The 61,963-nt window shown below is 35.7% G+C and overlaps 2 protein-coding genes, 2 long non-coding RNA genes and 1 pseudogene across 4 annotated transcripts in view; 2 read left to right on the top strand and 3 right to left on the bottom strand.

Annotated features, from left to right (window-relative positions):
• Positions 1-2,530: 2,530 nt before the first annotated feature.
• On the bottom strand, positions 2,531-3,592 carry LOC140811103 (uncharacterized). Its single transcript, XM_073168979.1, has one exon. The coding sequence runs from the start codon at positions 3,590-3,592 to the stop codon at positions 2,531-2,533; it is 1,062 nt and encodes a 353-aa protein (XP_073025080.1).
• Positions 3,593-4,360: 768 nt separating this feature from the next.
• LOC140811102 (uncharacterized) lies at positions 4,361-9,785 on the bottom strand (annotated as a pseudogene).
• A 5,038-nt stretch (positions 9,786-14,823) lies between these two features.
• LOC140812843 (uncharacterized) lies at positions 14,824-17,016 on the top strand. The gene is made up of 3 exons (XR_012113765.1): positions 14,824-16,533; positions 16,620-16,702; positions 16,945-17,016. It is a non-coding gene; the product is annotated as an uncharacterized lncRNA (long non-coding RNA).
• A 27,241-nt stretch (positions 17,017-44,257) lies between these two features.
• On the bottom strand, positions 44,258-46,555 carry LOC140812573 (uncharacterized). The gene is made up of 2 exons (XR_012113695.1): positions 45,531-46,555; positions 44,258-45,187 (listed from the first exon to the last, which is right to left on the bottom strand). It is a non-coding gene; the product is annotated as an uncharacterized lncRNA (long non-coding RNA).
• A 10,235-nt stretch (positions 46,556-56,790) lies between these two features.
• LOC140811101 (extra-large guanine nucleotide-binding protein 2-like) overlaps positions 56,791-61,963 on the top strand; it is a 14,287-nt gene continuing 9,114 nt past the window's right edge. Inside the window, exon 1 of the mRNA XM_073168978.1 lies at positions 56,791-56,966. Within this exon, the coding sequence (XP_073025079.1) occupies positions 56,791-56,966 (176 nt within the window). The remainder of the gene's footprint in view (positions 56,967-61,963) is intronic.

Here is a 61,963-nt window from a genome sequence, read left to right as displayed (position 1 = left end):
TTTTAGGTTCAATTGTAGACACAAAACATGAGTGGCTTACCTGGGCGAATGTGGAGTTCATAGACACTAATCCGATCATTTTCCGGTAGTCAACATTCTCATTTTTCCTTGTTTGCACCTCCTCATGTATTTCACCAATGATTTGTGACGATGGGTGATCCTTTTGAATTTTGATGGGAATGTCTCTTCTTTCATTGTGTATTACCCCATCATCGTCGTCGTTTTCATTTTCCATGGTTTCGGATCTGTTTATTGGCCGTGTTGTACATGGTGTTGCTTCATTGGTCTCAACACTAACCTCAACACCAATGCTGGTTGAAGGCTCACTTGAATCCAACAGTTCCTAAATATCATCCTCTTTAGATTTTCCTGTTAGTCCTGCAAGATCATCAAAAACCACATTAATAGATTCAATGGTAGTTCTTGTTCTTAAGTTAAACACACGAAAAGCTCGACTATTCATTGAATATCCAAGGAACAGGCACTTATCAATTTTGGAATCGAATTTCACGAGATGTTCTCGATCATTTAGGACGTGGCAAATACATCCGAAAACATGAAAGTATTTGTGGTTTGGTTTCCTCCCCATGATGATTTCATAGGAGGTCATAGTAGATCCACTTCTTAGAAACACACGATTAGAAATGTGACAAGCCGTGTTCAAGTCTTCAGCCCAAAACCTTTTAGACACATTCTTTGAGCTCAGCATGACTCGTGCCATTTTTTGAAGAGTTCGATTCTTCCTTTCGGCTATACCATTTTGTTGGGGAGTTTTAGGGGCAGAAAATTCATGAGAGATTCCTTTCTTTTCACATAGAGAAGTAAAGAGAGAATTTTCAAATTCTTTCCCATGATCAGTTCGAATTCTGGCAACTTTCTCATCATGCAAGTTGGTTATACGTGCATGCAGTTTCTTGAAAACCCCAAACGTATACGATTTTTCTCTTATAAAACTTATCCAGGTGAAACGGGGAAAATCATCAACACAAACGAGTGAGTATTTCTTACCTCCCAAGCTTTCAACATCCATTGGACCCATTAGATCCATGTGTAGAAGTTCAAGACACCGTGTTGTCCCAAAGTGTTGCAACATCGGATGAGCAACACGGGTTTGTTTCCCTTTTTGACATGATCCACAAATATGTGCATTATAATAACATAAATTAGACATACCTCTCACAGCTTCATACTTACAGAGATTTTTCAAGGTTTTGAAGCTCACATGACCCAGTTTCTGATGCCATAGACCCAGATTGCTTACCTTGGCACTTCTACAATCATCATTATCTCCCACAAGATATCAATTATCAGCAAACCGTGTTCCTGTCATAACACAAACATTTTCATCATTAAAAACTTCACAATTATTTTTGTTGAATCTCACATGTAAGTCATCATCACAAAGTTGACTTATGCTTACTAAATTCGAGTTAAGTCCTTCAACATGTAAGACATAGTGAAGCATGGGAAGCCCATCAACATTTAAGGTTCCTTTGCCTACAATTCTCCCTTTGGCACCACCTCCTTAAGTTACATGTCCACTTTTTAGTTCAGAATAATCAATGAGGTGTTCTTTAGATCCTGTCATGTGAGGGGAACACCCACTGTCAAAGTACCATGCACATGCAATGTTAGTTTCCAGTGATGTATAAATGACATTGCATTGTATAACTTTTTTTGGTACCCAAATTTTTTTAGTGGAAGAACTTTTGGAAGTGATGTTGGAAATGGTGTTGGACAACACCTTATGCAACACCTGATTTGTATGCCACCTGAGATAGTCAGTTCTGAGTTTGTAACAGAAAGGTTTGATGTGCCCAGTCTTACGACAGTAGTGACAGATGAAATGATGCTTTCGTTGCTTGGGATTTGAGATTGATACATGCATCTTGCTTTGAGCCATCTTTGCAGAGGAATGAATTTTTGGTGGTGAGGAGCCTGAACTGGATGTTTTCTGCGTCTGTTCAGAGACCGGCTTTGAGCTTTGTGCAGTATTTATTGGTGAATTTTCTGTTTTAGTGACAGCATCGACTCCTGCACCCTTTACAAATACTGTGGTCCTCACACTGGAGTCAGACGACTCACCATGTTCATACATACATGGAACATAACCAAGTCCAGATCTGCTGTCCTTTCCCATAACAGTACTGCGTCAAGTTTTGATGAGCTTGTATTGAATTTGGCAAGAGTTTTTGATGCTTTCTCAAAATCATCTTTGACTTTACACAGTTCAAGATCCTTTCTGCTTAACAAAACTTCTAGACGAGACAAGTTGTTCTTCAACTCAGTGTTTTCTTTTGACAGTAATGAGTAAGCCTTATTTCTTTTGAGCCAGTCATCATAGAGTTCTTCATACATCCTTTGGACAATTTCAATAGAAAGCTCTTATTGGTCAGATTCCTGAATTTTGTGAGCTTCTGAAACTTCCAGAGAGTTGGCATTGAGACACAGTGATTCTGACGCAGTGTTGCGCTCTGGTGTTGCAACACCAGCGGCAACACCAAAGGGATTGACCTGAAGTTTGTAGGTTTTATTCCTTGGTTTCAAAATCATCATCAGGATCCTCATCACTCAGTGTAGCTGCCATATTTTTGTTTTTACGAAGTCGATTTGCGCACTCATTTGCGTAATGACCAAATCCAGAGCATTCTCTACATTGGACTGAATCAAGTTTCTTTGTTTCTGTTCGAGCTGATGAATCATTTCTCGATCTGAAATTCCCTTGTGTTGATGCAGTTATTTTATTTCTTTCATAAGAAACAAACTGTGGTCTTGATGTTGATACAATCTTCTTCTTATCTCTCATTATTTTTAGGGAGTCACCAATTTTTTTTGTGATTAAGGAGATTGATTCCTCGCCAAGATCAGAGTCCTTTGCCTCCTGAATTAGATTATTCACAGAATCATTCGTAGTTTGTAAGGCAACAGCCTTCCCAGTATCTCTTTTCTGTAGGTCTAGATTCAGCTCAAATGTTCTGAGAGAGCTGATTAGCTCCTCCATATTAAGCTTAGAAGTGTCCTTGGATTCGTCAATAGCACATATTTTGATATTAAAACGCTCAGGAAGAGATCTCACGACCTTGCTAACCAGTCTTTCATTTGACATAGAATCACCGAGACTAAAGGCCTCATTTGCTATCTCACGCAATCTCCGATCATATTCCATAATAGTCTCGTTTTCCTCCATCCTTAAACTTTCAAATTTAGAGGTCAGCATCCTGAGTTTGGTTCTGCGAACACTCTCACATCCTTCGCAGTGCTTTTGAAGAACATCCCAGGCTTCTTTGGCGAAAATGCAGTTGGTGATGAGACTGAACATGTTGATATCAACAGAAGTGAATATAGCATTTAGCGCCTTGGAGTTGAAGTTCGAGGTTTGAACTTCATCATTTGACCAGGAACTCTCAGGTTTGCTTCGACTGTCTCCATCATCATCAACTATCTTTGGTGGGGACCAACCATCTAAGACTCGTTGCCATGCCCTTTCTTCTATAGACTTGATGTACATTCTCATCTTGACTTTCCAGAGAGCATAGTTCGAACCATCTAGGACTGGTGGTCTAAAAACCGTGTTAGACACTAGTGGATCCATCAGGCTATTAGTGTATTTCCTGTAAACAGTAATAAACAAGAATCAAACACTTAGTGTATCAAATGATGGCACTGATACCACTTGAAGGAATTGTTGCGCATTAATTGTCAGGAAACAAATATTAAAAACTTGTATGTCAGAATTGAGTGTTGTGCTCAGTGTTGTCAACACGTCACACAACACAACAGCGGAAATTTGTTATTTAATATGGACGTAACGTCAACAAATGAATGCTTGAATTGTGCAACGCCTCATGGCAAAAATTCACTAGAACAATTATATCAATCGTTTACACCAAAACAATCCTAGTAAAAAAAAATCAAAATCAATTCCCTTGACACTCCAAGGAATTAAACATGCATCAAAATAAACCACCTAAAAACTAGATGCATGAAATAAAACCGTTTTGCTTAAAATCAACTGAATTCACTCTTCGATCAACACTCTGCGTCAGTGTTGTTCTTGAGTGTATGAAACACCAAACAGCAACACAGTCACTTGACTGACGAACTCACGTGCTTTGTATGCAAGTCTTCACAAGTAAACACTCCTGCGGCCGTCGATCACACCGTATTGAGAATGGACCCTTGTATATATAGTCTCTCTTTTGACCTAGATCTTCATAGATCCTTCACAACTATAAACAAGGAAACTAGAGTTTAATAGGAATCAAATTTCAATTTAGATACCATACCTTATATCTTATAGATAATTTTCCTCATTCCTAATGATAGGATATAATAAATATCGGGAAAATTATATCTATTAAATTTGTCTAGAAGTGCAAAATCAAAATAATATCTAAAATGGATTTGGAATACAATATTCCTTTCAAACTTGACCGAGAGACAACCTCCAACCGTGTTGAGCACAATTCGCCGAAATATCATTCCATCTAACATAACACAACACATAAAGAAGCCATAATTAAGTCATTATCAGAACCTGATTCTGCACAATTGTCGAAGTAATCCAGTGTTGTGGGTGGGTCGTCACTGAACCATCGCTAATAAAAGCCAACGTTCTCGATTCCTCTTATTCTTTAGTAGTGAGCGGAGGTGGTAGCTCTCTCATCTCAAATAGGATGAAGGCTGAGGGCACTGATGAACCTGGAATAAAACCTCTACCTATGAAATAAATACAAAACCTGCAGACGAGCTGTATAGAGGCCATCCATCTGTTTCCCATGCCAGTGATACAACAGCTGCTGTACAAGAACTTACAGGAATATTTGTAGCAAGAGCAACAGAAGCACTCGATGTAAAACCTGACAACACATACAATGGCCAAACCAGCAACCTGTACGTATGTAGAAGAGTGCAACAAAATATTATGAGAAAACAATTGGATTATCACTAAAATCATCACAAAGATACAAATGAATGGATACATAATCAAGCCGTTCGTTCATTCACAAAAAATTAATTAAGACATTCAAAACTATAAGAAAATTCTCATTCAAATAACTTTTACTCCAATTACATTTCAAGTCACAACTTTCTCAAAATTCAACATGTACAAAAGGTTATTTATTTGCATGGCGAACCTATTGCTAGTTTGTGAATAAGATTTGAGTAGCTACCTTCCACATTTCTGATGTGTGGATTCCATTTATCCCGCTGCGCCCAATTTCCCCAACTTGTAAAAAAGCGGCTTTTGAATTACGCTTGTATTAGCTAATTTTTCATATATTAGATGCATATGGTATATAAAAAATTACTATCCATATTATCTCTAGAACTTGCAGAAAGAAAGACAAATGTGAAAACTAAAGGTTGGTACTATAGGTGCTTACCATAGCATGCCAAGGATTCCCAGTAAAAGAACTGATATGGAAATGAGATCTACATACACCTGCAAGATGTTTACAAATCTCCATTTGTCAATCCTTGATTCCCAAAGAAATTAAAGAGAGATAGAGACGTGTTATATTTCCATTTAAACATTAACAACAGAAACAAATATGAAACTAGTCTCTGTGATCATCTACTTTCAAATGAAATAATCAATCAAGCTAGCATAGTTTGATGCCAGTGTTCAGTACAGGGCAGCCTCAGGAGATCATTTCTGTTAAACTTGTCCAGAAATAAAATTTGCAAGAAATAAAACCAAAGGACAGTCATAACATAAGACAGAGAGCGGGTACAAGACTTCAGCTTTTAGAAAAATTAAATATAAAGTTTCAAAAACTTCTCATAAACGCCCCCTTTAGATCCCCCCCTCTTTTTCTCTTATGTCCAGGGAACAGAATGATCATTTTACTTGAGATGCAAGCAATTCTTTACAATCAGCATCATAATAAAGCAAGAGAGGAGTATAACATAGTCTAATTAATCAGTACAAGTAAGAGAGGATAACAAAGATGAAAGGCATACATGCATGAGCCACAACTACGGAGTCAATAGGATTCTTTCCCATCCCAATCCATATCAGCAACGAAGATGCAACCATAATTGCAGTGACTAAAACAGTAACCTGGTCGAAATTTGTTATTGGATAAGATAAAATATTAATACCAAAGAGTTTTTCTTGAAAAATGACGGCTAACACAAGCGAAAAACTGTATCTGTACCAGAATCACAACTTTTTGCCGACTTCCTATTTCAATAAACCGAAAGGTGCAAAAATTGCAGCAACTACTGGCACTATAATCAGTTTTACTGATCTTCTCCAGTAGGGCTTCTCTGGAGCTACATTCTTCTTCATCATCATTTGTTTGATGGCAAAGGTCCACCCTGTAAGTCACAAGTTTCAACTAAGACCGATCTGTAGTGAAATGCAAACTCTTCATATACTAAGACGATAATGGTTGGTCAGCGTATTCAAAAAGCTAGGTTTTTGTGCAAATGTGAGATTTACCTCTTGAGATAAACATAATTCAACTTAATGTATTGCATATATTATTAAAAACAGAAGACATGGGAAATCATGAAAAACATATTTAATATGACACTTGTCTTTTTTTATATAGACACTGCATTAATCACACATGCAAGAGCAAAACGCCAGATTATGAATGTATCAGACACTATTATATACATTCCCACGAAAAAGAAATTACCAAAATGACAAGAGTAGAAGAAATGCCGCAACAAACAAAATTTTGGGAAAAGCTGCAAACAAATAATATCTCTAGGTTAAATACCCACATAGGGTAACCACGGACATGTAAAAATTTAGAATCCAAATAACAGCCTTGTAAGTTGTAACCTGCATACCCATGATAATGAAAACACAAGACTGTGACCAGAAAAGCCAATCCTTACAAGCAGCGAGGGAGTTAACCCAAAATAAAGCAAATAACCTGCCGAATAATTTCCAATTCAATTTAGCAAAAAAAGGCCAAACAAGAAAGCTACTTGAAAACTGGTAGTCAACAACAATGCAAAAGCAAATGAAGTAAATCTATCATAAAACATGTGTAGAATCCAATGAAAACCATGATCATCGCAGGCAGTAACATAAAAATGTTATCGTCAAGGGAACTCCAAGCAAGCAGTGGTCTGGTTGCTGTTACAAGTTCGACATAATTCATTTTTTACTTGTCACAACTTTTTAAAGAAAACCACATCAAGGGCATACAACTGCAATAGAAATAAAAGGGGACCTAAATATCTTACAGTACATTGTCAATGAGGACTAATGAAAAAGCAAACAGATGACCGCAATCAAAGAGCTAATATAGAATCTAATAAAGCAAAGGCCTCTGAAATGACAACAATAAAAAACCAGTAATTCTCACCAAAATTTGATGTTCCAATCAGTAGATGAAAGACCTGACATTTTAAAGAACTATCAGAGAGACTCGAACAAAACAAAAGTTCAGCTAATTTTGCGCCATGAAACCTTTAGATCATATCCCAATATCTCAACCACAACGCAAAAAAAAAATAGCATTTCCGCATTAGAAAAACAAGGTATAGGGTTGCACCTATAAAACATTGAACAATGAGAGTTTGTAGTTAGGAGCAGACAATCACTGAGGTGATTGTGATAAAAGTGAAGTGATTGAGTAAAGCACTGACAAAGTAAAACAAAATTACCGATTCCCATTTAGCACATGGTACCCAGTAACTTAGAGAAACCATTTATTGTGGTAGCGTATACAAATTGCATGTTATTGCCAAAAGGATTAGTAACCAAGGGGTTTATAAAAGTGAAGTAACTGCATACCTTTTGGGCGGTCCACCCAAGATGTGAATTCCTTAAATGAATTCTTATCATCTGCAACAATGGATAAGGGAATAACCAATCAGAAATCAATACTGAAGTTTATCATTTCATTTGAATGCTGAAAAAACATCACTATTGTTGATAGAGAAGATTAAAAGGCAGCAACCAGTAGTAAATATAGCAAAAGAATATTCAACATTATATAAATCTTCAGAAGCTTGCACCCATAAAACCAAAAACACTTTACTAAAATGTTGCAAACAACTAGCAAATAAATACCGATAATAAAAAAAGTCTTACCACGAGAAATTAAATTTAAATGTTTCCACTGGTGCACTCATTAATCACGTTGCTAACACAATAGGCATATTTTACAATGTGACAGTAACATCATCAAAAAATGGCAAGAATAACTTGTTGAGCAACTGTATCAATACTCATCAACTAGCTGCATGACAAAGTTGTCAGTTTTGTGTGTCATTCACATTGAAGACCTCAGAACTCACCATCCAACAAGAACAGCTAGCAACTCCATGTAATTTGCAGTGACTATAAATGGAATTGCATCAGTGATTTCATGCAAAAAAAATTGCTTCATGGAGAATCATTACTCGTAGAAGAAAATAATGATCTCTAACCAAACAAACCTAGATAAATCTTTCACCTCAATATTTTAAGGTTCACAACCTCAGGAAAATATTCAAGCATTCCATTTATGCATTATCAAAAAAAGCCAAAAACATCTTATGCTGAAACTGAGCTTTTAACTTGGATTTGACAGAAATCATTCACAAATTTAAAAGAAATTATATTTCGAATTCACAAACCTTGATCCTCAGCTACTAAATTGGATTGACATGTCTGATTGCTTAAAAAGAAGCCTAGAGTTGCTCCAATTATGCAATAACTTGCCACAATTATAGCCAAACTAAATTTCAAGAAAATACTTTAAACCGTCCCCTTTACAAGCACAAAGTATAAAACCAAAACAATAATATTAATATAGACAACAAACACAAAAAAAGGAAAGGAAACCGATGATAGCAGAATTTTTTTCTAAAAAAATATGTCAAAGACACTTTAGAGTCCCAGCGATGCACTCTTCCACAATAACAAGATGGTGATACTACAAGAAAAGCCCATCAGTCTCATGATTAATGAAACTTAAACACACATCCATCAAACCAAAAGAATCAGAAAAAATGCAAGAATTACCTGATAGAAGGCAATAATTGCAATCCCGCCGTCAACACAAGCCAAGCCCAAATCCACCCCCACCTACCTCCTTCGGATAGCAGCTCCCCTTTCTCCGATATATTTAAAAATATAACCTCCATTTGATTCTCAGTTAGATATATGATCTTATTTTTTTAATTATGTAGTTGTTACTTCTTTACACTTTCACATAAATCCAATAAAAGATATATGATTTTATTTTTTTAATTAAGTTATTGTTTTTTCTTTAAATGCAATAAAAAAATCATTTTGACATAAATCTAATAAGAAACGAATGCTTTTGTTTAAAATTTGAAAAAAATTACAAATGTCAACAGATATGTTTTGAAAAGAAACGGACTAGAATCACAAATGATGTTGTGTTCTTTTGTTTACGATATACCATACAAAACGTATAAGATAATCATTTTCAAGTTTTCATTTAAATAGAGAAAAAAAGAAAAAAAATTAAGATGCAATGAAGTATTTGGTTGGCTTATTTAATAAAGATGCCAAAAATACCAAAGATATTGAAAAAAATAACAATTTCCAGCATGTATGTTCTTCCCCATTAGCTCAAATGTCAAAGGAACATGTCATTGAAACAAAGGAAAAATATGGACGTGTAAGTTCCAAAATACCAACTTAACAATAATTAAAAAATTAAATACATATATTAAACTATTGATTTCATCTTTCTACTTTTAAATTAACCAACGGAAGGAATCACCTTTTTCTTTGTTCTCCCTTTGTTAACTCTAACCTTAGGAGGTAGTACAATCAGAGAATCAATGCCAGCAGGCATGTTCCATTCTTCAGAGGGGGGAATAAAATAAATAGTATCCGTATATGCCAAAACCCATACATTCGTGGTATAATAATGTGAGCACAATTCATATATGTCTATACCATGGTGACCAACAGCAGCAATATCATGTGCACACGGAAGTCTATCAATATCGAAAACTCGACAACGACATGTTCTTCTATTTAACTCTACGACTGCATCATTACTTACTATAAAGACTCCATCAAAGTGGTCATCTCTATAAAGTTCTTCACCATTAGCATAATCACCGAGATCATCACAAATATTACCAGCACGATCATTATCTCGACGTATACTGAATTCAGAATCAACAAAATCATCACGACAATTGTTATCGATGTGTATATGAAATTTAGAACCACCAGAATCATCATGACCATGTGAATATTCATTATCAACATTATTGTCACAAATAACTTGAACTTTCTTCTCAATTTCCACGTGAAGTAAAGGCCTATGATGTGTATCACCAAGCAATAGATAGGTCAACAGACACTTTTCACTTCTTAAATATATCGGACCAAGAATATGATCACAATTATGTGTTGAGTAACTGAATTTTAATTCAACCTCACTTTTGTTCAAGCCACAATTCACGTATACTTGATCTTTCAGCATTGACATGGTTACTTCAGCGTCATCAAAATATATGGCTTCATATCCACCATTCAACCCCGAGCACCATTCAGGTTCTTCTCGCTCATTATTTTTCCATTTTCCATCATATCGGAACAACACAACGACCTGCGTCATTTTCTTGTAGAAAAAAAGAAAGAAGTATATTATTAAGTAAAAAAATGCATCACTCAAAATAAAAAAAAAATTGAAAATCAAAATTAAAATTATCTATGCATTTCATGTATGAACTTTTTTTTCTAAAAAAAAAACTAATACAAAATTTATTTTATTATTTGATAATTCTGAAAAAAATATCTTAAAAAATTTTACGATAACAAGGACTACTGTACGGCTTGCAGCTATTAATGTAGTTTGTGAAGCAATTTTGCTGAGAACAATTCTTGAAAATTCATCACAAAATTCGACTGGCACTTCAATTTTTCTCACAGCATGTCTATAATAGATATGACTAAAAATACAGACTTCCATAGAAAAATGAGGCACATAGAACTCCAGGATCATTTTATAAAAACTCTAGTATATGATAGAAAAATTTAGCTGAATTATGTTATAACCAAAGAGAATATTGCGTATCCACGCCCAAAATCTGTTTCGTTAGAAAGTGATTCTCAAATAAGCCATGAAAATAAAAGAGGGCGTCAAAAAATCAATAATTTGTCTTAAATCAATAAAATATTAAAATTCAAGAACCTTCATCACTATAACATCAGTACTTATCTTATTCTTTAAAAAAATAAATAAATATAAAAGCAATTCACTTCTTCTACTTTTTTTTCACTTTTTCACATAGTTTACAGACAAATGAACAAAAATAACATAAATGATCAAAAGTAAACAAATAACAGAAATTATACATATAATCGTTACCCGGGATAAGCAAATGATATCGGACTATTTTCTTTTTCGTTATGAAAGATATGTAGAAGAAAGCATAAGAAAGAAAATAATCTAGAATATGAGAAAAGAGATAATGATAGAGAATAGGAGGGAAGGTGCCTAAAAAAAGATTCGTAGAAGAGGGAAAATCAATATTTTAGTGGGGTATATTCAATATAGAGATTTAATGACTTTCAATGACTTTTTTAAAATTATAGATTTTCGTAGATTTGATAGATTTTTATTTACTTTTATAGACTTTCAAAGATTTGTAAAAAGAATTCCATGGATTTTTGTGGATTTTTTGCAAGATTTTTGTAGACATTTGTAAACTTTGAACTAGTAATTATTTGACATAAATAATATCTTCACTTATAAAATAAATTTTTTAGTGTAAATAAATTTTACTTATTTAAAATGTAAATATGTTCAATTTATGAAAAATGAATCATAATTCAATTTATAAAAATCAAAATCACAATTCAATTATTGTGTAATAGTCTTTTCACATCCAAGTTTTTCGTTTAGAGCAGGAAGTATTTTTTCTCCACAGTTTTTTTGTTAAATACTCCATTCTTATCACGCCATCCTCGCATTGCGGGTTTTAGCAATTCATTACTCTCTTCAGTCGTCCACACATTATATTTTGCTTGTGAATCTCCCATTGTAAGTATTACTTGAGTATGCATAAGATATAAAATATACGGTAATAAGAAGCTAACAAGCACACGCACGTACATTTTACTAGATATTGTCCAAAAGAAGTAAAAAGATCTAAAGACAATGATAATGTGTGATACAAACAATCAAACAAGGACTAACAAGAATTTTAAGAAAGAAGCTCCTAAGTTCTATGCTTATCACAACTACGTGATATACATTGATTTTAAGTCAATGTATTAGTTCATAAAATATACATTGTTTCTTTTCCTACAGTTTCCTGATATATATATATATATATATATATATATATATATATATATATATATATATATTATATATTATATTTATATATATTAGTTGTGCTCAAATCGTATATTTTAATAGACTTTCCCTCTAAATTTATATACATGAATTAGAATACAGAAAATCATTAACATAAATACATCTCTATCGCAAGCAACTTGTACCACTGAGCGAGGACTGGCCAATATTTTATCTTTAATTGGGTTGGTTTGATTAGATTATTTTAATAATTTACTGAATCAGGTTACAATTTTATTTATTGATTGTAAAAGTCTATATTCAATACCCCTAAACTTTTAAACTCTACAAAACTTCATAAAAGTAATTAAATTTCCATGATTGAATACACGCCCTTTAGATTAGAGTAAATGAGTAATTAGGTTAGAATAATAATGTTTGAGCATGTAAGGGTAATTTTGACTAAATTCATATAAAAATTTTAAATGAAGGTTAGTTTACAAATTAAAATGGTTAGAAGGTCAAAAATCTAAAAAATTATTGTGTGAAGGTTATATTTCAAATTATCCCCTCAATTCCAGCATTTTCTTTTTATTTTTTCTTTCACACGGAAGACAAACAAACACACAGTGGCCTCCGTGTGTCCCTTAGTTTTCTGCACGAGTTTTTCACGAAACCGGCACAATTGGAGAGGCAAGATTTGCAGAGTGGTAAATATATGTGGATACAACGAAAGGGAGTGGCAAGCACCTCAGCAGTAAATGTATGTTGAGAAGAAAGTATTGTAGAGCGGCAAGAATCAAGAAGGATGCCCTTTTGTTTGAAATTTCGCTATTCGACAGATCTGCCTCCGGCTTCCCCCATCCCCACCACCCTTCTTCCCTTCGTATCTCTGTGTGTGTAATTTGTTGACTTCAAACAAAGAGTCGATTTGGGTAATTGGCCACACAGGTGGGTGGCTGGGATTCCGAACCCTTTCCCGTTAAATTAATGGAACTTTATGATTTATTATTTGACTAGTCATGGATTTTATTTGTGAGTATTTATATATTTTTGAAAAAATAAAATATAATATTTTTTATAAATTATATTTTTGTTTTTGTTATTATTATTCTTGTATTTTTTTATTAAAAAAATGGAGATGTGTGTAATATTGTCCGCTTTGGCCCAAGGCTTTACAGCTTTAAAACGCATCACAAGGGGTTGCTACACGCTCATTTAAATGCCCAGCATCTCTCTCGTGGTTTAGCGATATGGGATTTCGCCTAACGGCCTTCTCACCCCCCCTTTCGGGACTCAGCGTCCTCGCTGAGGTTTGCCCCACCATCCCAAACCCATGCGAGTCGCTCTGATATCAAATGTCACGGCCCAGCCTACTTGTAATATTGTCCGCTTTGGCCCGTGGCCTCACGGCTTTGAAACGCATCACAAGGAGTTTCTACACCCTCATTTAAATGCCCAACATCTCTCCCATGGTTTAGCGATGTTGGATTTTGTGAGAAGAACCTTAGGCGAAATTCCACATCGCTAAACCACGGGAGAGTTGCGGGGCATTTAAAGATGAGTCCTGAAAGGTGGGGTGAGAAGGCCCTTAGGCGAAATCCCACTTCGCTAAACCACTGGAGAGATGCTGGCCATTTAAATGAGCGTGTAACAACACCTTGTGACGCGTTTTAAAGCAATGAAGCCTCGGGCCAAAGTGGACAATATCACAAGTGGGCTGGGCCGTGACATTTGGTATCAGAGCTACTTCACGTGGGTTTGGATTGTGGGGCAAACCTCAGCGAGGACGCTGAGTCCCGAAAGAGGGGTTGACAAGGCCCTTAGGCGAAATCCCACATCGCTAAACCACGGGAGATATGCTGGGCATTTAAATGAGCGTGTACCAACCCGTTGTGATGCGTTTTAAAGTCGTGAGGCCTCGGGGCAAAGCGGACAATATCACAAGTAGGTTGGGCTGTGCCGTGACATTTGGTATCAGAGCGACCCGCGTGGGTTTGGGATGGTGGGGCAAACATTAATTACATTTGGTATCTGCGGATTCCGCAGATGGGCTGTGGAATGCGTAAAACTTCTTTACCGGAGATTGTACGATAATGGAGAGTTCCGAACCGCACAGAATGCATAATTCACTGGCTTTTTTGAATAGTCCTATTCGTCTTTTGGTGAACGTGACTTGCAAGCTTGCTTTTTTCTATATTTTTTCATTTCAATCTTGCGACGACCCATTGCAAGTTTCTTCCTCCCATGCAGGTTCTCCATATGCGACAATATAAAATTAGGAGAAGTGTTATTCTACTTAATTCATGTTCATGTTGTCTTTGTGTAGGGGGTTTATGTTTTATATGATGTCTGAAACATGCACATGAATATACATACATTATATATATATATTTATATATATAATGTAATTAATGTTGCTTAAACCGACTCCGTAGTTTTATTGTCCAATACAACTGTTCGAAGATTTAGACAATATTTTTTAGGCATCTATGAGTGATATTTACCAAATATAATAGCTCTCTTTTCAAGATCCACCTAAAAAATAGTAGTTTCTTAATTCGGCGTGCCTTTGTCTCCCTTTATTTTATCTTCCTCGAAAATAACATCTCTGCTGATGACAAGCTTGTGAAAAGTAGGATCCCACAAGTGAAACCCCTTTACTCCATCAGCATAACCCAAGAAGATATATTTTCGGGATTTAGAATCCAACCTTGATCTTTCTTGCTCATTGTACAGAACGTACATCGGGCTTCCAAATGTATGCAAATGAGAATAATCTGTCGGCTTCCCGGTCCACATCTCCATCGGAGTCTTCAGATCAATCGCCACAGAAGGAGAAAGATTGATAATATAACAAGCGGTTTTGACTGCTTATGCCCAAAATGACTTGTCTAGACCCGCGAAAAAACATTTATGCATACATTTACCGTATGAAGCACACATCATGGGTCCTGTACAATTTAGGTGGATGTATCCATTTGAAAGATATTTATGGAAATTGAAAAACATGGTGCGTAACAAGGCACGAGTAGAGGGTTCAATATGCAATGTATACTTGGTTAAGGAGGGTGTTATATTCTGCCAGCATTACTTCAGTGATTCAACAGACATTAAAAAGCGGAAAACTGGTAAAAGTCAGGAAATCACACGCTGACACTAACAACTCAGAACTTCTTTCAATATTCCACACTCGTGGTAAGAAGATTGGAGCTACAAAATCGCGATGGCTAACAAATGAAGAATATCATGCAGTTTCGACATATATTTTACTCAAATGTAATGAAATAAAGTCATTTGTCAGGTATTGTGTATAACATTAATTGAATTATATAAACACTCCTTTCAAATTTTTAATTGTATTTAAAATGCATTGCAGCATGTACGAGAATTACATCCGATGGAAAATCCAGAGATGCATGACTCTTCAGTCGAGGCGTATATTCAAACCAATTTATTTCAATGATTTCGTCAATATGTATAAATGACAATTTTTACTTTTTTTTTTACATATTTCAATAAACTGTTAAATAATGCAATTTAAAGTTTGAAACTTTTTTCGTAGGCCAACTCGTCGAATGTTCAATTTGAAAATCCAATTATTAAACAAGTTGCACGATGTCCTTTGATGAAAGTTCAGACTTACCGAGGTTATTGTATCAATGGATTTAACTTTCACACCGTGCATGATACTTTGTTCAAAGCTACAAGTAACTCAGGACTACAAGTGAGTGGTCATAAGAGTAGCGGACATGTGACTGAATTTTATGGCCAAATTGAAGAAATAGTACAAATTGAATACTCAGGTTTACCGATGAAACAAGTTGTACTTTTCAAGTGCTGCTGGTTTGATACTCATCCTCGCTTGGGTGCACGCATACACAAAAAGTACAAAATTGTTGATGTCAATCGAAAAAAGAATCTGGGATACTACGAACCATTTGTGTTTGCTACGCAAGCTTCACAAGTTGTGTATTTGACTTATCCAACAACAAAGAGAGCTGGATCAGATTGGATGTATGTGAGTAGTCTACGTAGCGAGCTTATGTCACTAATGTTTAGTCGAATACTGAGCATGATCAAATTGATGCAAACGATGCATTTCAAAACAACGAGAGTGGACCTCATGACATTGCAACTCAATTTCTTTTGACGTCTCAAAATCTTGTCGATGTTAATGTTATATACGACAATGAAATTGATTTGAACAGCACTGAAAGTGAAACAGAAGAGGTCCAGTATTCGAGCGACGATGTTCATGGCATCTATGACGAAAGTGAATAAGGTTGAGTTTATTTATAATTTAATTGTAATTTTGATAAAATATATTTTATTTTGTGCACGTAATTACTGAATTGTTTGCATATATAGATTCTGTATGTATATATGACAGAGCAACAAGACGGATCACCTTCGGCTGAAGGCCGTACTCTGATATGAGTCGCAGATGGCATGTAAGTTATAAAATCATTTTTTTTGTTTCTTCATTCTCATTTTATAGCTAAATCAATTTATATAATTGCTGTCGCTAATTTTAAAAAGTTCAATAACATATTTATGTCGGAGCACAACAAGGTTATGCGGTTCCTTACTGCTCAGTTTTCGTGGTAGACATGTGACGAAGGCTATTCATGACATATTTATGTCGGAGCACAACAAGGTTATGCGGTTCCTTACTGCTCAGTTTTCGTGGCAGACATGTGACGAAGCCTATTCATGGAAGCATGTTACTGAAGAACAACGACCGTGGTATTGGGAGGAGTTCATTGTAAATATTGTTATATTTATGCATGTTATTTATTGACACTTATGAACTATTTGGTTTTTGCATTTTATGACATAATTTAATATTGTTGTTCGGTTATTTTATCGAATTATTTAATTGCTTTATAGATTATTTACAAATTTGAAAATATTATTGATTTAGATGAGTAGATGATATTATTTATGTGTACAAATAATTTAAAAAATAGGTAATTTTTTAATTAAATTATAAAAAAAATTAAATTTTTTTAATAGAATTAGCGACGGTTTTAGGTTAAACCGTCGCTATTAGAAACGGCGACATTTTTTTCCTAACGACGGTCTATCCGTAGCGACGCTGATTTTAGGGACGGTTTTAAGGTCCGTCGCTGATTTAATTAGCGATGGAAAAAACCATGACTAAGACCAAATTTTTTTGTAGTGTCGTTTCTTGAAAACAATCTTGATTTTTTTTTGTTTCTTTTTTTGCGCATCGATGGAGACTAACTTGGCGAAGAAGAAGACTTGGGGGCGTCTAAAAATCGAGATGAAGAAAATAGAGAGCAAAAAGAACTTGCAAGTGACATTAACGAAGCGCCGGAAGGGTCTATTCAGAAAAGCAGGGGAATTGGCCGCTCTCTGCGATTTTGGGATAGCGATCCTCGTGCGATCACTGGCTGGCAAGATTTCCTCATCCGGATATCCTTCGGCTGATTCTGTCATCCACAATTACGAAAGTGCGCGTACTTACTATAACTACAGTCCCTCAGAGGGAGACATCACAGATGCGAAGAATGAGTATTTCCAGGCCGTGGCGCGATTGGAAGAGCAGAAGAGGATCGAATTCACAGCGAAAGAAATATCTACCGGAGACAAAGGAAAGTTCTAATGGGATGAAGAGATTGAGGGCATAGAACTGCACGAATTGGAGGAGTACGGCGGATCATTGGAAAAGCTACTGGAGAGAGTGACAGTCAAAGAGATGGAGGTGGCCAAATAATGAGAGAAACAATTGGCTTTTGATTCAGACTCAGTCCGGGTTCCATGTCAGAATATTGCGCTTAATCTTGACGCTTTTAAAGATCAAATCAATTATTTTCATGGTAATTATTGATTCTTTAACGTTAATCAAACCTTTGAACTTGATTACTTTAATGGGTTTTTTCCCTTTACATTTGTTGTAATGAATTTGCAAAGACATTAGTGAAAAGCGACACACAGGAAGAGGAAATTCTTGGAGACGTTTGGCATTTTGATGATGATCCTTGGGGCTGGAAAACAAGTTAGGTGTTTTGAATAAATTGGATAAAAGTTTTTGTTAATTTAGATTTTATTTTTTTAGTTTTATTCAAACAAAATGAAGTTTACGTATTGCATGTTAACACTAAAAAATAAAATTCAAATTAACAAAAACTTTTTATCCAATTTATTCAAAACACCTAACTCGTTTTTCAGCCCCAAATATCATCATCAAAATGCCAAACATCTCCAAGAATCTCCTCTTCCTGTGCGTCGCTTTCCACTGATGTTTTCTGCAAATTCATTACAACAAATGTAAGGGAAAAAACACGCTAAAGTAATCAAGTTCAAATGTTTGATTAACGTTAAAGAATCAATAATTACCATGACATAATTGATTTGGTATGTAAAAGCATCAAGATTAGGCGCAATATTCTGACATGGAAGCCGGACTGAATTTGAATCCAAAGCCTACTGTTTCTCTGATTCTTTGGCCACCTCCATCTCTTTGACTGTCACTCTCTCCAGTAGCTTTACCAACGCTTCGCCGTACTCCTACAATTCGTGCATTTCCATGCCCTCAATCTCTTCATCCCACCAAAACTTTCTGTTGTCTCCAGTAGAGATTTCTTTCGCCGCATATTCGATCATCTTCTGCTCTTCCAATCGCGTCACGGCCTGGAAATACTCGTTCTTCGCGTATGTGCTGTCTCCCTCTGAGGGACTGTAGTTATAGGAAGTACCCGCGCTTTCGTAATTGTGGATGACAGAATCAGCCGAAGGATACCCGAATGAGGAAATCTTGTCGGCCGGCGATCGCACGAGGATCGCTATCCCAGAACCGCGGAGAGCGGCTAATTCCCCGGCATTTCCGAACAGACCCTTCCAGCGCTTCGTGAATGTCACTTGCAAGTTCTTTTTGCTCTCTGTTTTCTTCATCTCGATTTTTAGACGCCCCCGAGTCTTCTTCTTCGCCGAGTTAGTCTCCAATGATGCGCAAAAAAAGCAACAAAAAAAAAAAATCAAGATTGTTTTCAAGAAACGACACTATAAAAAAAATTTGGTCTTAGTGACGGTTTTTTCCATCGCTAATTTAAAACCGTCCCTAAAGTCAGTGTCGTTAATTAACGACGGATTATTTCAAAAACCGTTGCTAATAGCGACGGTTCAAGCAAAACCGTCGGCAAATCGTTGCTAATTTATGATGGTTTTAACCTAAAACCGTCGCTAATTCTATAAAAAAATTAAAAAAATTTAAATTTATAATTTAATTAAAAAAAATACTTATTTTTTAAATTATTTGTACACCTTTATAAATAATCACATCTACTCATCTAAAAATCAATAATATTTTCAAATTTGTAAATAATCTATAAAACAATTAAACAATTCGATAAAATAACCGAACAACAATATTAAATTATGTCATAAAATACAAAAACCAAATAGTTCATAAATGTCAATAAATAACATACATGTTTGGATTTTATTTTTTAGTGTTTTGAATAAATGAATAAAAAGTTTTTATTAATTTGGATTTTATTTTTTAGTGTTAACATGCAATATGTAAACTTCATTTTGTTTGAATAACACTAAAAAAATAAAATCTAAATTAACAAAAAAACTTCATCTAATTTATTCAAAACACCTAACTCGTTTTCCAGCCCCAAAGATCGTCATCAAAATGCCAAATGTCTCCAAGAATCTCATCTTCCTGTGTGTCGCTTTCCAGTTATGTCTTCTGCAAATTCATTACAACAAATGTAACGTTAAAAAATCAATTATTACCATGAAATAATTCACTTGGTCTTGAAAAACATCAAGATTAAGCGCAATATTCTGACATGGAAGCCAGACTGAGTCTGAATCCAAAGCCAATTGTTTCTCAAATTACGCGCGCTTTCGTAATTGTGGATGACAAAATCAGCGGAAGGATACCCGAATGAGGAAATCTTGCTGGCCGGCGATCGCACGAGGATCTCTATCCCAGAACCCTAGTTAACGGTATTTTCATCTAAATATATTTTGTTCTGACATTTTTTTCGATTGCAAGAACAACATATATTTTCATTCAATAAACATTCAGCATGACTAAATGCAAATGTTACAAACGACTCTACACCAACACAATATTCATTCGTTACATGCAATAAAACAAATTAAACTATATATCATTATCTACAAATCTGAAATATTTTCCAATTTCAAAAATTTAATACATGCAATAAAACAAATTAAACTATATATCATAATCAACACATCTGAAATATTTTCCCACACTTAATTAATTGACATGCGATTTAAAAAATAATAATCTGAACAAGATATAAGATTCAAAATATGAAACTCGATTTTGATACCTAAAAACCGGGAAGACGGACATGCGATTTAAAAAATAATAATCTGAACAAGATATAAGATTCAAAATATGAAATCTCGATTTTGATACCTAAAAACCGGGAAGACGGGTTGCCGGAGAAGACACAAACACGTCAATATAGAATCGTGACAAGAAACCGTAGTGAAAAAATGAGGTGGAAAGGGCCGAATATAAAGGAATTTAGCGACGGTTATTAACAAACCTGTTGCTATTAGCAACAGTTTTAAAAGCAGCGTCGCTATGTAGCAACGGTTTCTTTAAACCGTCGCTATATAGCGACGGTAACAAAACTGTCGCCGATCTTTTTAGCGACATCTTATATTACACGTCGCTATTAGCAACGGGTTAATAAACCGTCGCAATAGCTTTTAGCGACGGGTAAATAATACCATCGCCAATTAGCGACAATTTTTCTAAAGCTGTTGCTATATTGGCGACGATTTACAAACAAACGGTCGCTAAATGGTTTTTTTAATTTTCTTTCTTTACTTGAGAGGCCCTTGATGGGTTTGAATTGGGTCAAGGCCCCAAGCTCGTCTCTCTCGTCGCCAATGGTCCAAATTTCTTTTAAAACATGTTTTTTTTTTTTTTTTTTTTTTGTAGTGGTGTAATACAGAATCCTTTCCTTCATTAAAATATTTCGACTTTCTCTATTTATTCCCCTGATCACCTCTCTGATTTATGAAATCACGACTTGACTTTGAATTAATGCCACTTCTTTTTGTTTTATTTTCCTTTTTGAGCTTCAAACCGATATTTAGGAGGTTGATGATACCAAATCTTTCCTGGGTTCGGTCTGGTGAGCTTGAACTTTAGATCAACAATGTTTGGACCGGGGCGGATGGAACACTACCGGCTTGTATGAAACTAGTAGGTATTGGGAGGTGCCGAGAATTTTTTCGGCATGATCACTCCGATTTTTCGATTGGATTTTTGTGTTTTGGAAAAAGGAATGGGAGAATGCAATATCTGAAATAATTCTCAAGAAAGTCTTATATCCTGAATGCCCTTCACCATGAAAATGTACATGATATTAATAGTGGTTGAGGGGACTTCTTACCATATTGAGCCGAAGTCTATTTTAGGTAAATTTCCTTATAAAATTAAACTCTTCTCCAATCACTGCAAGTTAGGGCCGGATCTCTCGCCACCTTTAATCACATGGCGAAATTCCGGCCTGATCCCTTGTCGTCTCTAATCACACGGCGAGATTCTGGCATATTCAAGGCTCATTTACGCCTTTTATTTTTGACAAAGTTATTAAGATATAGGCAGAGTACATGGGCTTGAGATTCGTAACATAAGCATCTGTGTTTGACAAGAGCTCGCTCCGGATTAATTGGACACAATACCAATGGTTTGGCTCGGCCACCGGGGCTTGGCGGAGCACTATCCCGGGCTCGGCCGAGCTCGAGCACTACCCCGAGCTCGGCCGAGCACCAGCTCGGCCGAGCACAGGGCTCGGCTATCTGCTCGGCCGAGCACAGTGCTCGGCCGAGATAGCCGAGCACTACCCAGCTAGCCGAGCATTACCCTGGGCTCGGCCAAGGTTCTCAAGGAGACGAGAGATGATCGGCCGGGCATAGGACTCGAGCACGGTCAAATATTGAGGGCATCAGAGGTATTTTTAGTTTCATTTTGTTGTACCTACAAGTGATCAAGAATTTATAGTCTCTTTCAAGAACTATATTCAAACTACTTGCACACATTAAACAACAAATTATCTGATCATCAAGGATCAATATTTGTGCACCTTATTTTACTCACTTATTATCTTTGTAATCCAGCTGATTTGTGTAGTTAATTTATTTGTAAACTGTCGAAGTCTGTTTCTGGACAAAATATTTGTCGTGATTCGAGTTTTCGAGAAGTTTCAGCTCATTAGGTTTTTGACCGAGCTGAAATAGATTTATACAATAAGTTATATTGATCAAAGTATTGTAGTTGAATTCTTCTTGCCAAGGACGAAGGGAAACATAGAAAGTTAATATTCAAAATTCCATAAACAAATTTGTTGCCTTGCATTTTATTTGTTTTCTTTCCTTAATAACCCTAGGCTTTTATCCATACAGTTATTTGTTTTGGTTCACTAAGTTCAATACACTTTTTTTGCACTATTCTAATCTCTAGTTTGTTTAACCAAGCCTTTCAAGAAATTAGCTCAACATTTATCCGATTCTAATAATATAAGATCAAAATTTCAGTTTTCCTTAAAAGTATTTTAATTAAATCATTTTAAAGAAATTTTTTTTAAAAAAATCGGGAATAAACTTTATGAAAGCCTCAGATGGTATCAGAGCCATGGAAATAGTCTGGTTAATAATTTAGCACATTTATTCAAATGAATATTTTCAGTTCAAAAGAAACTGTTCAAAACAGTTTAAATGAAGAATATGATTTAACTGAAAATTTAGATTTATTGAATAAATGGACTATTCCTAAAATAGAATCTAAAATGATCTATAAGTTAGGAACTTTTGAAAAAATTGGTTTTAAACAAGTAGTTAAAACTACAGAATCTTAGGTACCTCTTCATAATGAAGAAATGGTTATTAGATTATTGAATAATAAAGATATTTTACCTTATAGGAAGAATTATAAATTTATTCATATAGGTTTAATACAAATAGCCTTTAGACCTTTAACTTTAGAAGGTTTACCAGAAAGCTTCATAGCAGCTTTAAGAGATGGTAGAAATTTAAATTGGAAGCAATCCCTTATGGGAATAATTCAATCTAGTCTGGCACATGGTCCAGTATATTTTGATGTTTATCCTAATTTATCTTTATCTTTATCTTTGTCTGATATTAATATATTAAATTCTTTAACATTAAATGTTAAAACTCATGGTTATAATTATACTCCTGGTACAGAAGTTATATGTATCTGTTATCGTATTTATTATAAACCATTATTTACACTGAATCCTATGTGTAAAAGAATAGATAAAAAATTAAATGAAACTATTCTTATAGAAACTAATATTAATATATCTAATATTACAACTCATAGATCTATAAAATGGGAAGAAATTGAATTTCCAGAAAACTGGATAATTGAACAAGCTGTTCCTAGAAATCCTATAATAAATAGGGATTTACAACAAGTTATACAAACTAATGAAGGATCTGTTCAAATACAGTTTAATAATGAACAAATAAGATTATTACCCTCTTCTGTTTATGCTAGATCAAGATCTAGTCATTCCTTTATATCACCTCTAGATTATTTGGTATATATACCACAAACTTCTAGAGCATCTACTTCTCAAGTAAGAGAAGATTTAGAATCTACTGATACAGTAGATGATTTAATTATAAATCAAAATAATATTGTTAATAAAAGTAACTTTCAAAAAGTTAAAGAAACTGATACTGTTTCAGAAATGAATTTTAGTATTTAATGGATAGTAAATCAAAAATTGATTTTACTAAGGGTTCTATTGCTAGAGCCAAAATTAATGCAGAATTTTACTTACCCAGATGGGAATCTTTCAGAGATTGGTATTTTAAAAGTTTCTCTGAAGAAGAATTTGAATTTATTATTTCAGAATTTTATAAATATTGTGAAAACCAGAATAAATTAATTCATTTTGTTCCTTGGTTTTTTAAAACATTTATTATAGATTATATCTCTATACTTGAAAGAAATTATAAACTTTCTTCGGGTCAGATTCAAAAATCTGTTTACCCTCCTCAACAATCTTTTATTATAGAGAAGAATAATAAAATTTTAAATTTTACTACTTTTTCAAAATTATTTGAAAATGATATGTTACAAATAACTGTTAAACATATTAATCAGATAATTGAAAAACAAAATTATACAAATTTATATCTTACAATAATAGGAGAAGAGATAAATTCTCTAAAAGATCGGATTGATAAAATTATTTTAGCTATCAATCAGATTAAACCAGATGTTCATATACAAGAACCAGAAACTAATATTGTCTCTATTGCTACTTCTTCTATTCAATCCCCTCCTGATATAAAAGATTTTAAATTTAAATTTTCTGTTTCTGATATAGAAAAATTATTAGAAGAAAAATTTAAAAATCTTAATTTAAATACTCTTAATGAAGAGTTTGAAAACATTAATAATTCTTTTGATGAAGAAATTAATAAAATTAAATGGGCAGATAGACCTACCCAACATAGATATTATTATGATAGACCCACTCCTATGGATGTTCTTCTTGAAGAACAAGAATATACCTTTTCCAATAGTTATAATGGAAAAAGTATTTATGAGTGGAATATTGATGGTTTTAGTGATAAGTAGATTTATAATACTGCTCACAGAATGCTTATGTATAGCACTGTGTGTAAAACTTCAAGTAATACTGACAAAAATATTGCTAAAATGAGAATAGCAGGATTTACTGGCCAACTTAAAGGTTGGTGGGATAATTATTTACATTATTCTCATAAAGATGAAATTTTTAATTCAATAAAATTGGAGAATAATATTCAATCAGAAAATGTAGTTTATTCATTAATAATGACTATGATTGAGCACTTTACTGGAAAATTCACTGATAATAGTGAACAAATTAGAACTTTATTAAGTAATCTAAAATGTAAAACACTTACTGATTTTAGATGGTATAAAGATACTTTCTTATCTAGAATATATGAGATTCCAGACTGTAATAATAGTCTTTGGAAAGCCAAATTTATAGATGGCTTACCTTTCTTATTTGCTGAAAGGGTTAGAAAAGTTTTAAGAAAGGATGATATAAATATTCCATATGATAATTATACTTATGAAAATTTAATAAATACTTGTATTCAAGAGGGTTTAGCTCTATGTAATGAATTAAAATTAAATAATCAAATTAAAAGAAAGAATTTACTAGAGAAAAAACAACTAGATAAATTTTGTGATCAATTTTTGGTATGGACTTACCTAATTGTAATGCCCGGAAATTTAATCCTAGTAATCTGTAATTATTGAGTTATAAATTTGATATGATTATGAAAGGATTAATCGGGACACGAAATAAGAGTACATGTGAAATTTGAGAAAGTGGGCAGAGAGTGTAAGACCCGAGATGTTATCATTGTTGTGAGACCCCGAAAATAAAATCGTATTGATGGTTTTTTTTTTTTTGTAATTAAGTGGAAAAATACTTAATTTAAATGGGATGGCATTTTCGTAATTATGGGATGGCAATGGCATTTTCGTAATTATGGGATGGCAATGGCATTTTCGTAAATATTGGATGGCATTTTCGTAAATTTTTAGAAAATGGGCAAAAATTTGGAGAGGTTGCCACGTTGATTCTCATGCAAAGTTGATATATATATTTATGTATTTGACTTCGAATTCAGAGACAAAGACACGAAATTCCTCTGCAAAGTCTCCCAACTTCATTTCGATCGAAAATTTGATTTGGTTATCAGAAATTAAATCCGGACGTAGTACGGTATTCCTCTAGTCGACAGCTATTACTGGACGTAAGTTTTATTGATTTCTGGTATCATTTAAAATTATGATATCGTCAGAATTGAATGGAACTCATATATGATGTTCTTGACATGTTAGACATCGTAGAATCGAAGTCAGATTAAGAAACAGACTGATTATGGAATTGTTATGAATTTTTTGGAGTATATTGATTTATACTGGACAGATTTGAATTGTGACGGGATTACGGATTGTATTGGATATGAGTTATAGATTTTAACTGTTATCTGGTGAATTGGTAGTGACGGGGATATTAAAATTGTACCGTTATACCGTTGATTTTGAATTAAATCCAGATTGATCAGATTGTTATGGAATTGACTCGTATATTGATATGAGATTATTGATATTGTCAGTACCAGACAGATTGTGAGTTCAGGACTTTGACTGAGCCAGAAACCGACGAAAGAAAGGTATAAGTCAATGTGGTATTGGGAGATGGACTTGAGTCAGTTTAGACTTGGGTTTCCCTAAATCACATACTTTACTTTATTGCATTGATATTTGCATTGAGTTGATTGATATACTTGTTCTCTTGATTTTAGACAGCAGGTGTTAGACGAGTAGTCTTATGACAGAAGTGCCGTTAGTGGTGGGATCACCACGGGCACATTGCACGATGTCATAAGATTGTGTATTGGCGGTTGTGCCAAAGACTGTCACTGGATGTTTGGCTATCGATGTGGATAGGATGGTGGCTTTTTCTATTACTGTTAAGCAGTATTGTATCGATGTGGATAGATTAGTAGCTCTTCTATTACTGTTAATCGATGTCATATCGATGTGGATAGAATTAGAGTTGCTTCTATTACTGTTAATCGGTACTATATTGATGTGGATAGAATAATAGCTTCCTCTATTACTGGTAATCGATACCGTATCGATGAGAATAGAACTGGAGTCCTTTCTATTACTGTTGATCGATACCATATCGGCGTGGATAGAACTGGAGTCTTTTCTGTTACTGTTAGTCGTTATATGCATGCCAACTTCTGGAATCGGGATCCCTAGAATAGGATTGAGTCTAGTCTGAATGATGTAGCTACGAGTATTGCCGACAGTTTGATATTGATTATGTTTCAGACTTTGTTACATATATCTGTTACCTGATTACATGCTTTATATCGTTTATATGATTGCATGTTTCGTTGATTTATACTGGGAGTATATTCTCACCGGTTTATCCGGCTGTTGTCTTGTCTGTATGTGTACTTGACAACAGGTGGGACAGGATCAGGGTCCAGGAGATGAAGAGAGAGATCGTGATTAGAGTGGTGGCACGGGACTTGGACTAGAGATAGGGTTGAACACTTGATAGTAGTTGTCAAACCCTAGTTTGAATAAATGTTTATAATACAGGACTTGTATTTTATATACTGATATGTATATATGGTTTGATTTCACTATGTTCCGCATTTTAAAAAGAAAAAAAAAATTAGACCCTGTTTTTAATTGATTAATTAGTCCCAATTATGATTAAGAACTTGATTAGCGTCCGGGTCCCCACAACAGGTGGTATCAGAGCTGTAGGTCCTTGAATTGTAGGTTCCTTAGCACTGAGATAAAAGTTAATGAGCGGGGTAGATTGAGTTTTCTTTCCCTGCGTGTGATTGCTAGCATGTGATTTCATATACTGATGATTTATATGTATGCTAGCATGATATTATGTTTTATTGCCTAGATTTATATGGCATAGAGATGCATATAATGTTGAAATAACACTGTATCTGCTAAGATTTCAGTATGTTGTTACTGTGTATTAAACTACATGTTACCTGGATATCGGAGATGATTTGGTAATATGTATTATATGAAACGGGATCAGAACCAATTCTTGATCAGAGGTAAGCTGATCAGGATTGGGAGTGAGACGGATTTGTCTCCTGTTATTACTAATACCTGTGATTATCAGATATTCCTCCTAGACGAATTCCAGAACGGGGTAGTACATCGTATGATCAGATGGATGTGTCTGAAACTCTGATGGAAACACAGATAATAAGATTTCAGTCATTCCAACCACCGATTTTGAGGGGTGTTGAGACACCAGCTGATTGTGAGACTTGGCTGGAGGAGATCGAAATGCTGTTTGAATTTCTGGGATTCACAGACGAGTGCAGAATTAAACTGGTTGGGAATCAACTAAGGGAAGTAGCTAGGAGTTGGTGGCTGGTAAACCGGGAAGCCATAGTACAGCGTGGTTTCACGATTACGTGGAAATTTTTCAAGGTTGAATTTTATCAAAGGTTTGTACCTTTATCATATCGAGAGGATAAAAGAGCAGAATTTGCAAATTTGAGGCAGGGTCCATTGAGGATTGATGAATATTTGGCCCATTTCTTTACCTTGTTACAGTTTGGTCTGCAAGTGGCTAGAAATGATACAGCTGTAGCTGATCAGTTTATCAAGGGCTTGAATCCAGAAATACGCACCTTGGTAACTGTGAAACAACCGAGTAATTTTGCTGATACTCTGAATCGAGCCAGAAGAGCAGAAACCGTTCTAATGAGACAAAAAGAAGCTTCATATGTTCTTCTAACACCGATACCACAACAACTGCCTTCCAGAATCGAGATTGGCAGCGGTAGTGGAGGAAAGAAAGAGATGTTGAAAGTTCAAAAGAAGCAATTCAAGAAATTTGGGAGCGGTTCATCTAGCTCTAGCGGTTCTAGTCCGAGTTATACTGGCATTTATTGCAGAAATTGCGGGGGAAGACATTCCACAGAACAGTGCCGAGGAGTGTTTGGCAACTGCCGCATTTGTAAACAGCAAGGACATTTTGCTAGAGTGTGTCCGCAGAAAAGCTTCCGGAGATCTTATGGAGCAGAACCATCTGGTTGTAAAGACCAGGAGACAGACCCAGGACAGACTTGATGAGATTGTAACATGTAACTGTTCTTTTATGATTATGTTGAAAATGTATTGTGAAGTATTCATACATTATATACATGATTTTGTATGAACAACATTGATATATGTTGTATCTGTTGGGTCTGTGTATACTGTAGTATTGAGTTTTGTTTTAATCTTTTGGAGGAAAAGATTGTTATCAGTGAATTCTGTAAATATCATATACTGCAGTAAAATGAGAATGAGATGAAATTAGATGATGTTGTACTTGTGTTTTTTGATTTTAACTATATTATTGATATATAATAACAAGTACAGAGTGAGTATAGATTCTTGCCAGGAGATGGTAAGATTCTGACCTGAAATGGCCAAAGAATAAGTAAGGTACGGTAAGAATTCTCGATTTTGAATTCCTTGATATCCGTACTATATGACTTGATGATTATTGAAAGGAATGGAGTAATTCCTTATATATTCAGTTGATTACTGAAATTGAGCCTATCAGGAGCTGGTTTGTCGATAGCAGGAGATTTGCTATAGTCTCGCAGATTTAGATTTTAGATTTGCTTTGTAGTAGGGAAATGGATTACAGCCTTGATTCTATACCAGGTACTGGTGTTATTTTATAATTCTATATAAAACAATATTGAATGAATTAAAAGAATTGAGATATCAGTTGAAAGATTTATTGCCTGAAGAGTTAGAGTTACATCTGATTATATGTTTCTCTGTAAAGTACTTCAGTTCCGTTTATGGGTTGATAATCCTATACTCGGAAGTGTTCTGATGATTTTATGCTCGGTTTATCTATGACATTTTGATATATTCGCAGCATATGATTGATTGAATTGAACAGTTGAAATGGTATTGAGTGTTCTGGGAACTGAGATTGTTGTATACAGAATTGTTCGGATATGAATCGGGATTGTAACAGATTGTATTCAGAGTCTATGATATCTGAAGATAGTATACTAACTGATTATAGCACAGTGAGACCGTGATCAGTGGCTGAGAATGACATTGAATATGGCAGGATTTTCGAAATGTCAGAAATTGCGTTCTATGCAGTTATTATATCAGTATTGTGTATTGATATTTTGAATCTGATCCGATATTATTATCATTCTGAGTCCGTGTTTGATACCGATTGTTATGAACCGTTGAGATTATATACAGTTCAGTCGAGTCAGAACTGATTTTGAAGATTAAAGCAGTTCAAAAGTTTGATCAGACTGTTCAGAACTTGATTTTTGATAGTCAGAACCGAATACCAGGTAGGTATTTTTCATTAATTGATATTATTAGCTGATTTGTTTGTATCAGATATTCGAATTTGAAATGACAGGTATTGTCAGATGCACACCGTAGTAGATTCAGTATTATTCTGGTAACAGGAAATGTGTGATAATTCGAATAGACAGGTTTGATATAAACAGATGAAATCAGTTATATCAGAATTTGTATTGAAATGTCTAAATCGCTGACAGATGAAGACAAAAAGATAGAAACTTTTAGATTACTAATCTTGATTATTGATTTCTAAATAGAAATGGGAGTACATTTCTATGGATTGTGTGATGACACTACGGCAATCTTGTCAAGATAGTGATTGTGATTGAACGGTTGTTCAAATCTGTATATGTTATATTATACAGGAAGAGGTATAGACATAACCAGATGATGGGGATTTATGTCAGAAACGGAGACAGATTTTATGAAATGCCAAAATTAATTATGTCAGACTGTGATTTTCGTTTGATTTTGTACTTTTGGCAGAATGTATATCATGAACTTTGATCTATGATTTATAGATTGGAGGATAGTAGGAGTAAACTATCCGGATACTGGAGAATACCCAGGAACTATAGTGCTGGATTTTAGCACTAGTTGACATGATTCATTGTCACTTGTGAATTATTGTACAATAATAGCTATCAGATGAATATCGAAATAGCTTTAGTCGAGGTATTGTACAACGAGAACTGCGGATTTCCTTCGTATGGGAATGATATTACGGTGATACCTGAGATTGGATTTGATAAGATCAGAAATCTGATAAAGAAAATGAAACTGATTCAGAAGAAAATAAGAATAGCTCGGAAATTGATATGAACTATGCTAACGTCGAGCGATGACTGTTGGGATTTGAAGCCGAAGATTAAATATATTTTTGACTAGGATTAACAAATTTGGTAGCAGATGTCAATACTGATTTGTTATGAACTGGTGATTGGCATATACGGATGTTGTATAGCCATTGTTCTGAGATTGATTTTATCACGAGTGATTTCGTTGATACGAAGTTATTGTAGTTATATATCTCCTTCTTCAATCCGATTTGGTATCTGATATGATTACCATGATATATGAGTTGTGATTACCTGTGATTTCGAGGACGAAATCATGTCTTAGAGGGGGAGAATTGTAAGACCCGAGATGTTATCATTGTTGTGAGACCCCGAAAATAAAATCGTATTGATGGTTTTTTTTTGTAATTAAGTGGAAAAATACTTAATTTAAATGGGATGGCATTTTTGTAATTATTGAATGACATTGCTGGATGGCATTTTCGTAATTTTGGGATGGCAATGGCATTTTCGTAATTATGGGATGTCAATGGCATTTTCGTAAATATTGGATGGCATTTTCGTAAATTTTTAGAAAATGGGCAAAAGTTTGGAGAGGTTGCCACGTTGATTCTCATGCAAAGTTGATATATATATTTATGTATTTGACTTCGAATTCAGAGACAAAGACACGAAATTCCTCTGCAAATTCTCCCAACTTCATTTCGATCGAAAATTTGATTTGGTTATCAGAAATTAAATCCAGACGTAGTACGGTATTCCTCTAGTCGACAGCTATTACTGGACGTAAGTTTTATTGATTTCTGGTATCATTTAAAATTATGATATCGTCAGAATTGAATGGAACTCATATATGATGTTCTTGACATGTTAGACATCGTAGAATCGAAGTCAGATTAAGAAACAGACTGATTATGGAATTGTTATGAATTTTCTGGAGTATATTGATTTATACTGGACAGATTTGAATTGTGACGGGATTACGGATTGTATTGGATATGAGTTATAGATTTTAACTGTTATCTGGTGAATTGGTAGTGACGGGGATATTAAAATTGTACCGTTATACCGTTGATTTTGAATTAAATTCAGATTGATCAGATTGTTATGGAATTGACTCGTATATTGATATGAGATTATTGATATTGTCAGTACCAGACAGATTGTGAGTTAAGGACTTTGACTGAGCCAGAAACCGACGAAAGAAAGGTATAAGTCAATGTGATATTGGGAGATGGACTTGAGTCAGTTTAGACTTGGGTTTCCCTAAATCACATACTTTACTTTATTGCATTGATATTTGCATTGAGTTGATTGATATACTTGTTCTCTTGATTTTAGACAGCAGGTGTTAGACGAGTAGTCTTATGACAGAAGTGCCGTTAGTGGTGGGATCACCACGGGCACATTGCACGATGTCATAAGATTGTGTATTGGCGGTTGTGCCAAAGACTGTCACTGGATGTTTGGCTATCGATGTGGATAGGATGGTGGCTTTTTCTATTACTGTTAATCAGTATTGTATCGATGTGGATAGATTAGTAGCTCTTCTATTACTGTTAATCGATGTCATATCGATGTGGATAGAATTAGAGTTGCTTCTATTACTGTGAATCGGTACTATATTGATGTGGATAGAATAATAGCTTCCTCTATTACTGGTAATCGATACCGTATCGATATGAATAGAACTGGAGTCTTTTCTATTATTGTTGATCGATACCATATCGGCGTGGATAGAACTGGAGTCTTTTCTATTACTGTTAGTCGATATATGCATGCCAACTTCTGGAATCGGGATCCCTAGACTAGGATTGAGTCTAGTCTGAATGATGTAGCTACGAGTATTGTCGACAGTTTGATATTGATTATGTTTCAGACTTTGTTACATATATCTGTTACCTGATTACATGCTTTATATTGTTTATATGATTGCATGTTTCGTTGATTTATACTGGGAGTATATTCTCACCGGTTTATCCGGCTGTTGTCTTGTCTGTATGTGTACTTGACAACAGGTGGGACAGGATCAGGGTCCAGGAGATGAAGAGAGAGATCGTGATTAGAGTGGTGGCACGGGACTTGGACTAGAGATGGGGTTGAACACTTGATAGTAGTTGTCAAACCCTAGTTTGAATAAATGTTTGTAATACAGGACTTGTATTTTATATACTGATATGTATATATGGTTTGATTTCACTACGTTCCGCATTTTAAAAAGAAAAAAAAAATTAGACCCTGTTTTTAATTGATTAATTAGTCCCAATTATGATTAAGAACTTGATTAGCGTCCGGGTCCCCACAGAGAGTGTGGCGCCCGAGCGGTGATTCTTGACCGCCCGAGCGCCAATGCGCCATAGGAAATGTTCGGGCAGAATGTGTGGCGCCCGGGCGGTAGGTTTTAACCGCCCGAGCGCCAAGGTGTAGTACGCCGAGCGTTGGACAGAGGAGGTCGCGCTCGAGCGGTAATTTATTACCGCCCGAGCGCGAGGCATGCAATCAGAAAATGTGCCGGGTGGCTGGATGCATGTACGAGGTGTATATATATATATATACATTTGTTAAGAATAGAAAAACGGGAAATCGAGGAAACGCTATCAAATTTGGTTCTTGAATCTTAGGATCGAGATTGTGCGAAATCCGTCCGTCTGAATTGTAATCTGACTTCAGTATTGCAATCCTATCAGCGTATGCTACACTTTGACGTAAGTTTTGCTACGTTTTGACATGCTTTGAAATTATGCTATTGTCAGAATTGAATATGATTCATATATGATGTTCTTGACATGTTAGACATCGTAGAATCGAAGTCAGATTAAGAAATAGACTGATTATGGAATTGTTATGAATTTCTGATTATAATCGGTTGATACCGGACATATTTGAATTGTGGCGGGATTATGGATTGTATTGGATATGAGTTATGGATTGTAACTGTTATCTGGTGTATTGGTATTGACGGGGATATTGGAATTGTACCGTTATACCGTTGATTTTGAATTAAATCCAGATTGATCAGATTGTTATGGAATTGACTAGTATATTGATATGAGATTATTGATATTGTCAGTACCAGACAGATTGTGAGTTCAGGACTTCGACTGAGCCAGAAACCGACGAAAGAAAGGTATAAGTCAATGTGGTATTGGGAGATGGACTTGAGTCGGTTTAGAATTGGGTTTCCCTAAATCACATACTTTACTTTATTGCATTGATTGATTGATATACTTGTTTTCTTGAGTTATAGATTACAGGTATTAGAAGAGTAATCTTATGACAGAAGTGCCGTTAGTGGTGGGATCACCACGGGCACATTGCACGATGTCATAAGATGGTGTATTGGCGGATGTGCCAAAGACTGTCACTGGATATTTGGCTATCGATGTGGATAGGATGGTGGCTTTTTCTATTACTGTTAATCAGTATTGTATCGATGTGGATAGATTAGTAGCTCTTCTATTACTGTTAATCGATGTCATATCGATGTGGATAGAATTAGAGTTGCTTCTATTACTGTTAATCGGTACTATATTGATGTGGATAGAATAATAGCTTCCTCTATTACTGGTAATCGATACCGTATCGATGTGAATAGAACTGAAGTCTTTTCTATTACTGTTGATCGATACCATATCGGCGTGGATAGAACTGGAGTCTTTTCTATTACTGTTAGTCGATATATGCATGCCAACTTTTAGAATCGGGATCCCTAGACTAGGATTGAGTCTAGTCTGAATGATGTAGTTACGAGTATTGTTGACAGTTTGATATTGATTATGTTTCAGACTTTGTTACATATATCTGTTACCTGATTACATGCTTTATATTGTTTATATGATTGCATGTTTCATTGATTTATACTGGGAGTATATTCTCACCGGAGTTATCCGGCTGTTGTCTTGTCTGTATGTGTACTTGACAACAGGTGGGACAGGATCAGGGTCCAGAAGATGAAGAGAGAGATCGTGATTAGAGTGGTGGCACCGGACTTGGACTAGAGATAGGGTTGAACACTTGATAGTAGTTGTCAAACCCTAGTTTGAATAAATGTGTTTTATTACAGGACTTGTATTTTATATACTGATATGTATATATGTTTTAATTTCACTACGTTCCGCATTTAAAAAAAAAAATTTTAGACCCTGTTTTATAATTGATTAATTAGTCCCAAAGATGATTAAGAACTTGATTAGCATCCGAGTCCCCACAACAGGTGGTATCAGAGCGATAGATTCCTTAGACTGAGATAGAAGCTAGTGAGCGGGGTAGATTAATTTTCTTTCCTGCTTTTGATTGCTAGCATGATTTCTGTTTTAATATATGCTAATTGAATTATCTGATACTGATATGGTATTGTATATTATTGGAATGGATCAGCTGTAAGATGATCCGAGGAGGCTTGAAACTTGATTATTGTTGGAATTGCTAACCCTTTTGGTTATCAGATATGCCTCCGAGAAGAATGCCAGAACAGGGGAGTACCTCAAATCCTCCCATGGATGTGACACCTACAGCAATGGAGAAATTGCTGAAAAGATTTCAGTCATTCCATCCACCGACTTTGAAAGGAACGGAGAATTCCGTGGAATGTGAAAGTTGGTTGGACGATATTGAATCGTTGTTCGAATCTTTGGAATATACTGAGGAAAAGAGGGTGAAACTGATCGGACACCAGATGCATGACGTTGCTAAACACTGATGGAACACGACAAAACGGGCTTTGGAATTACGAGGTACGGCCATTACCTGGAATGTGTTTAAGACTGAATTTTATCTACGGTTCTTTCCAGTTTCATATAGGAAGGACAAGGGAGCCGAGTTTGCAAACTTGAAACAAGGCCAGTTAAACATTGAGGATTATGTGGCTAAGTTCTCTACTCTGCTCCGATTTGCCCCTCATGTGACTGGGAGTGATGAGGCCGTTGCAGACCAGTTCATAAATGGTCTAAATCCTGAAATCTTTACCTTGGTGAATACCGGAAGGCCAAACAATTTTATCGATGCCTTGAACCGAGCCAAGGGAGCCGAAGCCGGTTTAATGAGACAAAGAGAGGCCTCGTTTGTGCCTTCAGCACCGAGATCACAGCTGCCTCCACCAGCTCCCCGATTTGAGAGCGGCGGTGGAAGTGGGAAGAAAGACTTCCTGAAAGCTAAGGGGAAGAAATTCAAGAAAGCTGGAAGTAGTTCATCCAGTTCGAGTGGCTCTAGACAGACTGGTCAGGGCCAGAGTTACACAGGACCCTACTGTAGCACTTGTGGAGGGAAGCATTCCACCGAGCAGTGCAGAGGAGTGTTCGGCAATTGCCGCATCTGTAAACAGCATGGACACTTTGCCCGAGTGTCTCCACAGCGTGATGCCCAGGGAGTCTAGGCCGCTGAGTCATCTGGATCAGTGGCTCAGACAGGAAGACGATCTTCTGCCGTTCATTCCTTTCAGCCAACACCGTCTACTCAGTCACAGCAGAGGCCAGGAGGGAGCCAGACAGCGAGCCAGCCTCCTCGACAGCAGGCCCGACTATTCGCTTTGACTGAGGAGCAAGCACATGATGCACCTGATGATGTCGTGGCAGGTAACTGTTTTATTTCTGGTTATCCTGCATATGTGCTGATTGACACTGGTGCATCGCATACTTTTATTTCTGAGAGGTTTGCATTGAGTCATGCGTTACCTATTGAGTCATTGTCTGTGGTAGTGTCTGTTTCTTCTCCGTTAGGAATAGGTTTGATATCAGTGAAATCTGTGAAACCTTGTAGACTGCAGTACGATGGACATACGATTGAGCTAGACTGTATTGTGCTTGGTTTATCTGATTTTGATTGCATTATCGGTATCGATATATTGGCCAAGTATCGAGCTACAGTCGATTGTTTTCACAAGATTGTTCGATTCAGACCTGAAATAGCTGAGGAGTGGAAATTTTATGGTAAAGGTTCTCGTTCTAGAATTCCTTTGATATCTGCAATGAATATGACTCGATTGTTGCAGAAAGGAGCGGATGGATTCCTGGTATATTCAGTTGACTTACTGAAATCGAGCCCATCATTGGCGGATTTGCCAATGGTGTGTGAGTTTGCTGATGTCTTTCCAGATGAGATTCCTGGATTGCCTCCGATTCGAGAGATAGACTTCAGCATTGAGTTAATGCCAGGAACAGTTCCGATTTCGAGAACTCCATACCGGATGGCACCGATCGAGTTAAAAGAGTTGAAAGAACAGTTGGAGGATTTACTGGCCAAGGGTTTTACATTAGACCTAGTGTATCTCTTTGGGGTGCTCCAGTACTGTTCGTAAGGAAGAAAGATGGGTCGATGAGACTTTGTATCGACTATAGGCAATTGAACAAAGCAACAATAAAGAATAAATATCCGTTGCCACGGATTGACGATTTGTTTGATCAATTGCAAGGTTCATCTGTGTATTCCAAGATTGACTTGAGATCGGGATACTATCAATTGAGAGTCAGGGAGTCTGATATCTCAAAGACTGCATTTAGAACCAGGTTTGGACATTATGAATTTATTGTCATGCCTTTCGGTTTGACTAATGAACCGGCGGTATTTATGGGATTGATGAACCGCGTCTTTCAGAAATACTTGGATGATTTTGTTATCATATTCATTGATGATATATTGATATATTCAAAGAATATGATTGAGCATGCTAATCATCTGAGGACTATGTTGAGCACTTTGAGGACGGAGAAACTGTATGCTAAACTGTCGAAATGCGAGTTCTGGTTGAAACATGTGATATATCTGGGACATATTATATCAGGAGACGGGATATCTGTTGATCCCAGCAAGGTTGAGGCAGTGATTTCTTGTCCAAGACCGATATCTGTACCAGAGATTCGCAGCTTTATGGGTTTGGTAGGATATTATCGCCGATTCATTAAAGATTTTTCGAGTATTGCCAAACCGATTACACAGTTGACTCAGAAGAATGCTCTATTTGTGTGGACAGAAGACTGTGAATCCAGTTTTCTTGAATTGAAAAAGAGGTTGACCAGTGCGCCTGTGTTGACGATTCCTTCAGGCACTGGTGGATTTGTCGTTTATTGTGATGCATCTCACTGAGGATTGGGTTGTGTATTGAGGCAGCAGGGGCATGTGATTGCTTATGCCTCGAGACAGCTGAAACCCCATGAAACTCGTTACCCAATTCATGATCTTGAATTGGCAGCCATAGTCTTTGCTTTTAAAATATGGCGGCATTACCTCTACGGTGAGAAATTCGAAATCTATTCTGATCATAAAAGCTTAAAATATCTGTTTTCGCAATCAGAGCTGAATATGAGACAGCGGAGATGGCTGGATTTACTGAAAGACTTTGATTGTGAAATCAAATATTATCCAGGGAAGTCCAATGCAGCAGCAGATGCGCTGAGTCGAAAGGTATGTGCACTATCCTTATCGACGATAGGTGTTTCGAATCTGATAGAAGACTGCTGTTTGTCTGGATTAGCTTTTGAAACAGATTGTCAGCCTCTGAGATTATGTGCGATTCGAGCTGAACCGGAATTGATATTGAGAATCAAAGAGGCACAAAAAGTTGATCAGAACGTACAGAATTCGATTGCAATGGTCAGAACTGGTCATCGATCGGAATATCAGGTGAGAAATGGTGTTTTGTATGTAAATAATCGTCTGGTTGTGCCGAATGTCTCGGATTTAAGACAGAGAATACTGACAGAAGCGCACAACAGTCGTTTTAGCGTTCATCCTGGTAGCAGGAAAACGTACAATGATTTAAAGGCACAGTATTGGTGGAAACAAATGAAATCTGATGTGACTGAATTTGTAGCCAAGTGTCTGAATTGCCAACAGGTGAAGGCTGAACGAAAGAAACCAGGAGGATTGTTACAGAGTTTGTCTATTCCTGAATGGAAATGGGATCACATTTCCATGGACTTTGTGACACAGTTGCCACGTTCCTCCCGAGGTTATGATGCGATTTGGGTCGTGATTGATCGATTGATCAAATCAGCATGCTTTATTCCATACAAGATGACATATAGATATGATCAGATGGCCAATATCTATGTCAAGGAAGTGGTGAGACTGCACGGAGTGCCAAAGTCGATTGTTTCAGACCGTGATCCTCTGTTTACTTCGCACTTCTGGCAGAGTTTGCAGCAAGCTCTCGGAACGAAGCTACATCTGAGTACCGCATATCATCCACAAACTGACGGACAGTCAGAACGGACGATCCAGACATTGGAAGATATGCTGAGAGCTGTAGTACTTGATTTTAGTACTAACTGGCAAGATACATTGCCACTTTGCGAATTTTCGTACAATAACAGCTATCAAACGAGTATTGAGATGGCTCCATTTGAAGCGTTGTACGGAAAGAAATGCAGATCCCCTCTTTATTGGGATGATATCTCTGAAGTTCCTGAGACTGGACCTGATATGATCAGAGATATGACCGAAAAAGTGAAATTGATTCAGAAGAAAATGAAGGCAGCCCAGGATAGACAAGCCAAATATGCCAACCTCAGACGACGACCGTTGGTATTTGAGGTAGGACACCGAGTATTCCTAAAGATTTCTCCTTTTAGAGGTGTTGTCAGATTTGGCAAGAAAGGGAAGTTGTCTCCACGATACGTCGGTCCTTATGAAATTCTCGAAAAGATAGGAGATCGTGCCTATCGACTTGCTTTGCCGCCTTCATTGTCAGGAATACATGATGTGTTTCATGTATCGATGCTGCGGAAATATCTCCTTGATGACTCGCACGTGATTCAGCCAGACGAGACTGAGCTGGATGAGACATTGAGTTATGTCGAGAAACCGATCCGGATTATTGATCGTAAAGAGAAACAGCTCAGAACAAAGACGATTCCTTTGGTGAAAGTTCAATGGACTCGTGATGGCGTGGAAGAAGCTACGTGGGAGACTGAATCTGATATGAGACAAGAATTCCCAGCATTATTTCACTAATGTAAATTTCGAATACATTTCTGTATATACTCCTTGTTGATATGATAGATTGCTTGTGATTTCGAGGACGAAATCGTATCTTAGGGGGGGAGAAATGTAATGCCCGGAAATTTAATCCTGGTAATCTGTAATTATTGAGTTATAAATTTGATATGATTATGAAAAGATTAATCTGGACACGAAAATAAGAGTACATCTGAAATTTGAGAAAGTGGGCAGAGAGTGTGGCGCCCGAGTGGTGATTCTTGACCGCCCGAGCGCCAATGCTCCATAGGAAATGTTCGGGCAGAATGTGTGGCGCCCGGGCGGTAGGTTTTAACCGCCCGGGCGCCAAGGTGTAGTACGCCGAGCGTTGGACAGAGGAGGTCGCGCTCGAGCGGTAATTTATTACCGCCCGAGCGCGAGGCATGCAATCAGAAAATGTGCCGGGTGGCTGGATGCATGTACGAGGTGTATATATATATATATACATTTGTTAAGAATAGAAAAACGGGAAATCGAGGAAACGCTATCAAATTTGGTTCTTGAATCTTAGGATCGAGATTGTGCGAAATCCGTCCGTCTGAATTGTAATCTGACTTCAGTATTGCAATCCTATCAGCGTATGCTACACTTTGACGTAAGTTTTGCTACGTTTTGACATGCTTTGAAATTATGCTATTGTCAGAATTGAATAGGATTCATATATGATGTTCTTGACATGTTAGACATCGTAGAATCGAAGTCAGATTAAGAAATAGACTGATTATGGAATTGTTATGAATTTCTGATTATAATCGGTTGATACCGGACATATTTGAATTGTGGCGGGATTATGGATTGTATTGGATATGAGTTATGGATTGTAACTGTTATCTGGTGTATTGGTATTGACGGGGATATTGGAATTGTACCGTTATACCGTTGATTTTGAATTAAATCCAGATTGATCAGATTGTTATGGAATTGACTAGTATATTGATATGAGATTATTGATATTGTCAGTACCAGACAGATTGTGAGTTCAGGACTTCGACTGAGCCAGAAACCGACGAAAGAAAGGTATAAGTCAATGTGGTATTGGGAGATGGACTTGAGTCGGTTTAGACTTGGGTTTCCCTAAATCACATACTTTACTTTATTGCATTGATTGATTGATATACTTGTTTTCTTGAGTTATAGATTACAGGTATTAGAAGAGTAATCTTATGACAGAAGTGCCGTTAGTGGTGGGATCACCACGGGCACATTGCACGATGTCATAAGATGGTGTATTGGCGGATGTGCCAAAGACTGTCACTGGATGTTTGGCTATCGATGTGGATAGGATGGTGGCTTTTTCTATTACTGTTAATCAGTATTGTATCGATGTGGATAGATTAGTAGCTCTTCTATTACTGTTAATCGATGTCATATCGATGTGGATAGAATTAGAGTTGCTTCTATTACTGTTAATCGGTACTATATTGATGTGGATAGAATAATAGCTTCCTCTATTACTGGTAATCGATACCGTATCGATGTGAATAGAACTGAAGTCTTTTCTATTACTGTTGATCGATACCATATCGGCGTGGATAAAACTGGAGTCTTTTCTATTACTATTAGTCGATATATGCATGCCAACTTCTGGAATCGGGATCCCTAGACTAGGATTGAGTCTAGTCTGAATGATGTAGTTACGAGTATTGTTGACAGTTTAATATTGATTATGTTTCAGACTTTGTTACATATATCTGTTACCTGATTACATGCTTTATATTGTTTATATGATTGCATGTTTCGTTGATTTATACTGGGAGTATATTCTCACCGGAGTTATCCGGCTGTTGTCTTGTCTGTATGTGTACTTGAAAACAGGTGGGACAGGATCAGGGTCCAGAAGATGAAGAGAGAGATCGTGATTAGAGTGGTGGCACCGGACTTGGACTAGAGATAGGGTTGAACACTTGATAGTAGTTGTCAAACCCTAGTTTGAATAAATGTGTTTTATTACAGGACTTGTATTTTATATACTGATATGTATATATGTTTTAATTTCACTACGTTCCGCATTTTAAAAAAAAAATTTTAGACCCTGTTTTATAATTGATTAATTAGTCCCAAAGATGATTAAGAACTTGATTAGCGTCCGGGTCCCCACACTAATAAAGGTAAAAAGAAAATTAATGATAAAGTTGAAAAAACTTATAAGAAAAGACATTTGTCTGATAAACAAAAAGATAAAAAGAAGAAAAGAAAAGAAAGCCGTGAATTACGGAAAGCTGAAAATTATAAAGCTAAAAATAAATTAATAATTTGTAGAAAATGTAAAAAGCCAGAACATTATGCTAATCAATGTTGGGCTAAAAACAAAATTAATAATTTAAAAATAGATGAAAATCTAAAAGAAACATTATTTAAAATAATAATAGATTCGAATAATAATTCTGATAGTTATACTGAGAATTCTTCAGAATCTTATAATTCAGAAGAAATTATAGATAATGAATCTGATATTTCAGATTTAGAAGAATGTAATAATTATATACAAGGAAAATCTTGTATAAATCCAATTGAGGATAATAATAATAATAAAAATGATGAGTTTTATAAACTTATGTCTCAATTTCAAGATTTAATATTAATGTTTTAACCAACAATAATATTTTAGAATTCCTTAAAATGATTAAGGATTTAATATTAAAATCTACAATTATTGATCAAATGGATAATACTGCTTCTACTAGCAATAATAATAATATTCTTGTTAAACAAGAACAAGCTTATTCTATGAAAGAAGTTAAAAATCTTTTACAGAAAAAATATAGTCAACAAAATCCAGTTACTATACAGGATTTAGTTAAAGAGATAGAAAATCTTAAAGAACAAATTAAAATTTTTGTCAACATAACAATAATGGTTTAAACTATCGTATTTCAGTCATTGAAAATAATAACTCAATTTCTGAAAGTTTTGAAAATATTCAAGATATTTCATTTCCTGACATTGATTCAAATCAAAAACATTTATCTGTTTTGAGTATGATAATATCTCAAAAATGGTATACTAAAATTACTTTATTAATTGATAATTCTGATAAGAAGAATTTTATTGCTATGATTGATAGTGGTGTAGATTTAAATGTTATACATGAAGGATTAATTCCTACAAAATATTTTCATAAGTGGTCGAGTTTGCTCCCCTCTATTCTCATCTTGTAAAAACCCTTCTGAATTATCAATAAAAGCTTCAAGTCTTCTGATAACAACTTTGTAAGTTTACTGTTTTTATTTTCTGTTTTTTATTTACTGTTTTTTAAATTTTTATATTTCAAAAATTAGCCTGAATGACAGGCTAAAGCATTCGTGCTCAATTATTAACTAACTATGCCATGATCTTTATTTATTTGTAACTTGGAATCAGATTGAGATAACAAAAGATTTATTTAAATTTTTAGAATTTAATGTAATATAAGAATCTTTGGTTAAAACATAAGTTTAAAAGATGAACCAGGAAATGGTGAACACAAGGTTTGAGTAGAACCAGAAAGATATAAATTCATGTTGTAGCCCTTCAGCCTGCTTAGCCGAGAAATGGCGTTTAAGGCGTTTATGGGTGATTTTTATGAATTTATGTTTTGAAGGGATTCTCAGTAAATCCTCTGTTGTTTAATTTCTTTGGTATATCTTTCGTAATTCCTTTATGTTTTGTAAAAGTTCCAAATAAGAATCTTATATTTATTTTTATTCTAGAGTTTAAATTTATCCTTTTCTTAGCTCAGTTTGAGTTGAAGATGGTATATAGACTGGAAACCAATAACCTCCATGTGTGCGAAAGCCGCCGAGGAAAAATTTGGTAAAACAATGCCACGTATCAAATTCCTCTTCGATTCCAAGCCTCAGATGGTATCATAATAATAAATGAGATTAAAAATAGTTAATATTATGTTATATAAGGGGCTGACGTGACGTTCAAGTGTAAAATGTCAAGTCTTGTCGATTTAAAATATCAAAACTGTCAAAAATGAAAAATATCGAACTAATATTTAATATTATAATATATAATATAGATATGATCAAATTTGCGAAGGACACAAATAAATTTAATTGCTTCTCAATAACGAATCTGGTATCCAAATTAAAATTTTCAACTTGAATTATTGTAGCAATATTAATGCCATTTAGGCATGCTAACCATTATCATCATTAATATTTTGAGGGTGCCATTGAGAAAATGGATTTAAAATTCTTGGATTTTGATTATAATTTTATTGTTAAAAATGAAATAATTGATCAAATCTTAAATTCATATATTACTTATTTACACATTAATTATACAAAATAGAATGTATTTCAAATGACACCATTATTAAGCAAGCATGAATTCACTACGTCAAACAACTAACATTTGAATGGTTTAACTCTTGAATATTTGGAATCAATCCACAAATTTCCCCCATCATTCTTAAATTCAAGAATCTTCTATCCTTGTACAATCCTCGAACTTTGCAGTGGGTATAACTTTAGTGTACATATCTGTCGGAATGTCTTCAGTCCCAATCTTTGATATGCCCACTTATCCCTCTTTCAATGTTCTTCTTGATGAAGTGTAGTTTCACATCCACATGCTTAGTCATCTATCTCATAAATCACTTGATTTCTTGCCAAGTGAATCGTACTTTGACTATCACAATATATTTCCCACTTGTAATGTTCAATCCCGAGCTTCCTTAAGAATCTCTTGATCGCTAAGTTCATTTACTGCTTCGATCAATGATATGAACTCAGCTTCAGTTGTGGAAAGTGTCACCACTGCTTGCAAGCTTGATCTCTAGCTTATTGCAGTCGCCAAAAAAGGTGAATATATAATTAGAAAGTGATTTCCTGTTGTCTTCCCCAGAAAAATTTGAATCACTGTATCCTCTGATTATGCCATTTGCTTCTCCATCTCCTGAGTCCAGTCCCCTATTTTTTGAGTCAAATCCTCCAAATCTCATGCTATAATTCATTGTTTCCTTCAAGTATCTTAGTCAATTATCTTTATGCCCACTTCACAGCCTCCAAATGAATCTTCCCAGGTTTTTACATAAATATGCTGATCACGCTTATTACATATGCCAAGTCAGGTCTTGTGCAAACCATGGCATACATAATAGATCCCACAACACTCGTATATGATATTTTATCCATATGATCCTCCACCTCTTCTGTTTTTCGTAATTGATCATTGGATAGCTTGAAATGAGATTTCATAGGTAAGGACTCCCTTAGCCTAAAAAATGCTGAATCTTTAAAGTACCTTCTTCTAAATAATCTCTCTATGCCCATCTCAAATTCTTGCTTTAATCCAGCCTAGGATTTTTACAGCTTCACTAATGCCCATCCCAAATTCTTGCTCTAATCCAGCCTTCAATCTTTGTATTTGTACATTATCCTGGATTGCAATCAAGATCTCATCTACGTATATCAACAAGTAGATGAGATTCTGATCGTGTTCATTCTTAAAATACACATAGAGATCTGAATGCACCTCTTGAATTTTTTAATTTCCATGAATACATTGAACTTCTTATTTCATTTCCTCGAGATTGCCTAAACCGTACACTAATTTCTTCAGCAAACATAATTTTTCTTCCTGATCATTACTCACAAATCCTTCAGGCTGCTCCATGAAGATTTTCTCATCCAAATCTCCATAGAGGAATGCAGTTTTAAAGTGAAGTTGATGCATTTCCAAGTTTTGTTATGCCACCAATGCCAGGAGATTCTAATTGATCCGTTCTTTACAACTGGTGAGTAAACTTCACCGAAAACCACTCATTCTTGTTGAAGGTATCCTCTTGCAACCAACCTCGCCTTATACCTGAGAAGGTTACTTGGATTTATACTTCTTTCTATAAATCCATCTCCAAGATATCAGTTCCTGCCCTTGAGTCCACCAACTCCCACGTTTTATTGACCTTTAAAGACATCATCTCCTCCTCCAATTCTTGTATCCATCTCAACTTATCCTTTCCTTGTACAACCTACACATAATTTATTGGTTCCCCTTGTTCCTCTTTTTTTTGCTACAGCCAAAGCATAAGAAATTATGTCAGCATAACCATACCTCTCAAGGGTTAGAAAATGTCTCATGGTCCTATCCCGGGCCAGATTATATTGTTTTGACTCCTCCAAGTTTTCAGTAGGGTAAGGGGACCCCCTTTGCTCCTCAATCCTTTGAGACAAGTTTTGTTCAGTCCTTTCAGTGGCTTGTGGTATTTCCCACTTAGTAGTCTCTTCTTTTTTTGAATTAGATGGAGTTTCTTTCAGGTCCTTCACTCCCTGCTTCCTCATCTCCATTTCATATTCTTTGAACACCACATCTTTGCTAATCAAGCACTTCTTGTATCCAGGATCAAGGCACCATTAGGCAAGATTCCAGCCTCTGTTGCCCAAAAAAATCCATATCTGCTGGAGTAATGAGTGGTTCATCGGTGTTGCTAGAAGATATCTTCAGAGAACTTACTCGACTTGGAGTTTCCTCCGAGTCCATAATTAAGAACTATTCCTTTGTTGAAAGCCAGGGAGAAAGACCCTAGATTAAGACAGGAAAACTTATCTAACAGGAACCCTATAGGGGCGAGAGAGGTGAACAGATGGATGTATTATATATATACTTTGTTAATCTTGAACACTTAGTTATATTATATATTATTTTTAATTTATATGTTTCAAAAAAAAATTATTTTTAATTTATAATTAAAACTAAGTGTTACATTTAATTTTTTAGAAAAATTAACTTTGCAATGTGAAATATAATCGATGGAAGGGTAACTGGGATTGAGTATTGTTTGTAGTCATGATTATGATTAGGGATGTAATCGAGTCGAGCCGAGTCGAACTCTTGAATGTTTGAGCTTGGTTCGTTTATAATCGAGTCGAGCTCGAGCTTTATTTAACGAATATATGCATGGCTCACAAGCTTATTCAAGCCTTTATCGAGCCTAAACAAGCTTAATAAATATGAATTATACATTTAAATTAATTAAAAAGTAAATTATATATTTAAAGAAAAATATATTATTCTTATTAAAATTTGTAAATTTATTATAATAAATAAATTTAATAGATTTTTCTATATATTTCATAAATAATATGAAAAATCAATAAATCAAATATCAAAACTATTATTTTTTTCCATCTAAAAGATTACTCATGAACTTATCAACGAACATGTTTACGAGCTAACGAGCCGAATACTGTAAAGCTTGAGATTGGTTTGTTTATCTTAACGAGCCTCATTAAACGAGCTCAAACGAGCTTTTATCGAATCGAGCTTCGAATAGCTCACAAATGGTTTGGTTCGTTTACATCCTTAATTATGATGGAATAGAAATCACACATATATATAAAGAAAGAAAGACTATGTCATATCGGGTGTGAGGACATTTAACTCTCAATAAATATTACCACGAAATTTGATTTTATAAATTAATTAGAACGGAACCATTTTAAAATTTTCATTTAACATGAGCCCAAAATCATTAATTGATTGTAATTTCAATACTTAAAATAGTTTGATTAAACATCTTGTTTACAACCATCAAATAATAAAAACGTCCACAAAATTAATTAAAGAAAAATAAATATATGCAAACATTTATAATTTCAAGGACATGTCCAGGTATATATATTTATAAATATATATTGGGATAGACACTATCAAATAATCTCAAGTGTGGTTCATTCCAGAAATATTATCTATAGTCTGCTAATGACTTGTGGTACTTGTCATTGTCCACACACAAGGAGAATAGTAGCCCTTCTTAGGAGTGAGCAAACTCCTCGTATGAAACAGTCATAATAAATACAAAATGTTTTTGTAAAATAATATATAATATGCAATGTATTTATGTCGTGAAGGTATCAGGCCAGTTGCTCATCCACTGAGCATGTATCAAAATCAATTGAATCGTTATCAAATCATCAAAGCTTAAGCAGGCACACCAACCTCAGTTAAGTATATGAGAATATTCATATGATAGTGTCAAAGCTTGAGCAGGCACACCAACCTCAGTTAAGTAAATGAGAATATTCATATGATAGTGTTAGAAACACGCCATCAAATCCCAAATATCAACCCATCAATCATAAAGGCCGCAAATGATTATATCTTTATGGGTCACATAATACCAAACATAATCATATCAAGGTATCTAAAGATTATAACTCAAAGTGTATATCATGCATCAATGTATGTATAAATGATATGTGTTACAAAATATTTATTTTATACATCAATATACCAATTATAAATGCTCGTGTGTCAAGTCAACTCAAGGAAGGCACGTAAACATATGTTTTCACTCAAATTAATCAATACTATATCAAATGACACTGATATTTGTCATATATATATATATACTATTACTCGATCACAACATACTATAATTTTTGCGGTCCAAATTTGATATCTTCGACCTCGTCGAAATCCAAGTATAGTAAAAGAATGTCATCCATACAACCAAGTCGATCTTATTCGTATAAATATGTAATTTAAAATTATATTACTATTAATCTAAAATAATTGTGTGTCTCAAGTTGCAGTTCTCATATCTATATGACTTACTTTAAAGTCATAATAATTTTCTATAATTCACGACAGTCTCATTAGTTAAATTAATACATTGTAAGCTCGCATTATCATTCCCGTTTCATATACATATATGTTGTAGAATATAACATACATATATCCATAATGATATGATATTGTCCACTTTGAAAATAAATCCTCATAGATTTGTTTTTGTACTTTATCTAAAAGACCTCATACCGATGAATGTATCATTTTATCTTATTAATCTATCATTTTCCTCGTGTGTTTTCAATGTGAGTCTTTGATTGAATTCTCAATAATTCTCCCATCAAACTAAAGACCACCATTGTTCTCATGGTTCAGGCCTCTCCTCAAGTCAACCAGTCTATCCTCTCCACTTGGAGGATCATAAATTTATGTTACTCTTCTTCACTGCATTGGGAGCATACGCCTTATGTGAAATATTTGGAGTACCACCTGTCTCTATCTCATCACGGATTTATTGGGAGTCCTCCTATCCTTCGTTTAAGTATCCTAGGATTCACCCACATGACTCGATCTCGACCATGAATCTAATACCATTTATTGAATATTAAAAGTCACATATTTTAAAAATCATATGATATTGTCCAGTTTGGATCTAAGCCCTTATGAATTTGTTTTCGGAATTTACCCAAGATACCTCATACCGATGAAGATACCTTCCAACTAATAAGTTCGTGATCTTCTCTATATATTTTCAATGTAGGACTTTGATTGAATTCCCAACAATTTATATAGTTAAGGTTGGAAATTTTAAACTTTCAGTTTTAAATTCATAAAATGACTTAAATCTTCTTTAGTCATATAAAATTTCTTTTATGAATTTTTGTGCATTCTTCACTCATCAATCAATGAACACTTATGCAAGGAAAATCATTATAGTTAAAGTACTATGTTTAGCATCTAACTTAGCAACAATTATTCATACAATTAAGGCAACAGATCGAAATAACTAAAAAAAAAGAATTGGCACCTGTAAGGTTCTATTATGTGAGTTTTATGGGGCTATATTCCCTACTTGCTAATCCCATTAGATGTCGTCAGGAGCATTAAATGCATGTCGGCAGTGGCGGATCCAGAATGATATGTTTGGTGGGGCCGGTCTACCTCAATTCTTGAACGTCAGAAAAAATTCCAATAGTCCTCGTCTTTCCTTCCGATGTGTCTCCGAACTCGCGTCCCACAATATTTCACTCATCAGTCGACAATATAGCAGATGTTTTGCAAAAGGTTACGTTAGGTTATTATTTAAAATGGCTTTCTTGATTGTGTTTGTATTAACCAACTATGAAGGTTTTAAGTTGGGACTTTGTCAAAGCCCGTTATTTAGGTTTTCAAAAAAAATTTGCAGAACAATGTCAAAAAACAGCGTATAAGAAGAATAGAACACGGGACCATATGTGTAAACCTTGAAAGTCTTTAACCATTAGACTAATTATAGATACTTTAAATTTTGGTGGGTCAAATAATATATATACTAAATAATAAAATATATCTTATATAATAATAATTTAAAAAAAAAAAAATTCAAGGGGGCCGTGGCCCCCTTCGGCCCTACAGTGAATCCGCCCCTGCATGTCGGGAGATTTGTCAAAGTTGGGCGGCTGATTTAAATGAAAATAACACGTTTTTAACGCGTATTCACATGGACAAGGGGCTCTATAAATAGAGCTCCCCCTTTCATTCTAAAATCATCATTTCTTCGAGTTTTCTCTCATCCTATAGCATTCAAGTACTTAGTTCTATAAAATTTGTGAGTGTTTTGTTCTCCTGTATTAAGAGAGTGTGTGTTCTCTTTGGAAATACTGTGAGTGGGTTGTACATCATAAAATATTATAGTGAAAATCTTTTCATATTGCCCGTGGTTTTTACCCTAATAATTTTAGGGGTTTTCCACGTAAATCTCGGTGTCCAGTTTATTATTTATTTTCTGGTTTATTATCTCAAATTACCGCAAGTGGGACCAACAAGTGGTATCAGAGCCTTGGTTTAAAATTTCTTAAAATTCTGAGTATGCTCTGTGGTTGCACCCTAGATTGATCATCCACATCAGAAAAGAGTTTTTGAGATTTTTTTATTAAGGCGGGATTAATTTTGTCCAGTCTACTAAATTGTTGTAAATGGCGGGAAGGTACAAAAAAAAAAGTTCAACGGAAGCAATTTTATGATGTGGAAAATAAAGATGCAAGCAGTTTTAAGCAAGGAGAATTGCTTGGCAGTTATTGGAGATAGACCGGTGGAAATTACGGACGATGGAAAATGGAATGAGATGAATGATAATGTTGTTGTCAATTTACACTTGGCTATAGCAGACGAAGTTTTGTCAAGTATCTCTGAGATAAAAACAGCCAAAGTTATCTGGGATACTCTGACAAAGATGTATGAGGTCAAGTCGCTACACAACATGATTTTTCTAAAGAGAAGGCTTTATACTTTTCGGATGGCGGAATCCTCATCGATGACCGACCATATCAACACACTAAATACTCTATTTGCCCAACTCAATTCCATGGGGCATAAAATAGGGGAAAATGAACATGTGGAGCTTCTACTTCAAAGTCTACCAAATTCATATGATCAACTTATCATCAACATAACCAACAATATTCTTATGGGCTTTCTAAGATTCGACGATGTCTTAACTGCGGTTCTCGGAGAAAAAAGTCGACCCAAGAACAAGGAAGATAGGTTGGTAACTTCGAAGCAGGCATAGATTTTGCTGATGATAAGAGGAAGATTTATGGACCGTGACTCCAGTGTGAGCCAAAGACGAGGTAGATCAAAGTCGAGAAGTAAGAAGAAAAATATTTACTGCTTTAAATGTGGCGGTAAATGACACTTCAAAAAAGAGTGTACGAGTATCGACAAGAGTTCTCAAGGAAATGTGGCTAGTACTTCAGGCAGTGGTGAAATATTATTCAGCGAAGCAGCAACTGTTGCAAAAGGCAGACACAAATTTTGTGACACATGGATTATGGATTCAGGAGCGACATGGCACATGACGTCTCGAAGTGAATGGTTTGATCATTATGAACCAGTCTCAGGAGGATATGTATTCATGGGAAATGATCATGCCTTGGAAATCGCTGGGGTCAGTACTATCAAAATTAAAATGTTTGATGGCATTATTCGCACCATACAGGAGGTACGACATGTGAAAGACCGACGAAGAATATTTTGTTCTTGGGGCAATTGGATGATATCGGGTGCAAAACACGTACCGAGAACGAGATCATGAAAATTGTGAAGGATGCGCTTGTAGTTATGAAGGCGGAAAAAGTTGCTGCAAATCTGTATGTACTTTTGGGGGAAACACACAAAGAGGCAGAACTAGATGTTGCATCAATTGGTTCAGGAGAAGAATTAACAGTGTTATGGCATAGAAAGCTCGGGTATATGTCAGAACGGGGGTTGAAAATTATCTCAGAACGGAAGTTGCTGCCGGGACTTACAAAAGTGTCACTACCTGAAGGTGATGAGTGTTTAGAAGGGGGTTGAATAAACACTCACTGATTTTATATTCTTTTCGAAGATTGGGTTCAGTTTAGTGACAAACTGACACTCGGTATCTCCTCAGTCAATAACAATCAGTTTAACTGAAATATAGTTGCGGAAGTAAACTGACTGAAAGATAGAATAACTGACTGAAAATCTGAAATAAAATACACACGGTGTGTTTCTGGATGTTCGGAGAATAGAATAACTCCTACGTCATCCCTTCTATCACGAAGATATGATTTCCACTAAAAGACTTTGATCGAATACAAGAGTTGTACTGACCCACTTCAGCTTGGACTTAACACTGCCAAAACTGAAACTCTTAGTTTACAAAAACTTTTACAATGCGTGACTGAATTTAACACAACTGAATGAATCTAACAAAGATTTCAAAGTGCTAACAAGCTCGTAAATGTAGCCTTGATTGCTACTGATATATCTTATAAGAGTGAGCTTTTGATATTTGAATACGAGTAGTGGTTTTAGCAGCGTAACAACAAGCTTGAGTAGAATAGTTGTTCGTTCTCTCTCTTTTCAGCTGCCCTCTTCACCTAGTTATAGGCTTCCCTCTTAACGGTAACATTAAATGTTATTTGAATTTTATATCCGTTGATTGCCACGTCAATATTCCTCTGACATCCGTACACTGCAATCTCTGAAATGCGGCGTTCAACTAAGTAACAGTCTGCTGTGTACCACTGTCGGTTGAATGTCATTTCCCGATAATTGATGACGTGTTCAGCAGAAGAATCAGCTGCTGGGCAATAGCTGGTAGGGTTTACAACTGCTGTTAGTTGGCTGCACGTTCAGTTGCATAGATCAGTTGCGAGTTCAGTTGTTGGATTCAGTTAAGGCTTCACACGTTCAGTTATTATATAATCAGTTGGTTCGAGCTTTTGTCCTTCAATTTGTCAAACGCCGAAACTTAGTTTCCAACAATTTCCCATTTTTAGGTGTTTGACAAAACTAAGCAAATAATAACTGATCAACTGAACTCATTGTAGATAAAATAAGAATTCGATTAACTGAACTTCTTCTTAGAGAAAGAATAATAATCTTCAAAAATAAAAACTGCTACTCGAAACAGTTAACTTCTGACTGCTCTTCAAAGAAATTCTGACTTCTTTTGCTGTTGATCTAGCTGAGCTTTAATCTTCTCCCTTTTTGTCAAACGCATCCATCTTATTTGATAACTTCCGAACATCAGTTGATAAGATGCCGACAATAGTGGATACGTCTGAGATTGCAGTAAGCACCATGATTTGCAGCAATTCTATTTTCCTTGAGACATACGTCTCCATAAATTCAACTCGTTTGCTGATTGAGTCTTGAGTTAGGGAGAGACTCCCAGTTAAGCCTCTGTTCTTTTAAGTTCCTCCATTGTAAAAGAGATAGAGGTCACAACAGCTTGAATTGTCTTCAGTCTCCCTGAATTGAATTCAACTGAAGAGTCCAGCTTCAGAGAATGAGCAAGTTGAGTGGATTGAATTTTCTTGATAACATCCATCATCTTTGACATGTTATGCTGGATGTCCTGAATCTCTTCGAGTACTAAGTCTATGTCTAAGGATGGATGAGGAGATACAGGTCCAGACATCCCTGGTTCCTATTCCCTGGTAATTTGATCAAAGACCACCATAGTCCTGTCAGATACTACCGTTTCAGCATGTATCAGCTCTAGAACGTCTTGCACAATGGCTTCTTCTTGAATAGGAGGAGATGAAGATTGATTCGGAGAAGAAGATGAACTGTCCTGCTGATTAAGTTGAGGATCTGTGGGAGTTTCAGTTGGAGGGTCAGTGACTGTTGCTTCTGATTGATGGTCAACTGAAACTTGTTGCGGCTCGTCAGTTGGAAAATTTTCAATAGCGTGCAATTGAGCCTCCACAGTGTCAACAGTTTCTTGATTAGTCACGACAGGTGATTGAATGGGCACATCAGTTTGAACACCTTGTTCAGCAGAGACAAAATGCTGAACTGGCTCCTCAGTTGAAGAGATAAGAGCATCTGTAGCTGCTTGATCCATTGGGAGATCAACTGATTCAGTTGAAGGCACATTTGTCTGAAGTTCTTGGGCTACTGAATGAATGCTTTCATCGATATTAGCAAGTGTCAAGTCAGCGTCCAAGTATAGTTGAGGATCAGCAGCAGAAGAAGATTGTGGCACATCCTAAATTGGCTCTACAGTTGTAGCAACAGCTTGTTCTGGGGATGGCTCTTTGTGCTGTGATGAAGGTTCGTCTTCTTCTTCTTCTGAAAAGCCTTCATGATTGACTAATTCCTGATCCAGTTCCCAATGCTTTATCTGCATTTGCAAAGCAATAAGATCTGTGTCCAACTGAGTAAGCACAACTCGATCATTGTAAGCAGTTGGATTTGTAGGAATGTAGTTGCTCTTGAGCTTCTCAATCAGTTGAGCCAACTTTTTGGCTCTTAGTTGATCAAAGAAATAATTTCTCCTCTCCAGTGTCTGAGCAATGGTAGCAGCTTTGACCACTTTGAGAATAGCTGCTTTCAGTTTGATGAATTTATTCAGTTTAGACTTCCTTTTCAACTGTTTGGCAAAAATGTGAGTTCTGAAACTCATACAAGCATCATACGTTTTCAGTTTGGATTCAGCAAATGCATTGAAATGTTCCCAGATAAGGTCAATGTGAGTTTGAATCGCGTTTGATGGCCTGGTCTCTTCGATCAACTTGCCCTTGCCTTTCTCATCAGAGAGAATGTGTGGAATGTCCAGTCCAGAATGAGTAGCATCCACTAGTTCCTGAATCTTGATTCCTTGGGTCGAGCAGGAGCAAATATGGTAGGGCGATTGATATTGATCATAGTAGCTGTAACTCTTGCTGATTTCTTTTTTTTACCAGATGTGGTGATGACCTTTTTGGATGGATCAGTTGGTGGAGGTAACTGATCTTTTGCTGAAACTTCGGCTGGAGTGGCTTTCAGAGGAATAGCCTGAATAGGCTGTAGAGCATCTGATTGCTTTAGTCTTTAAGCTGGGATGGATTCCAACATTGCTGCCGGCTTGGTTTTCTGGGTCCTTGGTTTCTTTGCAATCTTCGGAGAAGGTGTCTTCTCAGAATCTGATTCACCGACAATCAATTTCCTCTTGATTGTCTTCAGCTGAGCCAAAGTTTTGCCCTTCTTTACTGACTTGGGAGCATCCTGCTGCGTCCCTATCTCTTTTTTGATCTTCACAAACAGATCAGGAGAGATGTCCAGTTTAGTCTTGGGTGGCTGGACGTTCTTGGCGTTGAAGACTTTGAACTTGACTGATTTTTCAGCATTATCAGCCACTAGCCCCTTGGCCTTCAAAAAATAACTGATTTGAACTGCATACCCCCTTGACTGCTTGGTTGATTGGAGCATGTTGCACAGAATGCTGAAGATGATATGCCTCCAATTCACCTTCTTTTCAGCCATAATCACAGTCATCGCTTGAAATTTTTCAAGAGTAAGGGCAGCAAATGAACCGACCTTAGCGAAGATCCCCTTAGCCACAATATCAGCCAGCAGTTGGATTTCTGGCTTCAACTCTTTCTTGGGATCGGAAACTTTGATTTTCCGACCATCAGCTGACAACAACGATTGCATCTCCTCAATATCAGATGTTTTAACCTCAGAAAAGTTGTTGAGCCCATCAGTAGGCAATAAGAACAGTTCTCCAAAATATTATTAAAAAATGATCAGCAGCTGACCATTGACAATAGTGATGACGTTTCCATCAGAATTGACATACCCATTTGAGTAGAAATCATGAAGCTCCTTCGGGTAGATTTCCTGAGAAGATTGTCTCAGAAACGTCCTCAAACCAGCTGCTTCCAGTTTCAGAAATACGTTCTTGATATCTGCCTCATTGACTGATAGAACTGATTCGAAGTTAATAGCCATAGCATTCAAAATGTGTGCTGGAATTTGATTTGTCATCTCTGAGAATACGAAAACCTGAAAGTTTGCATGATATAAGCTCGGAGTATGAATTTGCTCTGAATAGTGATATACGCGTAAGGAAAAACTGAATTGGGGCGGGGAAAGTACATATGCAGGTGACTGTTCAATTTCTGGATACGTGTCAGTCCACGAAAATTTGAATTAAAGACGTGTGTACGTGTGCTGCAAGCGTGTGTACAATTTCAAATGGTTCAAATGAGTCCACGTTTTAAAGATGCTATTCATCATTTAATGTGATAATAATCAGTCACATAACTTGATTTGGAATACAATGTGGTTAATTAGTTAACTTATGTGAGAAGATTAGTAAAATAATCAGCTGAACGATCAGTTGTGAAACTGTGTCTTTTCAGTTTGAAGATTTACTAACTGCTGTCTTCTCAGTTAACCTTTTAAAACCAATATTCCTCCTTAATAAATGCATATTTAAATTACGAGAATTTAAGCATTATATAAAATGACGAATTAAAATAAATCTTATGCTCAGTAGGTTAATCGTCTGCTGTAATGATTTCGTCCCTTCAGCTTCATTGACCCTAGGCTATAAATAAGAGTAGCTCGGTTAGTTTCAATCATATTAGCAAATAATTATCCAAAAAGTATAATGGCAGGTGCAAGTAGCTCGAAGACTCCTGATATGGCCGAAGCATTTATGGATTCAGCTCTGGAGAAAAGAAAAACTGCTATGGAAGATGAAGTCTTCCACAAAATTCTCCGATACTGGGAAGAGCTTCAATAACTCCAGTTCCTCTAGGAGTGTGGAGCAGCTGCCACCCCCAAACTGGTGGCAAAAATGAAGAAATATCGGCGGCGCTTGCACGTTTCTGATGAGGTGGACATCTTTGCAAATGAAGGTGTCTACCTACTAATGCTCCAGAAGGAAAGGAAGATCCTAAAACATATTGCTGAATCAGATAGCTTCCTTAAGACTTCCACCGGAGTTTTAACCGGTTGGTTGACCAAGTGGAGGTATGCTGTTGAGGATGAATATTTCACTGTACTCTGTGCTTATTTCTTTCAATGAATAAAATGTTTATCTAGTTTATCTTTGTCTTTTATCTTCTTGCAAGAATTAATTTCATCAGTTGATAAGTAATTCACGAACTGAACATAATAACTGACAAATGACTAACTGAAATCAGTTGAAACTTAATAACTGATAAAAGACAAGCTGAAAAATAACAAACTGACAAGATGACATCAGTTAAAAATTAAGAACTGATAAATGACACAAATTAATTAACAACTGATATATTAGCAGTAAAACTGATTAGGATAAATCAATTAAACCAAGTATATTGCAAAAGTGAGAAAACTTAGTCTCGGGCAATGGTTTGGTGAAGATGTCAGATGCTTGTTATTCAGTTGAGACATATTCCATTCTGATGTCCTTCTTCAAAGCATGATCTCTGATAAAGTGATGCCTGACATCTATGTGCTTGGTCCTTGAGTGAAGAACTGGGTTGTAAGTGATAGCAATCGTGCTAGTGTTGTCACAAAATATGGGTGATTCCTTGGAAATAACTCCGTAATCTTTCAGTTGTTGCTGAATCCAGAGCAGTTGAGCACAGCAACTACCAGCAGCAAGATATTCTGCTTCAGTTGTGGAAGTAGCAATGAATGTCTGCTTCTTGCTGAACCAAGAGATCAGTCTGTCTCCTAGAAACTGACATGATCCACTTTACTTTTACGATAAAGCTTACATCCTGCATAATCTGCATCTGAATATCCAACTAAATTGAAAGAGGAGTCTTTAGAATGCCATAATCTAACATTTTGAGTGCCTTTAAGATATTTTAAAATACGTTTGGCAGCTGAAAAATGTGATTGCTTAGGGTTTGCTTGAAATCTAGCACACATACAGACAACAAATACAATATAAGGACGACTAGCAGTTAAGTACAATAATGAACCTATTAAACCTCTATAAAGTGTCGCCTCAACTGATATTCCCCTTGATCAGTGTCCAGTTTAACTGAAGAACTCATGGGAGTACTTGCAGCTGAACACGATTCCTTGCCAAATTTCTTCAGCAACTCCTTCGTGTATTTAGTCTGACTGATAAAAATACCAGTCTCCAATTGCTTCACTTGTAGTCCAAGGAAAAATGTCAGTTCACCCATCATGCTCATTTCAAACTTATCCTGCATCAACTTAGCAAATTTCTCGCATAATTTGGGGTTAGTTGACCCAAATATAATGTCATCAACATAAATTTGAACGAGTAAAATATGATCATTCTTTGAAAATTTGAACAATGTCTTATCAACTGATTCAACAGAAAATTCGTGATCAGTTAGAAATTTTGAAAGAGTTTCATACCAAGCTCTTGGAGCTTGTTTAAGACCATATAAGGCTTTGTTCAAATGGTAGACATGATCAGGAAAATGATGATTGATGAAACCTGGAGGTTGTTCAACATAGACTTCTTTTTGCAACTGACAATGCACTCTTTACGTCCATCTGGTAGACTTTAAAATTCTTGAATGATGCATAGGCAAGGAATATTCTGATTGCCTCATGTCTTGCAACTGGTGCATATGTCTCATCATAGTCAATTCCTTCTTCCTGCCTGTATCCTTGTGCTACTAGCCTTGCTTTGTTGTGCACAACTGAACCGTCTTCGTTCAGTTTGTTCCTGTACACCCATTTTGTACCTATAATAGTTTTTGAAACTGGTCTTGGAACTAGGTTCCAGACATTGTTATGGGTAAACTGATTTAGCTTTTCTTGCATAGCATTTATCTAGTTAGGATCAGTAAGAGCTTCATCAGTTTTCTTTGGTTCTAGTTGGGAAACAAAAGCAGAATGAATAAACAAATTAAGCATTTGATTTCTTGTTCTTACCGGGTCAGATGGATAACCTATCACCAATTCTGGAGGATGTGATTTCTTCCATCTGAGTTCAGCATTTGTTGCTTCTATATCAGCAACTGCTTCTATAGGCAACTGAATGTTTTCAGTTTCAGTTGGAGCTGTTTCAGTTGGTAACTGAATATCATTTGTTTGCTCTACCAACTGATTATCAGGAGCAGGTTCCTGTTCGATTGATTGATCTAATATTTCAGGTTCAGGTGTTTGAAGGATGTTTCTATTGATATGATTGTCTTCTTCATCATCATCCTCCAAACTGATCTCTGTAAGTCGATCAACTAGCTCAACTGAATCAGTTGGCTTATCAGTTAGTACATTTTCTTCAAAAACAACATGGATAGACTCTTCAACATTCAAATAATTCTTATTAAAAAATCTATATGCTTTGCTAACTGAATAATATCTAAGAAATATTCCCTCTGCAGATTTAGCATCAAAGTTTTTTAAATGATTTTTACCATTATCAATGATAAAACATCTGCAGCCGAATATTTTGAAATATAAAACCACACTTTTTCGTCCATGCCAGATCTCATAAGGTGTTTTAAAATGATTTTTATTAATCATCGATATGTTCTGAGTAAAACACGTAGTGTTTACTGCCTCTGCCCAAAACCTTTGAGAAATACCAGAATCATCAAGCATTGTTCTAGCAGCTTCTTTAAGGGTCCGATTTCTACTATCAGCTACACCATTTTGCTGAGGAGTTCTAGCTCTGAGAGTTCATGCTTAATTCCAGCATTTTCTAAAAAAATTGAAATAATTTGATTGATGAATTCAGTTCCTCGATCAGATCTGATTCTATCAATTCCAACCGATTTTTCATTTAATAGTCTTTTGAAAAGCTTGATCAGTTGTGCATCAGTTTGGTCTTTGGATTTGAGAAAAATAACCCAAGTAAATCTTGAAAAATCATCCACAACCACCAAGGTGTATTTCATTTTCCCTAAGCTCATGACTGGTATTGGACCAAATAGATCCATATGTAACATCTCTAAGCATCGGGAAGAAGATTTACGGCCCTTGTTTTTAAAAGAAGATTTTACTTGTTTACCAAGCTGACATGCTGAAAAAATTTTATCTTTGGTAAAATCCATTTTGGACAAACCAGTTACAAGATCATGATTAGTCAGATATGCAATAGATTTAAAGTTCAGATGGTTCAGTCTCTTATGCCACAATCAGTTTTCTGAAGATTTGGAAGTAATAAGACACACTGGTGCATAAGGTTGTTCAGTCCAACTTACCTTGTAAGTGTTTATACAACGATTGCCAGTTAGGATGACTTCATTAGTTTAGTCTCTAACTGAACAAGTGTGTTTGTCAAACTGAACTGAGAAATTATTGTTGCATAACTGACTGATGCTTATCAGGTTATACTTCAAATTCTCAACTAGCAAAATATCTTTAATTGTAAAGTTACCATGGATAAGCTTACCCTTACCCTCAGTTTTACCTTTGGAGTTGTCTCCAAAACTGATGTTTGGTCCAGTAAATTTGATCAGTTGAGATAACAAGTTTGCATCTCCCGTCATGTGTCGTGAGCATCCACTATCCAAGTACCAGATTGATTCCTTGCTTGTACCTATTACCTGTAATCAAACACAAGATATAATTTTGGTACCCATTTCTATTTGGGTCCTAAACTGATTAGTCCTTTAGGAACCCAGACTTGGATTAGTCTGACTGACTGTCCAGTTGCTGTATTCCAGATGGTCTTTCTCGGTTTGTGTTTGCTTGGTGTGTATTGTGCAGATGAGATAACATGTGATTTAGCTTTGTTCAACTGATTGTTCAGTCGAAATCTTTTCTGAACTGGCTTGCTGTTATAGTAATTGGAGTAGCCATTTGAATAATTTCTGCTGAATCTTTTTGACGACTGACTGCGTGAGTCAGTTAAAACTTTTGGGCTATAACCAATACCATGTCTTCTAGCCTTGTTCGTACTTTCAGTAGGCTGTTCAACCAGTTTACTTGGCTCAGTTTTTTTTGTACCACAACTGATTTGACAAAGTCAATGTATTTCCCTTTATCCATATTCAGTTTTGGTCGAGTATCATTGGAAGACATTTCATCTTGGTTGCTGAACCCTAAATCAGTTTAATCAGTAACTGATTTCTGTGAGTTCTGTATTTCAGTTAATGCAACAGATGATTTTTTCCAAGCCTGAATAAGCTCAATTTGCTTTGAATTTTCAAGCATCAACTTCTGAATCATTGATTGATTCCTGCTTCTTTCAGCATTGAGCTCAGCAATCTACCTCTTTAGACTCAACTCATCAACTGATTCATCAGTTTTAGTTTTATTGTCTATGGGATCAGTTTTCTTTTCTCTGGCCTTTTCAAAAGATAAGGCAAGCTTGTGGTACTCATTAACCATGTTATGAAGAGTTGAAATGTGTAATGCCCGGTTACTCGTACAAATGATAATAATGCGTTTATGTCGTTTATTATGTAGTTATTTAGCTCATTAGATTTCACGTAATGATTGAGGTATCAATAGTGAGATTGGACATGATTTTTATATTGTCTATGGTGTATTGAGAATGAATATGTGTTAAAATAGTGGTAGTAAGAGGTGTAGGTAGAAGTAGTGTAATGAAAGTTGGTACAGGACTGCAGAAAATGAGACGAAATTGTGGTAGTTGTTACGGGTTTTAGCGTAATGATTTGAATATTGATCCAAATTGTGTGAGGCCTTAACCATTAGAAAGATAAGATATAATGCTACAACTTTCACGTTTTGGGTTTTGTCCAAATCATTGTGGAAGACAAGCCAAAAATGCCCCGAAGTGTGTCGTGTGTATCGTTGTTCCTGCACTGACACATGTTGGGAGAATGAGCATAACTTTTTACTCAGACCTTCAAATGACATGAGGCCAATTGGAGATGCAAGAAAACACATAGGGCTACAAATTTCTTGTTTATCACTTTTGCTAATTCGGAAGTTAAAAATGAGTTTTGTGGCAGAATGTAGCGCGCATATGCGCCAGAATTCGCGCATGTGCGCCGGGAGGGCAGAACAGGCCGCACAATTGCGCCCAGAATGTCGCGCATATGCGCCCAGCAGTGTTTGAAAAGATAAGTATCGAG

This window comes from Primulina eburnea, chromosome 14, assembly GCF_022965805.1.
Source record: "Primulina eburnea isolate SZY01 chromosome 14, ASM2296580v1, whole genome shotgun sequence".
NCBI classification, from domain to species: Eukaryota; Viridiplantae; Streptophyta; class Magnoliopsida; order Lamiales; family Gesneriaceae; genus Primulina; species Primulina eburnea.
This window is presented reverse-complemented; position numbering and strand designations above follow the sequence as displayed.

Coding starts and splice junctions, on each gene's coding strand:
- LOC140811103 (XM_073168979.1), bottom strand. CDS start 3,592: ATGGATCCACTAGTGTCTAACACGGTTTTTAGACCACCAGTCCTAGAT.